This window comes from Geospiza fortis, unplaced genomic scaffold, assembly GCF_000277835.1.
Source record: "Geospiza fortis unplaced genomic scaffold, GeoFor_1.0 scaffold176, whole genome shotgun sequence".
In the NCBI taxonomy this organism is placed as follows: domain Eukaryota; kingdom Metazoa; phylum Chordata; class Aves; order Passeriformes; family Thraupidae; genus Geospiza; species Geospiza fortis.
The window spans coordinates 943887-994516 of record NW_005054514.1 but is presented as its reverse complement, the minus strand read 5'-3'; the positions used below and the strand labels follow the sequence as shown (position 1 = coordinate 994516).

The 50630-nt window shown below is 43.8% G+C and overlaps 1 protein-coding gene across 1 annotated transcript; it reads left to right on the top strand.

Moving 5' to 3' along the window:
* The first annotated feature begins 29743 nt into the window (after window positions 1–29743).
* Window positions 29744–42747, top strand: ADRA1A (adrenoceptor alpha 1A). Its single transcript, XM_005428953.2, has 2 exons — window positions 29744–30707; window positions 42236–42747. The coding sequence occupies exons 1-2, from the start codon at window positions 29825–29827 to the stop codon at window positions 42745–42747; spliced, it is 1395 nt and encodes a 464-aa protein (XP_005429010.1). The 5' UTR covers window positions 29744–29824.
* Window positions 42748–50630: the final 7883 nt, after the last annotated feature.

The following is a 50630-nucleotide window of genomic DNA, read 5'->3' as shown; positions in this document are numbered from 1 at the left end:
CTGCTCCCCCACGGCTGGCAGGACACAAATACAGGGCAGTACATGGTGCTGCTTTTGCTTTTTGCTTTGCTTTTCACTTTGCTCTTGCTTCTGCTTTGCTCCTGCTTTTGCTTCTGCTTGTTAGTTAGTTTAGCTAAGCAGTCTGATTTTTTCCTTGGACTGTTTTTCTTTCCCTTTCTTGGAATCACTTGAGCCTGCTCTGGACTGGGACCTGGGAAACACTGAGAGTTTGCACCTTGTGGCCTGCAGCAACTATTCCCAGCACCGGAGGGACTGATAACAGAACGACCACTCCCAGGACAGACTTTCTGAATTTTTCATCTTTTTCAGAGTGGTGAAAGAGTGGTGTCATCTGGTATTGCTCATTTTGTGTGCTGGGGGGGTGCTGTGCCTGTTAAATAAACAGGTTCTTTCCACTTCTCTCCAAGGAGACCTTCCTGACCTGGCTGGCGGGAGGGGCTGTGTGGGTTTGCTTTCTGGAGTGGCCCCCTTTGGAGGTTTTCTCCCAAATTTGCCTGAAACCAGGACAGTGAAAAACTCTATTCTTCAAACAAGTTGTCTAACGATGATCTATCATCTGTTTTAATTTGATTTGTTAAATCTCTCAGTTTTTGAAGTTGTTTGTGGATGAACTCTGAATGGTTAGACAAATTCTTATCTCAAAGTTTGCATACAGATGCATACTATGTGAACCTTCTGTCAAACTTTGAGAATTGTCTACAAATCCATTTCCCACATGAATTCCCAAAGGGATTCAAGAGTCTTATTGCTCAAATGACCTGGAATCGAACAGGGAAATCTATCACAGGGAAAACAATTATGCCTAGTGAGACGGATATCTGTTATGAATGGATGTGGGGTTTAGATAAGGCCTGCCTTTTGCCCAGGCCTCTGGCAGCAGGCAATAGCTTTTTTGAGGTGGCCAGCCCACCAAAACCCACTCTCATTCATGAGTTCTTTAATAATGCCTGATTTGGTTTAGTATAGACTAAATTATTTATTTAATAGACAGGAAATTAACAGACATAAGACTTAAAACAAACTAATACTACACAGGAAAGAGGACAAAAGAAGGTAGCTGTTAATGTTATAGCGCAAGGTTAAAGGTACCTGTTGATGTTACAGCTAGCGAAGAAATAATATAACTTAGGATTCAATGTATCTTACCATCCAATTGTTGGTGGGGCACGCATCAAGATCCTTTCCCTCAATCCGCACAGAAGTAACCATGGAATCTGCATCCAGACTCCAGGGAGAGATCTCCCACACATTCAGGGTGTGTGTGTAGAAGGCTTCTGCTTCTGTGATAACTCATGTGTCATTCATAGTTTGCAAAACAGTGTCTCTTAGTCAAGAAAATTTCCTTTATCTCTTCCCACATCTGCTCTCCAGACTAAGATCTTGATTCTCAGCTGAGGCCTGAGCCCTTTTGGCACCAGAGATGAGCCTTTGCTGGACCTCTTACCCCGGAGGGTAATCTCTTTATGCATCTGGGGGGGAGGGTGGGGGAAGGGGGTTGTAGACATCCTGCCACAGCAAGGTTTAACTTGTTCTTGCTGTGTTTCTGTCAGTCCTCCGCTGACAAAACAGATAAATCCTTCTGTCTTCATGTTCTTCCTTTGTCCAGCTGCATAATGAGGAAAAGGCTCTTGGAGCACTGGGTGAGCTGCTTGTAGGTCCATGCAGCTCCCTCAGCTCTTTTCAAAGGATTTAGTACGGACTTGGATTTTTAAGAATTGCATCTACTTTGAATTTCTATGTTCAGAGCCCATCCTTGAATAAGTCATCCCTGGCTGTTCACAACCTATTAACTGAACTATTTATTAGTATTTCTTCCTTCTAAGATTTACTATTCCTATCCCATATTCAGCTCTGAGATCTGCCCGGGTTGTTCCTGTTGCCTGGATGACCCATGTCCTCAAGGATATCAACACCATGTAGAAATACATTCTGTATTTAACACTCTCTCTTCTTCCTCTTTGTTGTCTTCCTTGGCAAAACACTTTTCTGCAAAGATGTTTGGAAAGCAAACCAAAGCTGCTTCCAGTGCCATCCAACACATTGGCATTTTGCTCTGACAGTTGTTCCTAATGTGTTAATATTAATGGATTCATTTTCTTCAGCATTCATGGGGCACACACTACAAACCTTTTAAAAGTAGCATACAGCAAGCTGACACAGTTTGAGACAGAGGTGATGGAAACACACAGGAAAAATCAGGGGGAAAGAATCATTAAAATCACTAAAACTAATCAGGTAAATAGAGCAGGAGATATATTTGGAACCTGGGGATGAAAAAAATAGAAGCATTATTAGAATGGTTTTGTCAGGAAAATCCACAAACGCCAGAGGTTTATGTCAAAAAAAAGAAGACAGAGGGGTCTTTCAACTTCATTTGAATAAAGGGAGAGAGTCCACCGGGGCACACATCCACAGGGTTTTCTCTCTCGAGGTTTTGTGGGGCACAGCCTCCCTTTCATCCTAAACTCCCGACCGCATGTAGCCCTCTTCCTTTTCCCACTAGATGAGGCACTGCGAAGGTGGAGTATTTCCGAACCGCCTACCCCTTATCCCCTCTTAAACCTACTGTTTTACCCCAAAGCTGAGGCTTGTGCAGACCCTTGACTGTTTCAGGAGCCAAGCTGTCTGGCCTCTGCAATGAACCTGTTGTCCAAAGTCAGTAGAACCATTAAGACCCATTTCAAAGACTTTAACACCCATGTCTTCACCCATCACATTATTTTTAAAGACATTAGCACATATCTTCCCTCTCAGTTCCATACCTTGATACAGGAATTTGGCACCTTTTATGCAAAGGTACTCTTCCAAATCCCTGCTCTGTATCTTGAAAAGTCTTCATCTCTTTGTTGCCACTGAAGTGTCTAAACATAAACCAGACTTTAGGTACCTGGTTGTTCCCCCTGTGCTGTTTTTGCTCCTGCTTGATATGCACATCCTGCTTCCACCTAATATCTCCTGCCGTCATCCCTTCCCCTTGGACAGAAAATGCTTTCCCCACAGCAGGATAACTCCAGATTTGCTGCATCCACCACAAAATCAGGGAATGGTTTGGGTTGGAGGGAACTTTAAGCCCATTGAGTTCCATCTCCTGGACAGGGTCAGATTACCTTCCCCTATCCCAGGCTGCTCCAAGTCCCATCCAACCTGGCCTTGGACATTTTCAGGGATCCAGGGGCAGCCCCAGCTGCTCTGGGAATTCCATCCCAGCCCCTCATTACCCTCACAGGGAGGAATTTCTTCCCAATATCCCTTCTAATCCTGGCCTCTCACAGTAAAAAATCATTCTCCCTTGCCCTATCATCAGTCCACACCCTTGTTCAAACTCTGCTGTGAAGCAGATATGAATATTTCAGCCAGAGCTGTTCCCAAAATCCCATTTAAATCATGGCCACACAATCAGATGGATCAACACAACTGAAAGATGCCATGGAAATGGCAATAATTGTGAAATCAGGAATAGGATGCCTTGGTAACAGTTTATATCCCATGCTCATTTTTTTTTGTTTTTGTTTTGTGTCTGGAATGGTCACTGTCTCCCCTGGCTCCAGGAGTATCGTGATGGGTGAGAGACAGTCCAGGACCCTGCGAGGGTTGGAGGCCAGGAGCTGCTGCTTCCTTCCAGTAGGTGATCGAGTCAAGAGCCATGCAGAGTGGGAGCCTGCCAGATATATTGTTGCCCTGTGGATTTTGCCTGTGTCTTTCTTTTCTTTTACCATTGGCAGTGTGACTGGGGCTTGCCAGCTTGCTTCTGTGCTGCTCTGCTGCCCAGGAGCCCAGGGCCGGCACGTGCTGCGCCTGGAGTGCTCCCCTCCATGCTGTGGCCTGCCCTGGGAACATCCATTGCCCATTTGGTGGGCCGTCCAAAGGAGCCATATTCTGCCCAGCCCCACTATTTTCTGCCGCTGCTTCAGAGCTTTTTGTTACACTTTCACTCCACACCCCCTGTCTGCCCAAGTCCCAGCGGCTCCTGTCACCACTATGGTGAGTAGTCCTTGCTACGCTTAGTTTGCTGTCCTGGGTGTGCCTGCCTGTGAAAAATGCATATTTTATGATTGGCTTTTTGCAAATATTAAAATGAATATCTGTTATGTTAGAAAGTTATGCTGTATTAATTTTCTTAAGTAGTGTGTTAAATATAGTTTTAGGTTATAACATAATGTCAAAATAGAAACTATGCTATGTAAAATACTTCTTTTAAGAGAAAACTCGCAGCGGGATAGCAGTCACAGGACACCTAAATCTTTCAGAGAAAGAGAATTTATTGCTCCATTATCAGAAGAAACTAACTTCTTCTCGGCTCGCTCAGTCTTGAAGACACCGTCAGGATTAAGAGGAAGAAGCTGACACTGACCAGACAGAATCCTGTATTTGAATGGAATTTATGCATCATGTATGAGGTGTATGAATATGCAACAGGCAGTTGTTTTTATGGGTTAATCCTCTGTCCTTTTCCAGGCTTATTTTGCCCAGAAAAAAGTACCCGGACATCCGTAACTCTTTGTTTCTATTGTCTCATATTGTCCTAATCCAAATTGTCCAAATTATTATTACTCTAATTATATTACTCTTTTTATACCATTTTATTACTATTAAACTTTAAATTTTAAAAACAAGTGACTGGCGTTTTTCACACTGCCTCTGCTGTTCCAGCCACTGCTCTGACGTTCCTGCTGCAGCCCATCTCACCATCCAGAGGGGTACCGGGACCAGCTGCCGGGGTGGGTTTGTAAAGGAAGCCCCTGCTCCATCTCCCCCGCAGTCTCGCCCACCATCACCCACGCGCAGAGAGGCGGCTGCGCCACAGCGCCCCCTGCACTCGCGGGGGAATCATGGCAGCCACCCTAACAGGCCAGGAGCCACCAGCGCCTCTGGCGGATTTGCCTGGAACTGCACCAAAGGGGAAAGTGCCTGCAGCCGGGAGTGGGCTGTGCTGGATGTGTGCTCTGTTTGGTGTTAATGAACAGAATGAACATAATGAACACAGCTGGTGCTGGGTATGTGTTCTGTTTGGTGTTAATGCCGCAGTTGTTGGTTTTTTGCCTTGTTATACATACATGTATTAGTATAGAACACTTATTCCTTTTCCCATGTCTTTGCCTGAAAGCCCCTTAATTTCAGAATTATAATAATTTGGAGGGAAGGAGGTCACATTTTTAATTCCAGGGGAGGTTCCCACCTTCCTTGGCAGACAACTGTCTTTCAAACAAGGCACAGGAGAATCTGAAAATATATTTGCCACAGGAGGAAAAGAAAGGTGCATCTAGGGCCCTCCAGCACTCATCACATGGAGATCTTTGGAAATAATTGTCCTTTTATGTTTACAAAGCACCTCTCATCCACAGAACAGAAAGTGCAAGGAATTACTATTAAATTTTATATTGCCAATGCCGAGACATTCTGAGATTATAGCAAATAAAATTCACATTTCAATAATTTATTGGAGAAGGTAATTCTTGAGAACTTTACTGTCAGACAGTCAGGAGGGCTGATAATTTATCTGTGGTTCCCTTGATGCCAGAACAGCCATGGGAATGGGGATGTCACATGTGCTTCTCCTCTTGTTTTATGGTAAATAATGGAGCTCACATTGTAAGCACTTGGATTTGCTTGAGCCATGTCAGGTTCCAGGAAACAGACAAGGAAAGTCTGACTAGAAAAAAACCAAAGACTTGCTTCATCAGAAAAAGGAGCATCAAATTGTTAAAAAAAAAAATCCCAAAAAACTACAGATCACAGAAATAGAAATGGTGAAGTTTGCCCATGGTCTCTTGGCTCCAATGAGTGTCCCAGTATGCCAAAGACTTGTCATCAGAGCCACCAATGGAACGTGGGAAGAGCATGCCGCTCCCCTGCTCCTGCTGCTGCCCAGGCTCTCGCTGTTTGTGTCACTAACTCCTCCTGGGAATTTCTATGGATCAGAAATGTCTTCTTGCTGCTGACATGGGGTTCAGGGAAGTAAAATAAAATACCTGCTGATGACATAAAGAGTAGATTTTTCCCTCCATGAGAAATTACATGCCAGTGTGTTCTCTTTAAAGCACAGCTGAACATAATTAAATACTTCAAAATGAGTAAATATTTTTGGCTCTCTGTCATTCATGGAATCACAGGACCAGTGCCTGCAACTGCTGGAACAACTGTTTGAGAGTTTATTTTCCTTGTTCCCTTCATGCGTTGCTTTTTGTGAGAATGTTTGCACAATCCCTGGCTGAAGTGGACTTTGAAGTCAAAGTTTATTTTTTCAGTTTCATCACTGATGCCTTGACTTCTTATTCTACAACAGCATCATTATCCTAACTCTGCTGCAGTCTATGAATTTCCATCAGTGCAGCAGAACTGTGAGCAGGGCTGGGTTTGAAGGATCTCATGGAGCACTTACTGAAGTCAAAGGGAAAAGATGTCAACTTGGGCTTGTTTCGGGTCAGACTGCAAAAAACCAAATTAGGCCTCCCTAGAAGAGGTTGGAGGTGGGTTGGAGGCCAGAGGAGGAACATGCTGCAGGTCTAAGAGCAAAATGGGAAACTGGATCGGAATGGGTGAGTGACCTTTGCACTGTCCCTGGGAGCGATGGAAAAGTTGAATTGCATGTCCTTGAGGAGATGTACAGAGATACAGATGGAAGTAACTTAGTTAAATCAATGGTTTTTCTCACTTTACCGAATATTATGAACAAAATGTAGAAAAAGAGAGGATGCAGCTCCTCCTATTGCAAAGCATCTGGAGACTGGGGTGAGAATAATATAAAATAATTATAAAAATATAGCAATAAAATAAAAATAATGTGAATCTGCATTAACATCTGGCTTCTCCTTTAGGTTTCAGTCTTGCCAGAACAAGGAGTTCTTATCACATATTGCTAAAATATCTAATGCAGAGACAGTCCATCTCAAATAATTGTAAATTCTGAATTTCTGGCTTCCGGAAGAGTCACTCTGGGCTTCACCTCTGCAGGATGCTCAGAGCCAGGGTGAACCCTGCTTATTTCAGAACTTTGTGCTTGTGGGACCCCTGTGAAAACCACAGAATGAAGTGCTGAGCCTTCATTCTGAAAGCGGTTTTGAATATTTGTCATCAAAAGGCAGCTTATCTGGATGTAAAGAGAACAGCACACACTGCAATCAGCGACAGGCAGCCTGGGTACAATATGTCCCATCTGCGTCCCACTCTACTGACAGCAGATGTCCTTTGCCTCTGAAAAAACCCTTTTGTTGGTGCAGGGCTCTGTGGGTGACAGTGTTTGTTCTGTAGCAGCTCAGAGGACATGAATCATTTGGGCTCTGCTGGTTTATCAGGCACCAGCCTCTGCAGGTCTAGCACAGCCAGGTGTTCCCAGTGTGGTGGGGGCTGATCAGCACCCAGGGACATGGGAGAGGTGTGGCCATTCAGTGCTTGGAAGCTTCTGCTGGTCCCACAGGAGCTCTGGGGAAAGCCCTTCCTATAAAGGACAAGCATTGCTCATCTCATTATTGTCAGCAGTGAAAGGAATCAACGTCTCCAGCTGGGCTGTGGCATCTTCTCATATCACCAGCAGAGGTCCCAGAGGATCCTGAGGAACAGCATGCTGTGGAAATCAGAATGTGGCACTGGGGATGAAGTTTACTTTCCTTCCTGCTTTGTTGCAGAAGAGTTAAGGCTGTACTTAGGTTTCTCCATCTTCAGGAAAGAACCTGTTCCACAACCCAACCATCCAGGGGCAACTACTGGAACAGGTAGTGGCTGCCCCATCCCTGGAAGTGTCCAAGGCAGGGCTGGATGAGGCTTGGAGCAACCTGGGACAGTGGAAGGTGTCCCTGACCTTGGCGGGGCGGGGGGGCACTGGATGGGCTTTGAGATCCCTTCACACCCCAACCTTTCTGGGATTCCCAGATTTCTGTTATTAAAGGCTGATAATGCCTTCTTATTCTGGCAGTTTCACAAACATCTCGCATTTTGCAGTGTTTCCTGGTATGTAGCAAGTCAGTGGTGGTTGGATTACTGATGGATTATGAGGTTGTAAGAGGATTTAATTGCAGGACCAAGTCATCCATAGTTCTAAATAAGATTAAAATGTCATGTTTAGATCAACCTTTTCCAACCAGGGAAATGAAAGAGTTATTTTAATTTACATTATGCATTAATGGGTTTGCCTATGGCTTGCCATTAAGTGAATTATCAGTAGAGGAAGGGGGTTTTTTACATTTACAATTGAAAATAACCACTAAAACAGAATTGGTTATAGTTGCCTCACTGATATGCTTTAACCTTAAAGGACAAGTCTCCACGCACACACACACACACACACACACACACACACACACACACACACAAAGGGGGACAATTATTCAACTGCCATCATCAGGACTAAGAATTAACCAAAAGTTCATCTGTGTGCAAGCAGCAATTAAATAGAAGAGAATAGAATTGAAGAACTTTTTTGAAAGGTCAGTTCCTTGTCTAAAGACCTCTTTTATCTGAGGAGGACACTACCAATGTGACGTCATTACCCAGGCTTTGTCTTGTGCCACAGTCCTGTGACAAACCTGAGAAATGTGATCTGGAGCAGAGGGTTGCACTACAAACCACCAGTGGTCCTTTCCAACCTCATCCATTCAGGATGGATGGGAAAACATGGAAGTACCTGCCAGTTTTGTCTTCAGCTGGAATGTGGCTGCAGGAATTGCATCCTCTGCTGCCTCGAAGAATATTGAGGTCTGAAAGGCACAGAAAAACCCCACTGGCTCTTTCTGGCAGAACCTCTGGTTTTCCTGCTAAGGAATCACAATCCAATTGAAAGTCAGCTGTTAACGAGTTCTAAACTCTTTTGTCAGATGCTTTAGGCAAGACCATGATACCTAAGTAATTAGCTGAAAGAAAATGAGGCAAACAAACATCCTGAAGAAGCTGCAAAGCAGATTCACAGAGTTAGCAAAACAAAGCCAGATTCAGCTTTCTTTTCCAAACATCCTGGTGTTACTGGAAGCTCTTTTCTGGCACAGTAAACAGGGAGAGTGGTGGTTTTTTCCTGCCTCAAATAATGGGTACAAATTCAAAAAATCATTTCACGCTGGATGAACAGCCAGCTTGCTTATGGCTGGGCTATCATCCAGACATTGTAAACTGGGAGCTGAAATGGGGAGAGGAACCAATGAAAATCTGGGCAGCTTCTGCTCCCGCGGTTGTTGCTGCTTCCACATCTTCTGCAGGAATTTGCGAGCCCCCTGGGCAGGTTACTGTTGCAGGGGCCAATAAATATTTACCTCAACAAATGGCAGAGTGAATGTTCTGTGTTTCAGGTTGCATTCTGACAGGTTTACCTTTCAGGGATGTAGTTCTGCCAGCACAGCTCTCCATCCATCTGTTTTGAAAACCCACTGAAAGTAATTTTGCTAGGAGTGGGATTCAAAAATACCCTGCCCCTAGGCACAGCCATTCTACAGACATAACTCTAATTAAAGCTCACCTTACAGTGGATTCAAATAGGAAATTCTGGTGCATGCACCCCTTGACCTCTTCTTTTACAACAAAGTTTTATCCACAAATACGATAATTAGACACTCAAATCCTGCTTAGCAAGAAACTCTGAGTCGGCTGTTGGTTTCTTATTGCTGTCAAGGGGGACATATAAATCAGCATTAAATCTCATGGGTTTGAAACCACCTGGTCTTAGCACTGCTGCTCTTCCTCTTTCATTTTCTCTGAATGACTGTGGCTGCAACTCTGCATCATTAACTTAAAAATTGGTGTTGTTTTGGAGAAACACACAATCAAACCCACTGGGGCATTAGTGGGTGCTGCGTTCTGCAGGTTTCTGGGCTTATATGAGTCCAATCTGGCCAGCCCGAACTCAAGCCCAGCACGGAACCAGCATAGACAAAGGACAAAAGACGAGAAGCGCTCTTTCCCACGTGGGTGTGGGTATCCGTTTATTGGCTTGAGACAGGACACTCGGGTGGTACAACCACCCAGGTAGAAAAGAGGGCGCGGTCCGCTTGCTGTGGGGTTTTGTGCCCAGGGGAGAGGGGGACGGGGAAAGAGGACCGTGGCCAATGGGATGCCAATGGGGAGGGGCCACCCATAGGACAGACCACCGAACCAGGTATGGAAAGGGACACCCGGGGGAAGAAACAATCTGACAGGAAAGGGGACCACACCATCCAGCGACTCAGTAAGATTTCTCCTATCACCTTGTGCAAGGACAGCTAGATGCAATACAACAAGTGGGATTGTCTTCCAAAGAGTTCCATGCTGAAACAGATTAAAGAACACCATAAGAAAGGGTTAAACCAGCCACTGATAGACTTTTCAGGGCCAGAATGGATCACTTGCAATAGATACGTTTTCCTGGTTATAACACAAAAAACCCCATCATCCTTTGTCATGTCTGATCATCACTGCTGCCTCACCAATAAATATCAGCTCTGATCATCACTGCTGCCTCCCTGCTAAATAAAGTACTGCCTTCTGCCTTTTTGTTGAATCTTTTTGTTGAAAAATTCAAATCCTGTTGAATTTTTTTTCTTTCTACAGAAAGATACTTGAGCAGTGCTCCCCTCCTCTGCAGCTGACTCATCTGCAGTGAGATTTATCTGGAATACCAGCTCTCGACCCATGTGGTGGGGAGTTTTCTGGTAAAAACAAGAGAGAAAGCTGACACTTTTCAAACACTCCCAGTTTTTTGAAGCAGAGAGAGAATTCCAATTACCACAAGAACACAGCAGAAAATCTGCAGCCTCGTAACAAACTCAGTGAGATTTATAGGTGCTACTCAGAATGCTTAAATTAAATAGAATTTTTTCAGCCCTGAGATTTTCTTTTAACTGACTGTACAATATGTAAAGTGGGCCAGGAGTATCTAAGAGTGCGTCTGGCATTTAATACACAATTTTCCACTGCTTTCATAAGGTTACTGCTCCTCATTTAATTTCCTTTTTTTACATTATGGGGCTTTAGTATTCATGATGATGATAAAATATCTAACCCAAGGCACTGCCAAGGGAAATTTTAATCAAATGCCTTTCACAGCTGAAAGGTTGGCTTGGTTAAGTGATCAATATCTACTGATGGAAAGAGTTTGGAAGAAACATAGTTCTCTTTGCTTAAAGAATGGAAGTTACTCTTAGAAATTATTAGAAACTTTGGCCAATTTTTAAGGGGGATCCCATCTTAAACAGGTTGGTTGAAATCATCATGCAGCCATTTTAAAAGCTGAGCTGTACTATTAATTAAAACCTGAATACAAACATTTTGTAGATAGCTGACAGTTTGGGAAAGAAAAACCTACAGCAAATGTAATGCACAATAGGACTTTTTCTCTGTCTCAGAGCTGCCCTTTTTACTTCACTACACATTGGGTTGAAAGTATTGGTGGAAATCTACCAGGAACACGGGGTAGGATGGTGAGGAACACTAATTAATGTAATTGTTTGACAGCATAACAATTAAGATGTAAAGATTTGCTCCAGCAGAAAATGGGGATCTGGAATCAGATCCCACCAAGATGGGACAGAGAGGGATGGGCTGTAGAGGATCTTAGTGCAGGTTGATTTGGAAGGAACATCCCTTCAGTCCTGACAAAAGGGATTTTTTACAGCTGTTGAAGATTGCATGCAAGATGTTTTCCATTACCATCTGTATGGCTGATTACCTTGTCAAGTGAGCAGTTTGCCTTATCTCTCTCTTTGAATGACCACATTCACACCTTCCTCGGGAGGGGACCTCCGCTGATAACAGACTATTGAATATCACTGCATGACTGATAAGAACTATAACATCCCATTGTGAGATGCTCCGCCCAGAGGGAGGAGCCAAGCACTGCTACCCCATATACTCTGAGATTCTGAAATTGCAGTTCAGTTTTGTTCTCCACGAGATTCCCCAGAGGAACAGCAGCTGCCTTTTCCTCCTGGATCTTCAGAGGAAGACTACATCCTTCTCTACAGATTCCCCTTGCTCCAACAGAATCACACCTGATACTTCAGAGGACTGCAGCCACATTTTCAATCGGACTACCACCAACACCCTGACCCACAGGGTGTCAGGTTGGGTTCTGACTCTGTCAGTGTTGTTCCAGTGGACTGCATTGTTTATTTTATCCTTTTTATTTCTTCCCTATTAAAGAACTGTTATTGCCTGCTCCCATATCTTTGCCTGAGAGCCCCTTAATTTAAAATTGTAGCAATTCGGAGGGGTGGGGAGGGTTTACATTCTCAATTTCAGGGGAGGCTCCTGCCTTCCTTAGCAGACTCCTGTCTTTCCAAACCAAGACAACAGCTTAATTACATGCAAGCAGGTTCCTAATCCTAACCCTCTCAAGGTTCCCCATTCCAGAAATCCTATTACTAAGCAAAATACAAAATGACTGGATTTAGTTTTCCATTATTGTCAGTTCAAGTCTTTTTCCGAATCAGGGTGTGGTGGATCAATCAATAAATTTCAGAGCCTGTCAGAAATCAGTGACAGAGAAATTTAATGGGTTTGTTGTTCTCTCCTGTGCTCCTCCAAGCCCAGTCCATTTTTGGGTGGATCAGGGAAGTTCCAAGAGCAGTATTCCTATGAGTTTCAAGAACGTGCAGTTTCTCCTTCACCTGATTTCTGGTGTCACACGCACATTTGCATTCACTACACATACAATTAAACACTTTCACAGAATTCACAGAATGACTAGGTTGGAAGCGACCTAGTGACCTCAAAGATCATCAAGTCCAACCCATGCCCTTTCTCCCTTTTCCCACATATTTTTATAATTTCTTCCTCAAAATAGATAATTCTTTCCCATCCTCCTCTTAAAAATACTGTCAATCCATGTTAACACAGCATGGTTTAATCTTTTTCAGGCTTTGTCCATTTCACTGACTGTTACTGTCTGTGTCATTCCCCTCATCTGGAGCTCAAGAAGATTTTGTTTTCCCTGGGAAAAACTGTGTGAAAAGGTTTTGTTGCAGTAAAAACTCCCCTGGACTGGGGTCTATAACCAAAAGCACATCACTTTTCACAGTAATACAATTCCCTGGCTGGCACCAGTGCATGGAGCAACCAGGCAAAAACCAAGTCAGCCCCAGAAAGATTTAAAGATCTGAGGTGTGACTGAGCCAGGCATTCACTTGAGAGCTCAGATACTGCTCACGTTTGAAGCTAGTTGTTTGACCCAACTCTAAAAGCATGGTCCAGCATCCTTTTATTTCAAATATTTTGAGGGATGACAGGAACACTTACAGTCAAAGGTTGATCTACTAGTCAAGTTATTTTACTGAGAACAAAAGTCCAAGGTTGCTGAAGCTGCATTTGTTTTACCAACAAATTATCTGAAGGAAGAAACCCTGGATATACTGTATCTTCTGGATAAATTTGTGTCTTGGTTTGGAAAGACAGGAGTCTGCTAAGGAAGGCAGGAGCCTCCCCTGAAATGGAGAATGTAAACCCTCCCCACCCCTCCGAATTGCTACAATTTTAAATTAAGGGGCTCTCAGGCAAAGATATGGGAGCAGGAAATAACAGTTCTTTAATAGGGAAGAAAACAAAGAATAAAATAAACAATGCAGTCCACTGGAACAACACTGACAGAGTCAGAACCCAACCTGACGCCCTGTTGGTGGGGCTGTGGGTGGTAGTCTGATTGAAAATGTTGCTGCAGTCCTCTGAAGTATCAAGTGTGGTTCTGTTGGAGTAAGGAAGAATTGTAGAGAAGGATGTAGCCTTCCTCTGGAGATCCAGTGGAGGAAAAGGCAGATGCTGTTCCTCTGGTGAATCCCCCAGAGAGAAGCTCTGCTGGAGTTTTTAGAATCTCAGACTATATTGGGGTAGCAATGCTTGGCTCCTCCCTCTGGGCGGAGCATCTCACAATGGGATGTTATAGTTCTTATCAGTCATGCAGTGATATTCAATAGTCTGTTATCAGCAGAGGTCCCCTCCCCAGGGAGGTGTGAGTGTGGTCACTCAGAGAGAGAGGTAAGGCAAACTGCTCATTTGACAAGGTAATCAGCCATACAGATGGTAATGGAAAACATCTTGCATGCAATCTTCAACAATTTGCTGCAGGCAAAAATCTTTAGGCTTTCACAGCTCCCTTTCCCTTTGCAGCAGCTCTTAAACTCATACTTTGAACAAGAGAAATAATCAGTGTTGCTGTAGAAATCCATAGTTATTTTCTGCAGATTGCTCCTTTCTTTGCAATGGAGCCTGATCCTCTCCCCTAGGATTTTAAAGGCTGTCTGGATTTCCAGATTTTCTCCCAGAACAAGACTCTGCTCCTTGTCTTGGTGCAGCCTGGAGGGTCTGGCTGAGGCAGAGCTGGGCAGCAGTCACTGGTACTTGTGGAAGACTGGGATTTGGGAGAATCGCTGCTGCATGGCAACAAGCTTTGCCTTTGAAGATTACTCAGAAAATGTGAATTCATCTGGGGTTAAGCCACAGGCTTTTCAAAACTCCTCAAGTTGCCAACTCAGCAGTCCCTGCTGCCCCCTGAGCCCTGTTATCCCTTCCTACTGTTTCACTTCAATAAAAACTAAGCCGTTCTGTGCTCCACCCAAGGGAAGAGTCCTTGGGGTGAGAGAAAGTCAGGTCGGGGATGGATGTCTCAGTTAACTTTGGAACCAGATTTTTTCCCTCAGGTCTGAAGATCCATAACTGCAGCGCTTTGCCCATCCCCTCTCCCTTGGCCAATCAGCAGAACTCACTTTGACTCCACAAGGGGTGACCCAGGCCTGAGCAGGTAGAAATTATTCTGATTTCATGAGATCTTACTGCTTTATTTAAGGGGTTCCCGGCCACATCCAGCTCAGGCAGGAGGTCTTGACAAGCATCTTCATCATGTGCTTTCCTGACCTTGATGTTTGGAGTCCTGGACATCTTCCCAGTCTGATAAGTTGGTGTGGGGAAATATCTATGAATGCAGTACAAAAAATGAGATAATCATGAAAGTGTGCCTCCCTGGTAAGCCAGGCTGATCCGAGTTCACTGCTGTGCCTGGCTGCTAACCAGAAAAGCCATAATTCCCCACCACACCAGCACCCTGAGAGCATCTTTAACTAGTAATAAATCCATGAAAATGTAAAATGTGTACATTACTTTTCTCTCCTGTGTGCCTTGTGGATATCATTTTACCTGTTTCCTGCAGCAAAACCTGCATTACAAAACCAGAGCAATTCGAGGAATGAATGGATCCAGTCCCTGCTTGACTGCAGACAGCGAAAAATTTTGCTTGGACTGCTTTCCAACCACGGAGATATTTACTGTAATATCCAAATGCTGCTTCCAGACCCCCTGCAGATGAAATGCAATCTTCTGGAGCACCAGGAAAGGAGGCAACCTTCCTGAGAAGGAGATTTGTTGTCAGATGTGCTACCTTGGTGTGCAGGCTGCATTCCCAGGAAGTTGGGAATATTCCTAGCTGGGAATAAAGAGAAATGTCTTATTTCAGATGGGAGTCGTTGAACTCTTGCCTCTTGCAATGCTTCATAAGCATCAGCAAAATCAAGATTAAGCCAAAGGGAATGCTGCAAACACAGCTGGGAGATGTTCTCCATCTGAGGTTTTTATGTACAAAACAGCCGTTGTCCTGTTTTTGATGATGCACCCATCAGGATTATGCTTTGGACAAAAAAACCCTGATTTTATTATGCTGCTGCTGCTTTCTATGGGCTTTGGATGGCTTGTAGGCAGTGGGGAACACCTGAGGAATCAGAGCTCATTGTTTCCACAGCCAGGCAGTGCAGTCACACCAGCACAAGGGAATTCAGGGATCACCAGGACCTCTAATGAATTCCTTAAAGACGGGCATCTCACTTGCACCAATTAATAAAGTTAATCTGAAACCTGGAAGAGATTGCACTGATATTCCACTCCCCCTCACACACCCTCCTTTAACACATTAGAAGGGTTTTAATTATTTCTCATTCTGTGCTTTTTTTTCTTTTCCTAATGGAGTTACAGTGAAATTTATGCTGACCACAATTGAACAGCTGGTTTTAAAGACTTGGAATGGCGCTAAATGCAAGGCAGCAACTTTGTTTAAAACAAAGACATTCCCAATATACCACTACATGGAATAAATCAGAAATCCTCAGCCTGAGTGAACACTCACAGAAACTGCCCCTTCCTCTCCTGGAGTGCCTAAAGGAGTTCCAGGAGATCTGGAAAGAGACTGGGGACAAGAGAATTAGAGAACAAGGAGCTTCCCACTGCCAGAGGGCAGAGATAGATGGGAGATTGGGAAGAAATCCTGTGAGGATGGTGAGGGACTGGGATGGAATTCCCAGAGAAGCTGTGGCTGCCCCTGGATCCCTGGAAGTGTCCAAGGCCAGGCTGGATGGGACTTGGAGCAACCTGGGATAGGAGAAGGTGTCCCTGCCCATGACATGGGGGTAGGAATAGATCATCCTGAAGGTTGTTTCCTACCCAAACCACTCCATGATTCATTTTCTGATTCATCCTTTTCTTCCCATACTCCTGCACTATTTTTACCTCGATCTCAGATAAATGTCATATTTGTGAAATATGCTGTAGCATATGGGGAGAAAAAAATACAGGAACATATCCCAGGAGTAATTCCAGCGGCTAGTGTCCCTTGTACCTTGCCAGGAGTCACCAGCACTGAATTTAAAGGCACCACGTTTGTCTGTGACAGGGTCATTATTCTGGGCAGACCAGATCTGAGTCTTGATGAGAACCCAAAGCAGTGGAAGTTTTACAGCTGGCTCAGATATGCGGCACCAGCAAGAACAGAAAAGCCAAGGGGGCAGATCAGGAGGTTATTTGGGATCATTAAGTCTGGGGTCAATGTGGTGCTCATGGAAGACATTATTAAATCTCTGCATCTCAGGTTTCCCTCACTCCCCAGTCAAATTTTATTTCATAGGGGCTGTTTTCTCAATATTGAGGAGTCTCTGATATTCCAAAGCAGAGGCTGCCCCCAGTGTTTTATGACATTTTTTTTTCCTGCAAGGCACAAGAGAGATGAGTGATGGGTGTGATTTTTCAAAATATAAGCTAAAATTAAGGCAACTTATATAAGGCAAAATTTTGCTTATATAAGCAAAATTAAGTGCATTTCAGCATCAGTTCCCTGGATCTTTAACCCCCAAAACTGCACCTCTGCTTAAAAGCAGAGGCTTCCAAGAGTTATTCCAGAAACTCTTCAACTCCTGCAAAGAAGAACAATGAATCAAGAGTATTTGAGCATAAACAAGTGAGCAGCGAAAGCCCAGCAGGTTTGGGATGATGTGCACTCCTGTCCTGGTGCTGGGGCACAAATGGAAAATTCCAGCCCAAAGAGCAGGGTACGTTTTCTAGGCTAAAGGAGTGGGTTTCTGTGCTTATACCACACTCAGAAAATTAAAGTAATTCAAACCATGACACAGCAGAGGTGTCCTCAATACAGACATCTCAAGAAGGGAGAAGGGGTGGCATCAAGGATGCAATGCTTTGGTGGCAGCTGTACCCCCTTCTGCCCTCAATGCAGGGAACAGTAGGAGGTGTTTGTTTTCCTCAGTGTGTGGAACTTGCACATCACAAACCCCAGAGCCAGGTGACCAAAAAACACCCAAATTCAAAGAGTTTTAAGGAATCAATCATAGACAAAAATGAGCCATACAAGCGGAAACATTTCCTTTAATTGTACTAAAAGTTTTATTTTTATTTCAGTCATGTTAACTTCTCTGCAGCCCAAGCAGTTTGAAATAACCTTGTTCTTCTCTGCTTTGAAACTTCTCCACGTTGATTTTGCTGGCATTATTGTTTTAATATGTCCAACTTGGCAATTTCCCTAGAAAACCTCCTTTCCAACACAAATGTTTGGATCCACTCTGCTGTCTGTGCTTTGACTTCTCAGCTCAGTGTAGTAGGAACTTCCAGACTTGTCTGTCCTTAAGAGCTCAATCCTACAGAAAGCAGTGAGTGCCAGGAAACCTTTTTTCAGCATGGAAATAGGAATCCACTGTTTGCTCAATGAGAGACAGCAGAAAAGCTTGGGAACCAGTTGAACACTGACCTAAAGTTAAGGCTGTGCTGTTGGTTGAAAGCATCAATTTAGTTTACAGGGACCAAAAAAGAGATGCCCCAGCAGAAATGCTTTGGTGGTTTGCCTTGTATAGAAGTGAAAGGAGGATGTTTTCCAGTGTGGCTGGCTTTCTTGCTGGCACTGAAATGGAGGAGCTGGCAGGGAAAAAGAAAAAAAGGAAAAAAAAAAAGAAAAAAAAAAAAAAAAGAAGCAACTGAAATCAGGTCCATCTGCTTAGAACTAGTCCTGAGTTCATGCAGTGCACTGTGTGGCAGTGATGCTCCAAAGGGAAATGGAAGTAGGGAGTGAATTACAGCTCACAGAACATTTTCAGCTCAATGAAATATGGAAAGTGAATTCCTATGCAGTGCTATGCTTGTTTGAACAGTTTTTATCAAGCAGAAGCTTTTGTCCAGAGCTTTTTGGGTTTGTATTTCTGGACCTCGAGTTAAGGCAAGGCTCGGCCTGCCTGGGAACATTGGTGCAATCCCAAAGTCGGAGGATTGATGTGTTTCTCTTTTGGAGAGAACTTTTCCTTCTGCTCTTATGTGGGGTGAAGATGAAATCTGGGAGTTCAGTGGTTATAAAAAAGGGGATTTATCGTCCCTCAGTAGGAAAAGGCTCTTAGAAAGGGCTGCCCAGGGAGGTTTGGAATCCTCATCCCTGGAGGTGTCTAAAGAAGGCCTGGATGTGGCACTCCATAGTCTGGGCTGGCCACAAGATGGGATTTGGACACAGGTTTGACTCAATGGTCCCAGAGGTATTTTCAACTCAGTGATTCTGTGACTTTGATAAGAATATTTTTCCAGAGGTCAGGAAGGACACACAGCCCATTTTGAAGTCTCTAAAGAGAGAATTCTGGCTTCTCTGGCTATTCCCTAGCAATGGCCAGGTGCCAACACAAAGCTTTCAATAACCCAGAACATTCCTTTAGGACAAAAGAAGGTGGTGGAAGGCAGCACAGGTAGTGGGTAGCTTCCCTCCTATGAGCGATGGCACTGCACTAACGGAAACAGGGGTTTCTCTGGCCCAGACTCACTAACGTGTAAACTCACTCCAGCGAGAGCTTTCCTAGCTGAATTTCCCTGGAGGGAACATAAGGATGCTGCCCATCTTTCCAGTTCAATAACTGATTCCTTTCTTAAGGGCTTCCTGCTTCTCTTCCTTGTCTCTAAAGTGTCTTACATTACCCTTCATGCAGGCTTGGAATTGCAAAAAAAATTGTATTTGCTTCCTGATGTTCCTATTTTTGATTTTTTTAAAAAAAAGGTTTTTCTCCAGACCATGCATCATTGCAGACACCCTGTTTCTGAGAGGATTGCTGCACTTCTGGACAGGTTTGATCACTTGGGACTTTTCTATCCTGGCATGCTCAGTGGGAAGGAAAAATGCACTGAACAACAATTGATTTCTGATTCCTCCATCACCAAAATGTCTAAAACTCACTTCACTGAGACAGTCTCCCTCATCATACTGAACAAAAGGAGAAAAATACAGTTATACAGCTCTTTTCATTTGAAATCAGATTATTTAACATGAGTTTTTATGTTTCCCAGGACAATACTACTTGGTTGGTGCTCACAATGGGAAATCAGCATGGCCTTTTTATTATCCTGAGTATTGGTTTTGTAAGGAAGTTCAGATGCAGAAAAGCACATATAGAGATACCACAGGTTCTTTATCTGATTAATTAAATGAATGAACAGGCTTATCAATTAACTAGTTAATTAATTCATTCATTCATTTGTTTATTTAACTGCGTCTACTTTCTCCCCTGTATTTCTTTGCTAAAATAAGTCAGTGTTTGAGCCCCAGATTTTGGAGATAAGGTTTAGAAAAGGTGTGTCCCTAGATATTGGGAACTTTATTGTAGTAGTAGTAGTAGTCGTGGTAGTCATAGTAGTAGCAGCAGTGGTAGTATTAATCCTAATCAAACCAGGCTCAAACACTAGGCAAGAGGGATATTTTTCATCTCCTCAGCCTGATCAACCAACAGTCAAATAAGCAGCAAAAGGAGCAACACTCCCTAGACAGGCTCAGAAAATCCACACAGACACTTTGAAAACTCAAACCTCTGCTGGATCACTGTCCTTGGCAAGAGATTTTTTGCTTATGAGTCAAGAACTTAAATAAGCCAGCAGTTAGTCCTTTCCTCCAAGTACTTAGTATTGTGCCTAGAACGAAGCATTAAAAATAATAGATGTGACCACTTCCTTCCCTTCCTTGTGTTGCACTGACTTTAGGACAAGATTTATTTTCAAAACCCAGAACTTGAGATGGGTTTCTCTCAAGTTGAGTCACAGGAATCCTGTGTATTGTTTGTCTGAATAATTTTTGGAGAGTAAATCTTTGGTTTGGGTCCATTCTTTGGTATGTAAAGACCAAAACACCGACCCCTGCCAGACTGGGAGCATTGGTGGGGACAGTTTCAAGGTACAGAACAGCCTGAGAAATCCATATTTCCACATGTGTGGGTTTTGAAACTCCAGGGAAGGAGAATTTTCTGACACAAAGATATGATTGGGACTCATCTGCCTTTGAAGTGGCCCTCTCTAGTGACCAGCATAAACCAGGGAAAAGGCTCCAACCCAACTTTGACTTTGATAAAGACTCTTGGTATTTTAATCATCTTTCCAAGAGTGATGAAGAGCATCTAACTCAAAGCCCAGTCCTGTGTGAACATCAACAACCATGTGTCAGCTTACAAAGGACCATGGAAAATTTTTACAAATCACTTTGGCACAGGCCCAAATGAGTTCCTCACTGCACTCAGAGACCACTTTATTAAAAAAAAAAACGAACCAACAAAAACCAAACCAAACCAAAACTAAAAACTCCACAAAAACAAAAACCAAAACCCCACACATTTAAGGGCTGTGAAAAATACCATAGGCATGGGGAGAGAATAAAAGGTATCAAGAGAATTACTGACATCTTACAACTCTAAAATAAGGAGGCATTTACTGAACAATGACAACAATAAAATGCTAAGAAAAAGTGTTTCCATTAGCAATAAATTCTGTCTTAAAACACCAGCAACATAAATGTCAGCTGGGGAACTGGGAGCAGAACCCAGGAGACAACTCCTGACGCTGACTCTCCATTGCCAGGAAATCAGAACCTGAACACTACTGGCCCAGACACGAAACCCTCTGTTCCTCTAGACTGAAACCCGTCCATACATATGGAACCATCTGTGGTGCCTTTCCCATTTTCAATTAGTATTTATAACTATCATCACAGAGAAGAATCCCTTCCCAATATCCCATCCATCCCTGCTCTCTGGCAGTGGGAAGGCATTCCCTGTGTCCTGTCCCTCCATCCCTTGTCTCCAGTCCCTCTGCAGCTCTCCTGGAGCCCCTTTAGGCCTTGGGAGGGGCTCTGAGCTCTCCTTGGATCCTTCCCCAGGTGAGCATTCCCAGCTCTCCCAGCCTGGAAGCATCTCTGTGGCCTCCTCTGACTCTCTCTCTCTCCTCCACACCCTCCTGATGTTGGACCTCAGATATGGAGGCAGCTCTGCAGGTGACATCTTACCTGAGTGGGGCAGAGCAGGAGAATCCCTTCCCCTGGTGGTGTTCAATTAAATTCTTTAACATGTAAACCATTTTGCTTTGCAAATCTCATTACCACCCTTGCCTGTTTGGTGTTTTCAGTAGAGTTTTAAACAGAGTCCCAAGCAGCTGGGAAAGTTTGTTTGGGTTTTTTGATCTTTTTGTTGTCTCTTCATTTTTCATGAGATGCTAATTTGTGGTAATTGCATTCTGCAGCCGTGAGAGCCTGGCTCAGAGGAAGGGAATTATTGGTGTGTGTATTTTAGTAATAACCATCAGAGAGTCAGGAAAGAAAAAAAAAAAAAAGAGACAGAAGAAAACATATCATTAAAATGCTCACGTCCTCTAAAAGACAGCTCCAGCTTGTTCTCTTAAGGGAATAAAAATCTGTCTGGTGTCTCTCCAGCACCTATGTGTAGCAGTCCCTATGGACACAAGCAAGGCTCCTTGGAGGAATTGAATCAGCATTTTACTCCCTCACTTCCTAACCCCCACCCTAGAGCATATCCCTGTAACCCTATAGGTTAGGACTTTAACCCCTTGCCACTGGTCCAAATCTCAATCCTCCTAAAACCTATAAAAGGGGCACATTTTAGCCCACTTGTTGGAACGAGTGCTGAACGGACTCTTCACATCAATAACTCATCCCTGCGGAACCGCCGTCGCCTCTTCTCCTCTCTCTCGTCCGCTGTGCCTTTCACCCTGGGCTAACCCTGCCAAGCAGGCAAGCTGAAATCCTGAGCTGAATATCACTAGAGCTGACAATCACCTATGCTTGCTGGCAATAGCCCTGAGGCCACGCCTGAGCGACGCCGGGTCCTCGGGGGTTCTGTTCTCAAGGGGAACAGGGCTCCTGAGGTTAGCTAAGGTAAAACAGAGGCATTATTAATACCTATGTCTGCTGGCATCCCACCGACTATACAAACTGTGTACATTTCTACAGACAGCCCTAATTTGGGTCAGTTGGTGCAAATTAAGGAAGAAATGGACAAAGTTTTGGTTAAAGTACAAGGTGCATGGAAGCTGCTGACTCCTTTCATGATCTGAGGTTCTTGAGGGAAAGACCCATCAGATGAGAAAGAATAAAGCCTGGCTCTTTGTTGGTGTTACGGCAATACCTTAATATCTTAATTAGGAACAAAGAGTGCTCTGTTCTGTTCAGGGCTCAGCTAAAAGGGGTTGTGCTTAAGACAGAACAGAGCAGATGGGTGAAGGAGCAGAGGGTGCAGCAGGACCCAGGAATGACGTGGCTCGTCCTCTGTCTGGCCAAACTGGTCATCTGAGGAGGCTGCCAGGGTGACAGGTTGGCCTGGGAAAGGTTAAAGCAGCAGCTCCAGAGGTCTTGCACAGGTACAATATTGATTGTCTGGTCTTCTGTAGATTTGTGGGCTTGTTCTACAAATGCGTCTTGGTCTGGAACATCCTGTGCTTCCCGCTGTGTGACAGGCTCCTAAATTAGCCTGATTTGTCCTGCCATGGCAGTGTCTATCCATGAGAAAGACAGGGCACAGTGAACTCAGCAGACACATTTCTGGAGCTCCAGCTACTGACTCTGACTTTGGGGGGCTTTGGATCTCCTCCCTGCCCACGCCAGTGCTGCTCCCTGGGACACAGCCAAGAGGACTCTGCTGCCACATTCCTTTCCAAGCTGCTGACTTCTGCTGTCATCAGCTCGGGCCCCTTTCCTTCCAAGGGGATCTCAGACAAGATATGGTGATAAGCAAATAATGGGTAAATATGTGCCTATGGAAAGACTGATACATCACTAAAAGCACGTTCTTTCCCATCCTTTCCCTAAAGAATTTTTTTTCTAACAGTTACTGCCCAGGGATGGCAGTGGGTGACATGAGCTCTGCATTTATAGTCCCCAAGTACCACAGTTCCTTGGAGATGAGAGGTTCCATCTATCAAACAACTATCTAGCATGACTATGGGCTGAGCTGCCTCAAGGGTTTTTTAAACACAAGCTGCAGTTGGAGCACAGGAGGAAGTTGGAGGCTCAGCAGAGATGACAGAATTAAACACAAAATCATATGGCAAGAGAGGTCTGAGCCTGGACAATCAGCCGAAACAGGGCACAACACACTCACAGTGGCATCCAGCCCCTCTGGAATAAGAATAAAGATGGAATTTCTTCCCTGGGATTTTTAAGAGCCATGTTTCCCTAAGAGATTTACTGCACTGTGTGCCCTGGATGGCAAGGAAATCTTACAGGCCTGTGGTGAGTGCTGAGGCACAGGACCAGACCTCAGTCTAGCTCAGATCCAGAAAAGATAAAGCAGAACTCTGGGTTTATTTCTGTTATATGGATTGTGAACTCCACTGCCCAAAGAGCTGGATGTGCCACACAGGACACACAGGCAGAGCTCCGGCCCTAAGGGGGGCTCAGTCTTGCCAAAAGTTGTAATCAGAAAGGGAGATGAAGAGAGATGCTTTGGTGATGAAATCAAGTCAGTGGGATGAAGGAGGTGTTCCAGTGCATTGGATCTTGTGGCTTCTCACAGGTGGGCAGGCAGCAGATAAAAGAGTGAAGGAAGAATTTAAATGAGTCCAAGAAAGCATGATTTAGACACATCTTAAATTTACCCCAACTATTTTACGTGTTAAAGATTGATGTTCAGCTAAAGCTCAGAAAAGTGGTGTGAACTCTGACCCTAGGGAAGAAGCAGTGCCAGGATGGAAAAGGATGCAGCAAGACATAGGAGGGGTAAAAATTGAGGCAAGCACTCATCTCTGGGTAGATTTATTTCAGCACTAGGTAAAATCAGTCTTTCTGAGGCTACAAAAGAGCCCTGTCCTCCATATGTGGTCAGATTTTATCAGATCATTCAGGTAATAAATCAAACCAGGAAATTTTTTGTGAGTTACATAGAAATAAACATTTAATAGCTCCTCTCAGACCTGCAGCTGTACACAAAATCCAGTGGCCCAAATCTTCATCTGTGGAGAATTAAGAAGGTACCCTGAGGTTTTAATGGGGCTGCCTTATTTATGCAAAATCATGGATCTTGTTTAGCCAGCCTGTGCTTAAGTGACTTAGGAACATGGTGAAAAGTCCCTATGAATCCCAAGACAAAGAAACCTCTTATACTTGGACATCTTATAATTAAGTATGAGATCACAGACAGATTTACCTGGTTTGAAAATTTCAGCCTTTTTTTATTTCCAAAATTTTTTTAATCCACATTTTGGATGTTCACTCCGAAACCCTATGCTAGGTTGGGTTTTTTCCTTTCTGAGCACTCAGAATTTTCCAGTTTATCTTCAACTCAGCCGTGCTAAAAGCTTCAGGCTGTCCTAGTCCTAAAATACAGTGAAATAAGTCCAGCTTCAAGTTTAATAGACAACATTTAACATCTCTTGCCTTTGGGTGGGTCTTCTATCTTATTCAAGCTGAAGTCAAACCCTTGCTAAAATCTGAGGGATCATTCATCAAAACAACCCTTTTCACTTCTTTCTGGGCAAGTAAATAGTCATTTCAAGGCCTGAAGCACCTAAGAGAAGTTCCTCCACTCCTTGTCCAGCTGCCTGCATGGTCTGGCACTGAGCTCAGCAGATTACTAATGACACTTTATCAAATGCCTTCAGACACAAACAATGGGATTTCGGCCTTTTGATGAGATATTTGTAATGAAAACACAATTGCTGCCCAAAATTCAGAGTTTAAGGCTCTGATTTTAACATTTTTTAGCTCAGAAATAGTTGAGCAGCTGTGGATTGCTGGGAGCTCTCTCTAGGGACCCTCTCGTGCTAATGAGTATGATTAACAACAGGATCTGGTTTGTGGATGCTAACTGGGCAGAGTCAGGTACAAACCTTACTCAGAAGGATTGAAATACAAATGAATAAGAGAAAGAGGACAAAAGCATTATTTCCTCCATGTCACAGATAAAGACACACCCAAAAATGGACCTGCCAAAGATCAAAGATGGAATGAGGAGCTCATCCAGGCCTGTGTTCCTTCCTTACATGACTCAGAGACCTGCCTCTGTCTGGAAAATCATTTTGGGGGGCGCAAAACTTTGGGTTGGAATTAGATGGTTTTAAATGTCCCTTCCAACCCAAACCATTCAGTGACACTGTGAACACCAGGGAACAGTTCATCCTTTCTCAATAGAGGATGAAAGCCGAGTAAAACCCTGTCATGGATCCTTGCCTAATATGTTCTTACAAAATTCCAGCGGTGGATACTCAGAATCCCATGGACAAGCTTTCATCTGTCTTTAGAGGTGCAAAGTTTGAGATTAAATAGCTCCTCCTTTCATTTTCTAGACTTGCATCCCTCTCACTGCTTTCTCCCAAACTTTGATTAACCCAGAACTTTTACACTGGACACAGACAATTCCGGCTCATCTTGCCAGAGCCAAGCACAAAGATTGCTTCACCAAGGTTGATGTGACACTAATCTGACCTGTCTGTTCCTGCCTGGGGACACTCTGCACTGTGTTTAATGACCCTCCTGACCTCAAGCTCTTGGTGGTCTCCAGGTGTACAAGCTCTTCGCTGCCATAAATTCATTCTTCTCTGAAGATTTTAGGACAAAATCTGCTGTCACTTCCTTCTGCTTCCCTCCACTCTGGAGAGATGTCCCTTGACAAGGGTATTGCTCACAGATGAGCTGATATATTGAGTATATTAATGACTAAAGTCATGAATAATGAATATATATGTATTTATTTCCATGGTGCATTTAAGAGCCTGGAATAAGCTACCAGTATGGCAAGGTCTATGCACAGTAGGAAAAAAAAAAAAAACCAGAGTGGGGTTCAGCTCCTTTCCCTCCCCTCAGTCATTTAGACTAACTTCCCAATGAATGCATGGAAAAAGAGTTGTCTCATCTGAAGATAGGCATCTAAAATAAACCTGCTGAATCACAGCCTTTAAGCATCTTTAGTTACTCAGGATTCCCTTCACCCATTTAGGATTTGGTCTCTTCCAGCACCCTTTGTTACCCAGGGAAGGATGAGACCTCCAAGCAGCCTCCCAAAACCATTTACCTTCTGTAGATGTACAACAGAACAGGCACTGCATGTGGCAAGAAAACTGTGGAGAAACAGCAGCTGAGCATTTAGAAAGCACCTCATTTTTGCAGTTTGCAAGTTCCTCAAAATCAACTTGAATTCTTTTCTTTTTTATTCTTTTTTATGCCCCCTCACTTTGCCATTTCTTCTCATGGGGTTTTTTACTCTCTAAGAGACAGCAAATGGTGTAGCTGGAGCTGCCACAAGGGTGACTACACTGTCCCAAACTCTTTGCCCAACCTGCACAAATTGCACATTCCTGGGAGCTGCTTTATAAATTTTTCCTCCAGTAGCAATGGCTATCGCAGAAGCAAGCAGGCACTCTGAATTTGTTGGACCAGTGATCAGGCCTGCTGACAAGCATAGATCTGCTTTCAGTACTCTCCTGGGGGAATCTGAGCATCACTCAAATTTACCTCTGTCTGTGAAACTCTTGAACCCAAAACCCCAAACTTTCCCTCTCAAAGTTACTGCCCAGGAGGAGAGTTTGTCACGCAGGAATAGGCACATGGTTCATCTTCTTCATTGTGGCTACAGGGTTTGCTGGCCTTTGGCTATGAAATCCTACTCTGTGTCCCCTTCACTTCAGGACATCACTTTTGTATCTGTTCTTCACTGGGGACTTTGGACACTTTTTTTTTTTTTAACTGCAATTAAAAGTCGTGAAAAATCAATCTCCCTTCAACAGCACATTCTGCTGAAGGAATTTCCTCCTTAAACCCCCATCTCCAGTCAACTGTGCTTTGCCCCATCATGCAGAATCCCCAGGCAGTGTGTCCTGCCCTCATAACCTTGTTCCATTTGCCCTGCAGGAAATTCTCTTTTTAGATCCCAAAAATTTTGTGTTAACTCATGAACAGGAGTTTGTTATCTGCCTTCCACTCTCTGGTCTCTGCAGGAGTTTGAGTGGGGAAAAAAAAAAAAAAAAAAAGACGGAAAAAAAAAAAAAAGAAAAGATTTAAAAGCACATTGCCCAGAATGAAAGAGTGCTCTTTCTTTCTGGGCAATACGGGAGTGGCAGTGAATTACGGTAATGGTAAGACTAACGCTCTGCTACATAGCAGAGCAGCAAAGTTCCTCCTGCTCCTTGGCAGTGTGGAGCTGAGCTCTGAACAGGGCACGGATCCCTCCAGGGAGCCTGGAGCCAGCCTCTCACAGCCGCGGGATACAGGGAATCGGCCCCACTGCCAGCTGCTGAAATGGGGCAATAAAGGGAGCAAAGCCGAGGATTTCCAGGCACGGAGCCCCATCCCCGCGTGAAAGAGGAGACTGCTGTGCTGAGAATCTCCTTCCCAGATGCTCACAGGAGCTGTGCTGCCTTCTGAAGACTGAAGAGGTGGGTGTGGGGCAGACACAGCAGCTTGGGGTCTGCTCTTCCCAGCATCAGCTATCTCCACAGGCTGGGCAGTATTTGGTAATGATCACAATTATAACGCTCAGATAGGCTTGATGCAACACTCACTTTTCATGTATATGCTTAGATAATCTGTCCTTTTCTTCCTTGGGATTATTCCTCAACTTGTTCTATCTGGTAGGAAAGAAAATAAGATCCAATTCCATTTTAGTGTACTGAAGTAAAATACCCACAGTGTGATACCTACCCATTTCCCCCTTCCCCCCTCCTCCCTGCCTGTGAACTGGGAATTTTGGGGCTTCAGAGTTTGAAATGCTTTTGCCTACAGGAAAGTTCAACATGAAGGTTGGGAAATAGGACAGTTGTTACTGCTTAAAGTGTGATCTGAGGGACTCATCCCAAAGGACACTTAGAGAGTCCTTCCTCATCTGGGGTTTTACAGCCACAGTCTTAGTGGTGGTTTTTCACCTCTGATTAATAATTGGGATGGAAATTCTATATCCACATGGAGATATTGGGAAAGGTTTTGCAGCTCCCCCTTGCAGCTCTCCTCTCTGTATCCCCCAGGTCTCGGTTCCCAGGCTAATCCTCACTTTTCCATCTGAGGTACCTTTTCGCCATATTTAGTCAGCAAAGGCTGAGCTTGGCTTCCAGATACCCTGAAATGTTATGTCACTCACTAGGAGGCTTACTCCTTGCAACATCTTCTGCTTGGCTTTGGAGTTGCTTTTCCTTATAGATTTTCAAAATTGGCAGCTCAGCTGGACTAACACTTTAGTGGGGAAAAGTCTCACTAAATAAAGAAACTTGAGATTAAATTCTGGGCTTCTAAATCTGCTGCACAATTTGTATAGTCCTGAATTGTGTCCTGCAGGCTTCTGTCTTTCCTAGAACTGGTCTCTGAAGGTGAGCTAATAATAAGGATTGATGCCTAGCCCCATAAAGAAGGGAAAATTCAAGCAGGAGAACCCACATGGATCTCTCAGTTGCTGTTAAACAGTGCTGGGCTGGAAATGGTTGGTTCCACTGGCTGGAGCCAGCCTGAGGAAAGCACCCTAAAATAGCCTCCTGCTCTATTCATATATGGGAACCCTAGCAGCGAGTGTGGCTTCTGGGAATCGCATTGTTCCTGTTTTTGTCTTCTCCAGGGGGGTGAGGATCTGCAGAGAGCACGAGAGCATGGGCCGGTGCACACGGCAAACTCCACTCTTCCCCTCAGAGCAAGCCAGGAGCTGATGTATATGAGCTTTAATTTGCAGCCCAGGACCTCGACTGATGAGTGCTCCATGTATGGAAAGCTCTGACTGACAGCCTAAACCCTGGATGGGGAGTGATGGGTATCTCAAACAAAACTGCTGAGCAGACACAGCAGCAACCTCCACCCAGTCAGGTTTCTAAGCCAATTTTAAGGCAGAATCAGGACTAACACCAGGCAATTAAAAGCATCAGTGATTTCCTCTCAGGAGAAGCTAAATTGGAGACCCTTTGGAATATTTACTTTCCTTAAGTACAGAACCTTCCCCAGAAGACAGAAATTATTTGAACCTGCAGCTCCAGTATTTCTTATCACATAGCCCTGAAAAGTGGGACAAACAGCCTCAGGTTTTTGTAGCCCCACTTGTGCACCCCAAGCCCCAAGGAAAATGCAGAAGGAGTTAAATTTGACTTGGAACTGGTGAGTATCAACCATGTTATTCTGGTGAAAGCTTAGGAGCAAGGGTAGGTTTTCTAATATGTTCCTGGATCTTTCTCATTGCTTCTGGTGCCGCAGTCTTAAAACATTCTTCAAAACTCTTTTCCCCAGCAAGGCTAAGCAAGTGTTGCCTATAGGACCTTCCTGATCTTGTCACTGTTCCTGCCTGGAAAGGGGGTGAAGTTCAGCAGCCTCACATGGACATTACCAGCCATGGCTTTCCTTCCTGGAAACTCCTCTGAGTGCTCCAACTGCACCCACTCTGTGGAGTCCGTGAACATTTCCAAGGCCATCTTACTGGGTGTTATTCTAGGGGGGCTGATTGTTTTTGGGGTTTTGGGTAATATCCTGGTTATCCTGTCCGTAGCCTGCCACAGACACCTCCAGAGTGTCACCCACTATTACATCATCAACCTGGCTGTAGCTGACCTCCTCCTGACTTCTACTGTCCTGCCCTTCTCAGCCGCTATGGAGATTTTGGGCTACTGGGTCTTTGGGAGGATCTTCTGCAACATCTGGGCAGCTGTTGATGTGCTTTGCTGTACTGCTTCCATCATGAGCCTCTGCATCATCTCCATCGATCGATACATTGGGGTGAGCTACCCACTGAGGTACCCCAGCATAGTGACAGAGAGGAGGGGCCTCCTGGCCCTGCTGTGTGTCTGGGCACTGTCCCTGGTCATCTCTATTGGGCCCCTTTTCGGCTGGAAGGAGCCAGCCCCGGAGGATGAGACTATCTGCCAGATTACCGAGGAGCCTGGCTATGTCTTGTTCTCAGCACTGGGCTCCTTCTACCTCCCCCTGATCATCATCCTGGTGATGTACTGCCGGGTCTACGTGGTGGCCAAAAGGGAAAACAAAGGGCTGACCTCTGGGCTGAAGACAGAGAAATCCCATTCTGAGGAGGTGACCCTCCGCATCCACCGCAAAAACATACCTGGTGCAAGCGGCTCTGCACCCAACCCCAAGAGCAAGCACCACTTCTCTGTGCGCCTGCTCAAGTTCTCCAGGGAAAAGAAAGCTGCCAAGACCCTGGGAATAGTTGTGGGATGCTTCGTTCTCTGCTGGCTCCCATTTTTTGTAGTAATGCCTCTAGGTAAGTAGAGCTAACCCCTGTGTGTCTTCCAGCACCTTCTGGGCAGGGAGGGCTGTGCTTGTGGCTGGATGTGGTAACGCTGATCAGAAAAGCTCTGAGGGAACAATTTTGTACTGCAAAGCTGTCAAAAAACCCAAACACTCACCACCACAAAGCAGGGACCATGAAAAAAACGCTAATGTTAAATGAGACCAAATCTGGTCTCTGGTCATGAGAAACAAAATTCTGAAAACCAGGGAAGCAATCCTGTACTTCTTCCACATAGAAAAAATTCTCTTTTGTGAAGTAGAGCAGATATGTGTGACCATCTCTGCTATAGGAACAGGATCTTTAGGGGTTTGTGTGTTTATGTTTGCAGCCAGGCGACTTAAACATGTAAAAGGTCAATATAAACACATTCAGGGTTGAAGTAGCTGTTCACAGATCTCCTGGAGTGCTCAGCATTGATGATTCCTACTCTAAGGAAAAAATATCTGCTTCCTATCAGGAAATTCATCCTGTGAGATACCATAACTCCTAACAAAGTTAATCTTTTAATCCAGATTTTCATATGACCAGTCAGGAGACAGCAGTGAGGGTCCTTCCAACTAATTTTATACTGCTCTGGATTGCAGCTTTTCTGGGAACTCATTGAGCCCACTGGCTGAACACTGGCTCAGCCACCATGCTGGAGGTGAATATTTATTCTCCAGTTATCATTCCAAAGTGGAGCAAAGCTGGGGATTTGTTCTGCTTTGCTGGAATATAAAGAAGTAATTGGAATTTTAATTAAACCTTGCTCAGTTACCTTTGATGCAGTTGAGGATAGAAAAGCAGAATACTAATTCCATACCTATAGCTGAGGGTGAAGGACATAGCTCATCACACTGGGTTGGGCTCTGCCATTAAATATTAGGTTTTTCAAACATGGAAACTAAAATCTGTGACTTGCTCAATTTCAGGGCTTTTCTTATGGAAAGGGCTTATGCTGTACAGGAAAAATAAAGTAAGATTTTATGGAAGCTTCAGGTAGTAAGATAACAATATGGACAATTCAGAAAAGGTAAAAGAGCCTTACCTAAACATGAAAAGAAAGGTTTGGGGATTTTCTTTTTTTTTTTTTTTTTAATTCTGTTTTTCCAAACTTTAATAAATAACTGTTCTTTTTCAATTAACTCCTACTGGCATTACCAAGATTTGTCAAGACACACAAAAACCTGTTGCTAATGTGGAAAAACCCCAAAAGTCAGAATTTTTTCCTCTTGGTCAATACTGGGAAGTGCTGGATTGGAACTGTTTCCTAAGGAGAAGCCCTTGAGGGCCTGGCTTGTGCTGGCCAGGATGTCAGCACGTTGAAATGCTGCTTGCCAAGATGACTGAAACATACTCAAAAAGGGTTTGAGAGAATGCATTAAACATACTTTTCATCTGCAAATGTGATTGCCCACAGAGAGCTGTTGTTAATTAATTTGTTTTGGATTTCAGAAATCTTCTGGGCTCCAGAATGACTTTGTATCCTCCTTTGATCCCATGTAAGGAAACTCTGGAGGTTTTTTTCCTCTTTTTTTTTGGGAGGTTACTGGGTCTTTTTAAAGCATATATTATAGGGTTTTCAAAACCTATTTGTTGCTTTTGTCTAAGGACAAAAAAATGGATTAAACAGACGAGTGGCACTAAAAAAGTCCTCAAAAAAGCCAAGGACTCATCTTGATGCAGGGAACTTTCCAAAAGATAACAACCACTTTCAGGTCTATCCTGCACCCAGGCCCAATTGGGATAGGGAAGGGAAGTGATCCTGTCAGGGTCTGACTTTCCAGATGTATAAATCCTCCTTTCCAGATGTATAAAATCCTTTGTTGAAACCCTGGTGGAGGCTCATAGCATACATGGCTGGGCAACCAGAACTTGACCAGCTCTGCAGCTTTGTGGCCATGGGACAGACCAAAACATGGTCCCATCAACCATTCTGGAGGGATTTGACTGATGTGGAGGGGCCATACAGGGACATCGTTTACAGGTGGAATTGGACAGCTGGACTGAATGATCCAAGATATCTTTTCCAACCTAAATGCCTATAATTCCATGATTCCATCAGCCAGACCACTCCCAATGCAGATTGCCCACAAGACAGACACTCTTAAACTGCTACAGAAACCTTTTCAGACAACTGTGCTCATCATTCCATGCAGCACAACTTCCCCAAACCTAGATTAATTTCACTGTAATCTACAGCACCTTCAAGATTTCCACATCCATTAACATCCATTCTACCAGCCAAGAACTGCTTCCAAGCAAGAAACATTAGGTTTACGGAAGTGCATCATAAAGCAGGGTGGAAGCATTTGAGGTGTAGGTGTGGGAAGGGCAAGAGGGATGGAAAGATATCGAGAAAGGCACAATATCCATGTTGGCTGATGCTGCTGAAAATAACTGGAGAAACAACTGAAGTGTCCCTGCCATAATAAATTATTTGAATTGAAACTGGAGTGTAAATGTACCAGTTGCAGTCTGTGTAAGGAATGTTTTTTCTCTTAGTATCTTAGATTAAGTTTCATTCCAAAGGTTCTGTGCAAAATCCTTCAGCCCAATAATCCAACACACCTTCTTCTCACTTGGCTTGAAGTTTGTGGAAAAAACCAGGAGATTATAATCCTGTTGCAGGAAAATAAGTGAGGCCAATATTTGCTTTTCAAAACTTATGTAACACACAAGGTTGTCAGAGCTTTGGTTTCCACTGGTAGAAGTCAGGTTTGCTTTCCTGTGAACAGAACCAAGCAGAGCTGACCTCAGTGACAGCTTCAACTGACAGTTCAGTGACCACCAGACAAACACAAAATAAAAAAACAGAGACAGGAAAAAGCAGCTTTGAGCCTGTCTGTATCTCTTAGAGAGGGTTATGGAGAAGAGCCTGAGCTTATCTGCAGCTCCTGGGCCAAGGGGCAAGGGATTTGTGGGGAGAAGCTCAGATGCAGCTTCATCTGGGCAATCAGGGCTTGTTGGGCTCTAGCATGCCCAATCACAACCTGCATTTTTGGCTTTTTGTTCTCCTCTTGTAATTTTTAGAAAGGGATTATAGGATATATGTATATAGATGGACAGATGTAGAAAGACTCAGAGCTGGAAGAGCCCAGAAATCGGTGAAAGCCCCCACTGATGGAAGGTTTTCATGTCACAAGTGATAGAACAGACCTTGTCCTGTAACTGGAAGACATTTATATGTTGTTCTGGGAATTCTTCAAAAGGTTTCCTTTCAGCAAGATAAAAGACAGTACTTGGAGGTCGTTTTGAGGTGAAACATGCGCAGGAATGATGTAAAAAAGGGTTGGGGATGTTGCAAAAATGGTCCTGGCCTGGGACTAATGATTTGTCTTAAACTCTCAGAAGAGAACAAGTTCCCAGAGCTTTGCTTGTGGTCTGTTTTCTGTGGATCAGTTTGCAGGTGTTGCTTTCCAAAGCTGGAAGAAATAAAAAGGGAAAGTCTGAGCTAAGAGGCCACAGGGGAAAAAATCCTAAACTGTGCAAGGGAGAGGAAGGGTTTTAGCATTTGTCAATCATTCTCATGATTAAGAAAGCAAAAAAGAGGATCTGCTGGAGGGTATCTGTGTTTGTGGTCTAGGAGTAAATTAGTCTTGTGAACTGACACAAACACTGTCAAGGGAATCCTCTAATCCTGTCTGCAGATGATTTCTATTTACTATTTTGTGGTATTTTTTTAACAGAGTCAAAGAGGACCACTCTGCTTTCATTAGACATAAACCAGAAAAATAAAGTGCATTTTTCCGTCTCTGCTGTTGACACAACGTGACCTCTCAGAGGGTCACAAGGCTCAGAGTAGGAACACACATCAACTCAGACTCCCCACATTAATATTTCAGTGTTCTTTTAGTGAGAGAGGAAAAAAAGATATAAAAGTGGAAGAAAACCCTCAGAATAAAGCCCCAGCTCTTTCTCTGGATCCCAGCTGAGGGAGAGGAAGGATGCTTGCCCTCCTTGAGTCACGGAGAACAACACGGAGTGTGTGCGTGAGTTAAACCATTCAATGGGGAGAATTTCAGCCATTAAGATAAACAGACAAGATATTTCCATGGCAAGGGTTTTTTTAGGTTTTTTGCTGATCACAAGGGGCATTTTTCATAATCACAGATTGGAAAGGCACTGTTGGTCTGGGCTGATAATTCAGCTAATGACAAAGATCCCATGGACATCCCTGGGCTAACATTTCTCCACCATTCCCAAATCCTGAAATGTGTCCCAGTGACTGAAAACACAGCAAAGGAGGGGAGGAATCAATATTAAAACCCATTTATACTAAAAACAAAGGAGGGAAGGTCGATTAGCTGTGCTCTGCTTTGAGAGCCACTCCTGTGGCTCTCCTGTGTGTGTCACCTGCCACAGGAGCCTCATCCTTGTCTCAGAATATCCCTCCTCATGCAGCCACCACCTTCAAGTCCCCAGAGTAAAGGAAACAAGAGTGTCATTTTTCACTCACTCTCAAATGTCACAGCACAATTCAGGGTTGGGGAGTGATGGAAAGGCCGTGGTGAGTGATTCTCCCACCCCACAGAGAAAATGTCAGGATTTATCTGCAATTTGGATAATGGGAGAGGTACTTGGCTCTTGCTGAAGGGGATAATTTCTTATTTCTGACTCCAAGGATTCCAAAATCATGACAGACAACAAACTCATGAGGCAGCCTGAGACTGACTCAGATTCTCAAACTATTCTCTAGTTGTTGGTTTTTTTTAATTTTTAAAGGAAAATTACTATTTTATTTTAAGTGAATGACTTCAAGAGTGAGGGCTTCAGGGCAAATATCAAATATCTCCAAAATGTCAGCAATGGGATCCAGACCCATTCCACTGCGGTAAGAGCTTGGGAACTGGAACTGGAGTGACAATTACATTGATTTGTGAAACAATGTGATTGTTTGGGTTCACACGGGTAACAAAACCTCAATTTACCTTCCCATGGTTTTTTATCAGCTTTCTAAATCTGCAGCTGCCCACAGCAAATCTGGAAATAGTTGCTTGCTGAGACATTTCCCAGAAATATCATCCATCCTAAGTGGGTACAATATGAAACAGAGCATAAATTAGGTCTGAAATAATCCAAATCATCAGAGCAGTGTTCCCAGACTGACCCATTCGTGCTGCCTGACCATTTCACCTCTCACCTGTGCCCAGACACCCTCATGGTGCCGTAGAGAGCTGAATTCAGGGATTTGGGAGAGAAAACCAACTCGCTCCTCCTTCTATGTCTGTTTATTATGCATCAGCAATAGCCAAACACAAAGTCCCTCTCATTTTCCCTCAGGAATAGCCAAAACATTCCAGGCCCTGGGGAGGCACAGCTGGAAAGTGCAAGACTTCCTCACATCACTGCTTTTTTTCTGTTCTGGTTGTGTTAGTTGGATTGTGCAGAGTCCAGGATCATTTCCTACTGTCCAACGGTTCCTTGATACCATTTTTTATTCCATAAAAAATACTTCCCATAAGGGAACAATGAGAGCATATAGGAGAGGTCATGTGTGTACAGGGGGCAGCTTTCAATGTCTGCAACAACATATATATCTGTATGTGTGTATGTATGTATATCTTATATATACTTCTTTTTATAAATACACTTTCCAGAGGGTGGATTGAATTATGACCTGAGATGCAGCATAGAACACTTAGAGAATAAAGTTTAGAGCTAACACTGGGCTTAGGAACACAAAATGTAGCATATTTATCAATGTCTGTAGAGCCATGAGAGATTAGGGAGGCCATGGTACACAGTTAATTCCCTTTGGAATATCATTGCTCCTCTGTGCTTCATCCTCTGGGTCTTTATGGCTCTGGAAGACGTGATGCCCTCTGGACTGACTGCTTCAAGACAGATCCCAGGACCTGAGTTCTGAGCTTTGCTTCCCTGTAACCAGAGCACTCTTCCTGTTCCCAGCCTGAAAGGGCTTCAAGAGCTGGAGAGGGACTTGGGACAAGGGAATTACAAAACAAGTGGAAATGGTTTCCCAATGCCAGAAGGTAGGGTTAGATGGGATAGTGGATGGTTCCCTGGGAGGTGGGGAGGGTCTGGGAGGGATTTCCCAGAGAAGCTGTGTCTGCCCCAGATCCCTGGCAGTGCCCAAGGCCAGGTTGGACAGGGCTTGGAGCACCCTGGGATAGTGGAAGGTGTCCCTGCCCATGGCACAGAGTGGCACAGGGTAGGATTTAAGGTCCTTTCCAACCCAAACCATTCTGGAATTCTCTATGGACACAACTCTGATCTCCCCCATACACTGAAGCAGCATCACCCTCACCTGACCTCTGTGCTCTGTCTCAGTCACCATATTTAAGCTACACAAAATAAAAAGAGGGAGGAAAAGCACCAAACCTTAACAGAGCTGCAAGATTCAGTAGCAGAGATGGATTTGTAGTAGAGATGGATTTATAGCTGTGATGGATTTGTAGTACAGATGGGTTTGTAGCTGAGATGCTTTTTAACACCACAAAGGGTTCGTGAGTCACACAGATATATGGGATCTGATTCCTATGGTGCTGGCAGCAATGATGCAGAGTAAATAACACACGCTTTTACAGTCTGGCAGATTCCAAAACCCTCTCTGCTATCCATCATGGCTGGTTTTTAAACAACCCATAATCAGGAAGCTCTTGTGACAAATGACAAAGTCAAATAACAGTTGTGGGAATGAATTAGCACTTACTCACCAGGAGGGATGTAGCAAACTTACCTCTCAGAGCTGAAGAAACTTCCAGCTGAAAAACTGGAAAATAAAAGATGTGGGAACAAAATGCAATCCTGACATTTCCAGGGATGAGTGATGAAACACTTAATGGCAAAAGATCTCGGGAGGCTCATAGTACATTTTATTTTATTTACTTTAACAAGAAGCAATTGTATTGTGCTACTGACACTTGAGTCGCCTCAACATTTTGAAAACAAAGCAGGAATTGCAGTGTCATTTACTCAATCCATGATTCAAAATGCATTAAAAGACCCCTTGAAACTTTCTTTACTGTTCCTCCAGCACAGACTGCAGGGGGACAGTGTAGGGTGAAGCCTTTAAACTTTAATCAGGTTTGCTGCTACTTACGACTTAATTCCTGACAGCGTGCAAAGGAAGATATTAAGGCCAGTGAATAGCACAGAGAATTAATTTCAAGGGTGAAAACTTAATATATTAGCTGCTGTTAACCCTCCAGTTCTCCTAGAGGACACCTGGATGGCACCTGTGATTCCACCTGGTCTGGAGTGAGAGGACTGGAAAAATTTGCTCTGAGAATTAGGTGCAAAAATTCTGCTTTCTCAGCCCTGGGTGATGGTGTCCAGGTGTCCAAACTTTAACTGACATGAACTGGCAGTCACCAAATGGTCAAGGATTGAACGGAAATGCTCATCCCACTCCACCTACTTTCCCTGTGCTCACTGCTCTGTAGGGAACATGTACCATACACCCCAAAAAAGACATAATTCACCACACTTGTTTAATCTCATTATTAACTACGTTCATTGTTTTAAAAAAATCCCACAAAATCTTTGTTTTATTTCTCCTTTGAGTTCATCTGACCTAAGCTGTCCATTTTGAGAGCTCAGCACTGAACAAACTACTTTGTCACCAGGTTTGAAAATGCCTCCTGCTCATTAACAGATCCATCAGCCACTGAGATTGATCACAACAACATCAGTGAATATTAAAGGTTTGCAAGAAAGGGACATGTTCTTAGGATTCTGTGGGGAGGAATGACATTCCTCAAGGATTTGGAAAATAAGATATTTTTCCCCTCTTTCTAGATACTCAGGTAGCCAACAGGAAATGTTATGGAATATTTCTGAGCTACAGAGGTAACTGTGGGGCTGCAATAGAAGGACAGAGATTTAGGTGGCCCCTGAGTGTCAAACATACCCTACAGGGAGGCTAGGGGGGAGTTTTTACCAGGGCATGCACTGATAACACAGAGGAGAATGACTTTGGGGTGAAGGAGGGTACACTTGAATCAGATATTGGGAAGAAATTCCTCCCTGTGAGGGTGGTGAGGGACTGGGGTGGGATGGATTTCCTGCAGAAGCCGCAGCTGTTGCATCCCTGGAAGTGTTCATGGGCAGGTTGGAGCACCCTGGAATAGTGGAAGATGTCCCTGCCCATGGCAGAGGGCTGGAGTTAGATAATCTTTATTTCCCTTCCAATCCAAACCGTTCCATGATTATCTGAAAGCCGGTGTGTAGTGGAATCTGTAGATAGCAAAGTCTCTGTGCTGTTAAAACTCCTTCATTTTCTTTCACTGCGTATTATTCCAAGGCAACAACGAGTGTCTCCACTGATGAACCAAAAAAGGCTACATTAATAAATTAACATGCAGATCCCACCCCAAAAAAAGAGCAAGGGACAGACTCTGACACTGGCTGTTTTCTATTTTTATCAGCCTTTGGCACAGCCCTTGCATTCCATCTGGAGGGAGCGAGGAGTTGCAGCAAACAGGAATTGTTATTGTTTACCCATTTTTACACTTGGCCTCACACTGCTGAATCCATATACTGGGATTTGGTTCACCTTTTCTTGCACCACAAAATGGGAAAGCAGCAGATACGTAGCATTTAAATAAGGAAACAGACCAAAAACTTGAGCATAATTTGGGCATTTAGAAGCCTTTCATTATTTTTCATCTGCCAATGACTTCAGCCAGAAAGTTCTTTGAGAATGTTATTTAGTTGTTTTTCTCTAAAGGAGAGCAGCATTAATTTGCTGAGAAAAAAATTAGGTTGTGGATACGTGCGCTTACTTGTGCTTCATTGCAAAACAGCATTTGTTTTCTTTAGCAAAATCTTTTTGAGCAGTGAGACTCATGCTTTGTGCCCAGGTCATACCTGAGGTTGCAATCAGAGGTTCAGCTGCCCCAGTACAGAAACAGAGCTCCTGTGGCATGTTCTGCACTGACTGGGGAAGAGACAGCTTTGGGAAAGGCTTAGTGCCCCTAAAGAGGCTCCAAGAGAGCTGGAGAGGGACCTGGGACAAGGCCTGGAGGGACAGGGCAAGGGGAAATGGCTTCAGACTGACAGAGGGCAGGGATGGAGGGGATATTGGGAAGGAATTTCTCTCTGTGAGGGTGTAGAGGGGCTGAGAGAGAATTCCTAGAGCAGCTGCGGCTGCCCCTGGATGGCTGGAAGTGTTCAAGGCCAGGCTGGACAGGGCTTGGAGTGGACAGTGTCCCTACCCATGGTAGGGGGTGGCACTGGATGGTTTTTAAGGTCCTTCCCAACCCAAACCATCTTGTGATGATTGTGATTTGGTGTCACTTTGCTGCTGCTATAGCACACACACACACACACACAGAAATTTATTGGGCAGGAGACCTTTCTCCTTTTTAATACCTTCATTTGGGTGGGAAGAACTGATGGGTTGCGCTCATGTCCCCACTGCTTCGAAGAGCACCACGGAGGAGATGGAGAAGTGCAGCTTTGTGCACTGGTCTGCAGGCAGAGCTGGAGCTTCGGTCCTCACAAATGCATCAGAACACTCCTCAGTTTTTTAGTTTGACATTCGAGGTCCTCTTTCCAGCTGACATCTTTTAGCTTAGGGTGAGGGGTAAAAAGGATCTTAGCGGATACTGGATTCTGTTCCTCACGTCTAGACATCACTTCGATCCCTCAATTCTTGTTGGTTCCTTGTTTTTAGGGGGTTTTTTCTAGGTTTGATGAGGGACTTCTTCTTTTGTACACCAGCCCCGATGTCATTTGCATGCCAATCCCGATGTCCCCTCCTCTTCACTGTCCCGGGTGCCATCCTCCAGGAAGCAGCAGGGTGCCACTCGACACAAAAGGGGAATTCCCAACCATCAACAACAGGTAGTTAACAAAAAACTATTTACTACAGGTGATTACCACAACAAACAGTTAGAACTCCACCCTGGCAGCAACTGGCTCAACCTGTGAACTCTGCAACTTTTAAAAAAATGGGCAACTTTTCTACTCATAACACACACAAACTGGTCCGAGGTCAGAGACCCCTGCAATGCTTCTCACTCTGCCCCGTGTCCTGTCCCCTCCCTGGGCCGTGTGCTTTGCTCAGGGTGCAGAAGCTGCTGCTCCCACAAGATCGCTCCACATTTCCCCGCAGATCCCGTGTTCAGCAAGATGAGCAGGTTATTAATCACCCTGCACCAGGAGTGTCTCTGGCCGAGGCAGGATTTTGATGGGTTCCCACACAGGCAAAACCATCCTAAGAATTGGTGTGGCCCCTCGAAAGCATTTGCTGCAAGTGCTGCAGATTTGTTTGACAAAGACTGAGGAAAAAGGGCGGAGCTGTTGAGCAGCTCTCAGATTTCAATCAGAACATCCTCAGAGGGCATTAACAGCTTTTCCTCGGCCACGAGAGGTCAAGGGAACAGATCAATCCCTGTAAAGCTTAGGAGCTGCTCCCAGACATGGTTAAACTGCAGAGGATGATAGATGCATTGATGTCTGAACCTTCCACAGTATTTCTTCCACATGCTTACAGTTTTTTCCAGAGGAAGCATAAAGACAAGCATTTGCCAGTGCTAAAAGTCCTGTTTATTATAAATTTGAGTATAAATTCCAAAACAAGCCAATTTTGTTTCCGTGAGGGGTTTTTTGTCGTTGTTTTTTCTTGGGTTTTCTTTTTTGTTGGTTTTTTTTTTTTGTTTTGGTTTTTTTTGGTTTTTTTTTTTTTTTTTAATAAAACCAAACGTTTGAATCAGGAAAAACATTTTCAAGATTTGAAATCAGCAGATAACTCATCATTCTAAAGAAAAAGAAATGCCAAGGCCAAAGTACTTTCTTTACTAAGGAAGCAGTAAAGAAAGTTCTTGCTCTTTGAATCATCTTTAGAAGGTAACATTGCAAGTATATATCAGAATATGTGTGTGTATAAATACATAAAAATAAAAATACTAAAATTAAAATTAAAAATATATACACACATCTCATGGCTGCCTATGAGACCCTCCCCAGTGTTCCTTGATATGAGAAGGAAACTTTCTTTTAATTTCTCTCAATTTTAGATGCATTTGATGAGGCAGGGTATGGATACTTAGATTTTCTGAAGGTTTCGGGGAATATCAGTACCCAATACTTCATAATTTCAAGCAGTTTTAGCTGTAACACAGTCAACTCTAATCCCTTTTTTCTCTAACCCTCCTGAAATGGTGGGATTTTCTTGCCATCTGAAGCCCCTTGTGATGACCTCCAAGATATTGCTGTCATATGGGTAATTAATCTTGAATTAGGAGTCCCTGCGGAAGGAATTTTCCTCTATCCCTGGAATCAGCCCTCTGGCTACCTCTCTAGCTGTAAATGGGAATATAATTCTTGTAATTATAAAATAGCTGTCTTGACCTGGTTTCTGATGGAACATCCATGTAATAGTATGACACCACAGATTCTGAAACACTTGTTCCTGCAGGAATTGTGTTTCCAATCATAATTTTTCAGGACAGAACAGAATCCTATTTATTTTTTCCAGTGTTTTAGTTTCTTTGGTTACCTGCAATTCCTCACTGCCTCTGCCCTAACACTCTGTGTATTTTCCATTTTAGGCTCTTTCTTTCCTGCAATCAAACCCCCGGACACACTTTTTAAAATAACATTTTGGCTGGGATATTTAAACAGCTGTATCAACCCCATCATCTATCCATGCTCAAGTCAAGAGTTCAAGAAAGCATTCCATAACGTCCTGAGAGCTCAGTGCCTCCTGAGGAAGCAGCCAGCAATGAAGCAAACACCCAGCCTCAACCTCAACCATCCTGCAGGCCAGAGCATGGAGAGTGGCAAAGGGGTGGTCCGGATCCCTGTGGGATCAGGAGAAACCTTCTACAAGATCTCCAAGTCAGACAGAGTTTGCGAGTGGAAGATCTTCTCCACCGTGCAGGGTGTGCCCACCAAAAATGCTGTTTCCAAAGACTGCATAGCTGCCAAAGCCAAGAGCAAAGGGTTCCTGCAGGAATGCTGCTGTTCAGGCACTTCAGGGAGTCTTGTCCATGAGAACTGCAAAGTGCCAACCATTAAAATCCACTCAATCTCCTTGAGTGAGAGTGGGGAAGATGTATAACCAGCTGGGTGCACTAGGCTGGCAACTTGGGGACTTCATGGGATGTCACTCTTTTTATGGGGAAGTAGGAATAGGCATGATAGTTGAAAGGATCCAGGTATGAACAGGTGAAACAGGGCCAAATCTTCAGAGGAAGGATGTCTGTGAGTGCTGGGAGCATGAATGGAGCCCGTCAAAGATAGTGCATGGCTTCAGTGGATGTTATTCTGAGAGTCCAGCATCTCCAGGTGTTTCCTTGGCATTTAAAAGCTTTATCTCTTTATTCTCCTCCTTTAAAGTTCCCACTGCTCTCATTTAGGCAATGGAGGAGAAAGCGAGAACCACAAAGACCCTGTGCTGATTTCAGCCTTGACACTCTCTGGCAGCTCCACCTTCAGAGCCATTTTGTGATTCCACCCCTCCCCGTAAAGCCAAACCTCACCTTTGGATTTCAGTCAACTCCATTGCCAAGGAAAACTTGATCCAAGTGACTGCACTCCACCAAGCTTCAGAGGCCAAGGAGAACTTTTCCTTTTTGTACAATCAGCCTCCATTATCTCCACACCATACCAAATGAAAATTTGCATGTGTACCTGGTTTGTTCAGACGATCCATGTGCCTTGATGCAAGTCTAATAAAACTCAAAACTAGGTAAGTCCTTATCAAACAAGGCTCAAAACTCACTTGCATTTATCCTTTTGTTTTTCATCTTTTGAGTCCCTCAGGACCCTGCTGAAAGGTTCAGTAATTCTTTGCTCAGGTATTCAATAGCCAGATCAGTGCCACAGTCACTGGAAAACCTACAGATCTTTCCTGTCTCCCTGCCCAGTGTTTTGGTACTTTCCTTTTCCTGACTCCTTCAAGTTGGGAAGTGACCAAGTGCTCAAAGCTTTCTGTGAGATCTTGGTACTCTGGAGTCAGGAATTTTCTCCTTGTTTTAAGCAGGGGGAGTTAAACATGTTAAAAGGCTTAAGGATGTCCATCCCTACGAGAAAGGGCCATCCCTTGGGAATTTAGGAGAAAAGCATTTGGAAGCATGTTATATTTTAATACAGCTAATCCAAATAAATAAATAAATGAGATGGCCAGCATCTGGAAGAAATAGTGGGAGGAATTCTCTGTACAATATTAGAAATAAGCCGCTCTTGACATAACTCCTCCTGAGCCTGCCAAGTAAGAATTCAGCTCCTTGAAACATGAGCACATGAGCCCCTACTCTTGTCTCTGTCAGCTGCTGTGCTGAAGATCCACTGCCTTGAAAAGGGAAACAGCTCAAGATAAGGTTCATTATCACAGGACAGGGTCTTGAAACAACACCTTGGTGGTGTTGATGAGAAATTATTGTTTATTTATCTCTCACTCAGTATTAAGTCCCCAATGTAAAGAGGATTTGTCTCCTATGTCTTTTGTTTATGCACTCACAGAACACAAATCTGTTGCACGATCCCAGTTTTATCTTAAATAAGAAATCCACCTCACACTTAAGGTTCTTCAGGCCTAGAATTTGAAGCTAAAAGTGTGGAAATACCATATAAGAAAATAGTCTTATGGTACTTCAAGCCAAGAGCAGAAGGAGAAAAGCTGGAAATCTCATAAGAAAGTCACGTGGCCGAGGTTTCCAGTCTCACGGGGTTCAAATATGTGGGATGTGTATTTGGACAAAACCTGAATTTTGAAACATTTTGAAAAAAACACTCCTTAAACTGAGCAAGACAGGCAAGAGTGTGCACAGAAAGACTTCAGTGCACACTCTTGGTGCCCAACCCTGTCTTATTCTACAATCAGGACTTGTTTTATGACCAGTAAGACCCTTTTTGCCATATCTTCTTTGGAGTTGGGAGATTTACACAGGGTGGCTGCAGTAATTTTAGATTTATTGAGGTTTCACGGTGTCAGGTCAAGGAGTTGTTGTGGAGCTACATGGAGGCTTCCACAATTGGATTCATTTAACTCCAGAGCAATTCTGATGCAGCAATATAATCTGACCCTGTAAGATGAAGACCTGCTGCCGGCAGTGTCAGGATGGACATGGATGTAGCACAGTTCTCCTGTGTGGCAGAGACAGAGGTTGGAATAATGAAGTCTTGGTCTCATCTTCATCCTTTTTTTTTGCCACCAAACAGATTCTAAAGAATGTCTCTGTGTCCAGTGACTCTGAAAAGATTCTAGTCCTCAGCATCAGGTGAGCCTGGTCCCAGCCACACCTCTGCTGCTGCCAGGTTTGCCAGTAACAACAAACACATAATTTGTTTGACTCTCTCAGAGAATTTCTGCAGGAAAACTGCACTGCCCTTGTTTCAAGAAGGGTCATTGGCACTTGTCATTTCGGTGGATATTTGGACTGAGAAGTCTCAAAAACCATAGAAGGAGCTCTAGGAAACAGAAAAAAAAAAGGAGTGCAGATTTAAGCAGCCCATTTTTTCCTGTTATTTAAAGTGAACTTGGCACTGGTGAAAGAGCTGCAGTCACAGAGGCTGAATGTATCTGTTTGTCTTAAAGCATGAACAGGACAAGAAGTTTTCCCAGAGGCTGGACATCAATCATCACTTGTAAAACCTTTCCAGCATAAGGATTCTGTCATGTGAAACCTTGCAGGAGCACAGAGCAGAGATCAGAGAGTGGCCAGATGGGAAGTGGGAACAGTGGAGTGCCAGGAGTTCCCCTCAAAGCCACATCCAGGATCCACACTGACCTGGCAGTGGATGTGTCCTGCCTGAAACCTCTGAGGGATGACTGACATCTCACCATTCTCTTGGGTCAGGGTTTTCTGTTAGGAGTGACAGCCAAGATTTCCATGTTGGGTGGAGCAGTCTCTACTGCACAGGGTTGAGAGCAGGAGCATCACAGAGATGACTCCTAACTTGCACAGCCTGAGGTGAAGGAGATCACCAATCCCTCTTCATCCCAGGGCGGGAAAAGTCCAGTTTCCACAGTCAATTCAGATATACTATCTGATGGTTTTGAGGCTTTGTGTACTTTGCAAGATTTTTCAAATTCAAAATATTTAAGTTCTGCCCACTATCCAAATAAATGTCTTCTCATTTTTATATTCTTTATTTCTCTCTGCCAACTCCAAGGATAAATTGTGCATTGTGTAAAAGAATATTCTCCTTTGCCAGGCCTTAATGTATTGGAAATCCATAGCACTGAAAAGAAGAAAGATTAAGGCAGGAATATTTCTTGCTTCTCTACTTGGAGTAAGCAAAAATGTATTTCACAAAGCTTCTTTACAAAATTTCCCCGCCTGACTTTTTCAATTTTCTGAAAGGCAACACTGGCAGGCTGCAACATCTTGTATGGATTGAAGTTAGTTAAAAAAGCTCTTACTGCTTTGCTGAAGTGGAAGTGCTCAGTTCTAGGTGTGCCTGTTGGCCTTGAGCTACTCTTGCTCATGGCTCAGTGGGGTTTTATTAGGCACTGCATTTTAAAATAAAGCTACTGAGGCGCAGAGCAACTCAGTGATTCATCCAGCAAGGTTTCAGCTGTCCCAAGCTGAATCCATACTGGGTAATTAACTCCACATCCTACTCAGAAATACCTTGATCCTCTTTCCTATCTTAATATGGTTTGGATAAGCAAGACAATGTTGAAAACAAACTCAAGGGGACAGGCTGCTGACACCAAGTTTTCCTGGATGATCTCTTCTGACAGCAGAGCCAAAGAGAAAAGCCAGTTGGTCTTCAAAGTGTTGCACTTAGCTCCAGGCAAATCTGGGACCTGCACCAGTGTTATCCTTTGCCAGAAAAATCCAACAGGTCATGAGACAGCTGCTCTCACAGCAGCATCTGCTCTCTGCCTGCCCCTCTCACACACTCAAATATTTGTGAAGGCATTTCATATATGACTGCTACAAAAACCACAAGACAGTACAGAGGTAGCCTGTGGTGTTTTAAAATACAGATCTTCCCCCCAGCTTGACAGATGTAATTGAATCTCTGATTTCCCAGGAGGAGATGGAGCATTTGTCTCAAGGACTGGAGTGAAATGTCATTCCTTCTCTGCAGAGCACACTGCATATTTCTCATGCTGACAGAGAAGGAGAAAATAGCAAATGTGAGCTAAGGGGAAATGAATTGCTGAGGAGTAGAGCTATGGATGGCAACCATCACGTGAGAAATAACATATCTGTCAGTCCCACAACAGGCTCAAAGCTCCACTTAATGAACATTTCTCAGTGCAACACTGGGCTCAAACCCAGGAGGAGTAACAGCCTCTCCTTTATCATCATGGTAACATCAAGGTCTTTTTCAGAGTCAAAAACCTCCATATGTTAATAGTGAAAATAAACATGATTTTACAGTGCTCAACATCTCATCCAAAGAATGAGACATTCTTGCATTAATCCAAATTTATTAGGTGCCAAAATTCAGCCCTAGTAAACTGTTTTCTGAAGTAGGAAAACACAAATCTGCCTAGCATTTCAGTATATTTCCACTTTCAAAGGAAGTCCACTCAGCCAATGATGGAAAACCTCTCTAAATTTCACTGAATACTCAATTCTTCCTGACAGTACGACTGTGGGAATTGTATACAAGCTGCTTTGGGTTTGTTTTTTTTTGTTTGGTTGGTTTTGGTTTTTTGCTTTGCCAGTCTTTGGTTGCAAAAAATGGTTTTGGGGTTTTTTTTCTCTTCTGCCTGCAGCAGCTTTTTGCCTGCATGTTTGTTCAAGTTTGGCTGGTTTAAAAAGATTTCTCCTGAAACAGGCACTGCATTTCCTGAATGTGGTATTCCTGTGTCATTGAATTTTCTGTGTGCTGTTTTCCAGATTTAACATGTTTGAACAGCTCATGCTGGTCATTTCCCTGAACAAAATAATGAATGTATATGAAATCTTGCTAAGGTGAACAAATAAATTATTGGGGAGAATGTGTACTTTGGGATATGTGAGCTGTAAGTCTGGTTGATTGGTTTTTCCTCCAAATTATTCATACAGATTTGTCTTCTCCTTTTCAACAAACATTTCAGACAGAGGATCAGGTAGAGATTCTTCCCAATACTTCTAATCTTAGTTGGGTTTAGTAGGAGCAAGGTACAAAGCAAATAAAGGAATTATATTTCCACTGTAAAAAGTTGAAGTTCTTAAAAAAAAACTTTTAACAATTGCATTTGGGCCCCAGGTCCTTACTCTACTCTTTCAGTTTGCTTACAGTAAAACATCAGGTCCCAGATGAAATCCAGCTCATTTTGCTGTATTTCTTATAAACAAACAGCTGAACAATCCTCATCCACCCAAGAATGTAAATGGGAAAGACAAGTGCTGAGTTATTATTTCCTGATTTATAAAGGGAGAACTGAGACGCGGGGAAGGAAAAGACAGATTTCAAAAACAGCTGATGCATCAGGAACCTCGAAAGCCCTGTGTGTGGTTGCCTCTAGTGAAACCCTGGGAAATTTCATCCAGGGAAACTCTGGAGAAGACTTTAAATGAAAAAAAAAAACAAACCAAAATCAAACCTCAGTTGGCCTCCTGCTTCTTCCACAGGTCTGTTCTCTTTCTGGATTAAAATGTGCATTTATCCTGAATAATTTCGTGCTGCAGTAGAGTCTGGGAGCTTCAGCCAAGGCCCATGATTTGGTCTTTAATAGACACAGACCTTGCTCTAAAAAATTCCCTCCTGAACTTACAGTTGGCCACAAAACCTGTTGCAACTCTAAGGAATAACTTGGAGTGTCAGAATGCCCTTGTGACTGCCACATTTGCTGTCAGATAAAAGAAGAATTTTTAAATAAAAATATGCATTTTGCTTGGCTTTGTAATTTAAATCCAGTTCAGCTAAGATTACACATCATCATCATCATCATCATCAGTCTTGGTAAGGTGGCTGTAGGTCCTCCCTTGCTGGATCCTGCCAGGTGAGGAGAGGAAGGAATCACATTTTCTGGCATTTTGGATAAAGATTCTGTTTTCCTAACAGGGTAGTGAATGTTTGACCTTACGCAAGTCACCACTTTCTCAGTGTCCAAACTTCCCTTCTGTGCAATGGGTGTAATTTATCCCAGCTGGCCCAGGAATGCTGAGTCTCATAAAACACCATCAACGATTTTGAAAAACTGACATATGTCAGGGAGAAAAATAAAACATCTTGGTGTATTTGTTTAATTTCACTACAAGGTCATGAATTAATTCAATTCTGCTTGTGCTTTTTTTGCCATTGATTTATCCCTTTCTGGCTCCTCAGATTTCTTTGATACTTTGCCCACCCATAAGCAGCTGGTGATGATGGCACTGCTTCATTTCCATGAAGCAGATTCTGCTCTCAAGTCTACTGGATTTTTAAGGGTTTTTTCATCAAGATTCAGACCTCAAGAGAAATTCTATGACAGTTATAATCATGATCCCTGCAAGATGAAAATCTTATCTTTTGTTTTGCTAATGGAGCTGCAGGCAAAGGTCAAAGCAGTCGGGAGTTTTATTGAGATTCAAAACATCAACACAAGTCACTCCGTGCAATTACAGGAGAAGTAAACAACCAGTTTTTCATTCAGCTGCTAAATGGCCTGTTGTGGTGTGTTTGATGGTTCGTTCTAATTCCCCCTTCATATTCTGTTAATAGTTCTGCCCAAGTTCTCCTTTCCGCACTTTACAACGTTCAGTACCCGTCAGACGTTCAGTTACTATGGCAATTAATTGGTTCCCCTTGGTTGTCCCTGCACCCCTCCCTGGTTTCCACGACACTTAATTGGTTTTCTCCCCGCCCCGTGCCCTGCCAATCACTTTCTAACCCCTCATTTTTCTCTGGAACCTTCTCCTCAGAGCTTGGAGTGATTGGTTCAGAGGCTGCGTTCCTTCCCTCACTTAGTTTCTGTTGGTTTTCCCTTTATGTCATTCATATGTACCTGTGATTTGATTTGTCCGAGGACGGGTGCTTCCCCTACCCCTTTAAAACCCACCTGCACCCACCCCTCGGGGCCCTTCTTCTGTTGCACCCCCTTGGATTACAATAAACCAGGACTTCGCTACAGATTAAGGGACACTTCTTATTCTTGTTGGCCGCAGCGGACTCCAAGCCTGTCCAAAGGAGACGGCTCTCCGCTGTAACATGGGGGCTCTCCTTAGGCGCTGCCCCTTGAGCCGAGGGCTCCCGCGGGTGAGGCAGTACCCCGACAGACTGCTAGCAGTGCTGCTTGCTAGCTGGCACGCTTGTCAGCAAGGCAAGCACTGCTGCAATGGCCTAATGCTCTTGGGGTTTTTACGGTAAATTTCTGTTGAAACTGTATTTGTTTAAACCCACTGGTTCATAATAATGAATTAGCAGCCGATTACCAGACCCTGATTTTTATCAGAAGCTGTAGAAATGTCAGAGTAACTGTGGAAAAATGTTGATGTGTTTTTTTTTTCTCCCTGATATCAACACTAACACCAAGATTCCCCAGTTTTGGCCTGGGAATGCAGCTGATCTTTTGTATGAAACAAATGGATTTGGAGCAGCTTCATGGACAGGCCACCAGTGATGTTGTTATGAACAGAATTTGAGTAAATTTTATTTCTGTAGAAAAACTAAGTTACAAAATTTAGACCTGGAGTTGCCGCGGCAGTGTTGCTTGTTATGTTAATTACAAGTCGTTAGAGTTAATAGTCTCTTTGTAATCACTTAACGACCCTAGCCAGGGCAGGTTGATAGCCCTCCTTTTGTATTGGTAAAACCCTGCCTAAGGCAAAGGTGTACCTCTCCCAGTCAGGGAGTGTTGCGGTGCGTGCGCGGGTTTTGTTTGTCTGAATTTTACTCAGTTTTGTGTAAAGTTGGTTGTTTTATTAAGGTTTAAAATGGCGTTTTCAGGCTCAGTTTTCAGGGCTCCCTCCCCCTTCTACCCTTGACAGATAACTGTCAATCATATATCGCCATGGCAATTCCCGCCTTTTTGTTTCAATTTTTATGTCTATCTAAGTGCCCCCTCCCTAATTA

Excerpts from the sequence above, each read along its gene's own strand:
- ADRA1A (XM_005428953.2), top strand. The coding sequence starts at position 29,825 with ATGGCTTTCCTTCCTGGAAACTCCTCTGAGTGCTCCAACTGCACCCAC. Across the intron at positions 30,708-42,235 it reads TTTTGTAGTAATGCCTCTAG|GCTCTTTCTTTCCTGCAATC; the intron begins GTAAGTAGAGCT and ends TTTCCATTTTAG.